The sequence below is a fragment of the Amphibalanus amphitrite genome, unplaced genomic scaffold (genome assembly GCF_019059575.1).
Source record: "Amphibalanus amphitrite isolate SeventyFive unplaced genomic scaffold, NRLGWU_Aamphi_draft 000728F_arrow, whole genome shotgun sequence".
NCBI lineage: Eukaryota > Metazoa > Arthropoda > Thecostraca > Balanomorpha > Balanidae > Amphibalanus > Amphibalanus amphitrite.
Window position 1 is genome coordinate 1 of NW_024882222.1, and position 57,568 is coordinate 57,568.

The 57,568-nt window shown below is 56.0% G+C and overlaps 1 protein-coding gene across 1 annotated transcript; it reads right to left on the reverse strand.

Annotated features, from left to right (window-relative positions):
* Window positions 1-1,019: 1,019 nt before the first annotated feature.
* Window positions 1,020-55,379, reverse strand: LOC122365281 (syntaxin-binding protein 5-like). The gene is made up of 12 exons (XM_043336376.1): window positions 55,178-55,379; window positions 40,711-40,808; window positions 34,137-34,197; window positions 26,947-27,068; window positions 25,779-25,913; window positions 18,521-18,584; window positions 15,977-16,184; window positions 12,752-12,827; window positions 9,999-10,049; window positions 5,297-5,451; window positions 2,114-2,726; window positions 1,020-1,125 (listed from the first exon to the last, which is right to left on the reverse strand). The coding sequence occupies exons 1-12, from the start codon at window positions 55,352-55,354 to the stop codon at window positions 1,020-1,022; spliced, it is 1,866 nt and encodes a 621-aa protein (XP_043192311.1). The 5' UTR covers window positions 55,355-55,379.
* Between the last annotated feature and the right edge of the window lie 2,189 nt (window positions 55,380-57,568).

Sequence of the window (57,568 nt, forward strand, 5' to 3'; positions counted from 1 at the left end):
TGGAACAGAGATATAGCAATATGAAGTCTCCAGATGTTGGCTCTTATTGCAGAGTTAGAGCAGAAAAGCGCAAAGTCTTTCTTCTCGGCTTTTCAAGCAAATGAAATGACTGAGCGAAATAAAGAGCGCAAACAAACGCTAACGCTGGAAGCTTACTGAAGCTCTGGCTCGAGAACAAAACGATGCTAATTCTATTCTGAACAACAAATAAGGGAACGAGTTTTGTTTCGCTCGGTCCAAACAACGCCATAGAATACTGATGCAGTGCAGTTGAATCCCGGAGCCGGACGAAAAACCCAGCCAGAGCTCATATAAAAGCATCGAGCGTACGATCAGCTGTGATTATCCAAATCACCGCGCCATAGAAAGTGATCATCAATGTGCAAAGAGCGAACATTACCAGGCCATGTGTTTCTTACCTGCGAAACAGCTTCTACCAGGCGTTGAACAAACCATCTACAAACGTTGCACTGAAAACTCCGCCCATACAGCTAGGCATATCAAGGCGGAACGGGATAAAGAACTGGTAGGCTAATTGAAGACAACGTCTCGCCTAACAGCTCAACGCTCGGAACGTTCCACCTATACCTACCAGCAATTATTTATCATAATATTACCGCCAGAACTGGCGGCCGGGCGGCAGTCCATGGCAGGCTTCATACGGCAGTGTCCGGTCCAATAAGCCAGCAGCTGTCGCCTCCCGCCTATCCCCAGAGGTGGCATTGTCAGGTCAGCCACCTCAATACGGCAGAACAGCCTCATTATCCATCAATGACTCCTCACAAGCGGACAATTACAGACGCTGCTCAGAGCCGGCTGACTGTAGCCCAGCAACCAATCAGCGATCGGCCGTCACTTCAGCAGCCAATCACACGAGCCGCTGTCACCACGGCAGCCAATCATACGCCCGGCTGCCACCCCAGGAGCCAATCGGCGGCCCCGACACAGTCAGTCGGCCAATCAGCGGCTCGGACAGGGCCGAGTCAGCCGGGCGGAGTCGCTGACTCGGCCGGCCGGCCCTAATTGAGGTGCGCCGAGTACAGCGACCCCGAGACGCGGGCATTGATCACAGCGGAGAGCGACGGACCAGAGTTGACGGCGTCAAATGTCACCTTATCCATTCGTCTAGAAACAAAACAACAACATACTACGTAGAATGCAGTGGAGTGATGCAAAAGGTGATGGGTGAGGTGCAAAAGAAGAAGAAGAAGTGATGCATCCGCTACAATCACCCAACAACTAGCCAATTAGATTCACAGAAACTGTTGGCGACTTTCCACCTAGAGATTGCAGGAGGCTAAAGAACAATTAATAGAAGCTAGTTAATCTACAGAGGTACGCACAGCTCAGGACTGCGACTCACGCGAGGAAAAACTTGGCTCTGATACAAAGTTTGGGCAGAGTCTATTTCTCAAGCTGCAACACCGTATTGTGAATAATCTTAACAGGTTTTCTTCGCAAAGTGAGCTCTTGTGTTTGAGACTCTATAGAGTTAAAAATGGTAAAACCTTATACATAATAAACGCATCGTGAAACAGGCTGAAAGCGAAATCCCATAGACCTGCAGCGGAGTTGTTTTTCTTGGCAGCCGTTCCCTAATCCCCTCCTCGGCGGCTCGCAGTCCGATGGCGGGCGGCGGCCGCGGAGTCGGCTTAGCCTGAATACGCGGACCGGCTGGCAGCTGCTGGCACAAAGGCGCCACAATTAACTATGTATCGTCCTACCCGGCAGGGCGCCAGCTAGGAGCGCCGGTGGATGGGAGCCGGCCCCGCCCTCTGAGGGGCTCTGGGCCCCCACCTGCACCTCACGCAGGCGGGGCACACGGGTGGCCCTGCACCCCGCGCCGCCGCGTCTGCACTTAAAGGTTATAACGTCACGTCCAAAGCGTCCTACATTCCATCCGGCTCCATAAGGCCTCAGTGCTTCATAAAGCCTCCGAATATGGTGATGACTGGAGGCTATGGTTTGCCCACTCTACCCCAGACCCTCCTCGCCCCCTCCCATGTCTAGTAGTACGGACAGTCCCAGTCCTCGTCCGTCCGTGCCAACAGGGAGCAGTGTCCGTACATGCGGACAGCCCTAGCGCCCATCTGTCACCCCGTTCGCGTCGCACCTGTTTTGTTTGGCGGTGCCCAGGTCGTACCTGTTTTGTTTGGCGGTGCACAGGTCGTACCTGTTTTGTTTGGCGGTGCCCAGGTCGTACCTGTTTTGTTTGGCGGTGCCCAGGTCGTACCTGTTGCCCAGGTCATACCTGTTTTGTTTGGCGGTGCCCAGGTCGTACCTGTTTTGTTTGGCGGTGCCCATGTCGTACCTGTTTTGTTTGGCGGTGCCCAGGTCGCACCTGTTTTGTTTGGCGGTGCCCAGGTCGTACCTGCTTTGTTTGGCGGTGCCCAGGTCGTACCTGTTTTGTTTGGCGGTGCCCAGGTCGTACCTGTTTTGTTTGGCGGTGCCCAGGTCGTACCTGTTTTGTTTGACGGTGCCCAGGTCGTACCTGTTTTGTTTGGCGGTGCCCAGGTCGTACCTGTTTTGTTTGGCGGTGCCGACGCTGTAGAGGGCCGGCACCAGGTCGCCCGGACAGTCGGCCAGATAGGTGCAGCTGGTGACCGTCGAGCCGTGCAGATCCATCGGGTAGGGGTTCTCGAAGCACGGGTAGCCCGGCGACGTCAGGTCCACCACCACCAGGTCGTTCTGCAGCAGCACCACGATGCCGTACGGGTCCTGGAACTCTGCGGACCGACGGCGGCGGGATCGGTCAGTGACAGTGGTGGTAACGCCCGGAGGGCGCAGCAGTGGCCACAGCCAGCCCTGCCCGACATGGCCAGCGCAGGCACGGTCAGTGGGAGCGGTGGTGACGCCCTCCCGGAGCGCAGGAGACACAACGGACACAGCTCACAGCAGTGGTACCAGTCGGCGGCGCGGGACCGGTCAGAGACAGCAGTGGTCACAGCCGGACAGCGGTGCGGGCCCGGAGAGTATCGGCAGAGGTAGCAGCCGGCCAGGCACGACATAAGGACAGAGCGGACACAGCTCAGCAGGGTAACAGCCGGCGGCGGACCAGCTCACAGCAGGGGTAACATTCGACCGAAATGAGGACAAAACGGACACAGCTTCGAGGCGGCTAAGGTCACACGTCAGCATCAATGACAATGAGTCAGAAAAAAACGTCCAGATACGGATGGTCAAAGTGACAGCCCGGGGAAAGCACCCAAAGATGTTTTTGGACGGACATGGTAGGACGACAGACTCTAGAGACGCCGAGGGCGTGGATGCCATATCGCTCCGCGATAGAGGAGGGGGGACCAGCCGCCCGACCGCAGACAGAGGGACGGACGGACGGACGGGCGGACGGTCAGACGGACGGACGGACGGACGGACGGGAAAGGGCATGTAAACAGCGCTGACGGCGCCCACACGCCGGTGGTCGTCAATATGTCAACAGACACGAGGGCTGGGGCCGTGTATTGACGGCAGTAACAGGCGGACGGAGGACCGCCCACAGCTGGGTAGGTGTGGGAACTGGGGCAGGTCACAGTATAGACGGACGGGACTCTGGCCGCCCACAGCCCGGCAGGTGTGGGGACTGAGGCAGGTTACGGGGCAGACTGGGACGGGACACTGACCAATAAATATGTATGAGTTCGGCGAGTTACACCGCAGACCCAATCGTTGATTCCAATATAATCCTAGGAAAAAAAAAACGAGTTACAACACTAACTGGGACAAACACTGGCCGCCAACAGCCCTCCTGGTCAGGAGGCTTGGGCGAGTTAAACTATAAACTGGGACGGGACACAGACTGAAAGGTGATGCTGGTGGGTGGGGGCTAAGGCGAGTCAGAGCAGTCTGGTTAGGAACACAAGAACGACACGTGAACCCCACCCCCTAACTCAAACGCAGGCGCGCTGTTGAGGAAACACAAACAGAGAACTAGCAAATCCAACTTCGGCTCCCTAGAGAACTAATTTGAAACCGTGTATCAAACTACAATGTTTGTCGAGTCGGACCCGTACTTCAAAAGCTACAGCAGTCAGCAAACACGCTTCCAAATCTCGAAATAGACTTTAGTCGCCTACGCTTACTAAAAAGCAAGGCAATAATCGTTGCAGCGATGTGAAGTCATTTCAATTGTAGCTGAACCGTCCACTAGGCACGTCAAGAGTGCACGGACACATTTCATCATCTGCCGCGACGTCCACACACTAAACCGACGCTCTTCATTTCATGTAATGATGATTATTTCTGCGGCTACTACTCTAATTTGAAAGTTCTTTACAAGCTTAATTTGGTCAGGTGCGAACGACGTGATTCACTCGGTTTTGCTTTAGAACATCGACTGCCCATGCAGTTTAATTTAGATACAAACCCACGCATTTTAACACGCCATCATCAAATCCTTTCAACATTTTGATGAACGGTTTCGACCTAAAGGTCGTCCTCGCTGAAAGCAGTTCGTGATTGAGTTGATACCATTAAAAGGTGGCTTGTGATCGAATTACGTTGTTATCTGAAGCCAGACACTAACTCTAGTATAACCATACTGCTTCCCCCGACTCGCCCCGCTGGGTAGGGGTGTCAGTGTCTCCCTCACTCACCGCTGGGGTAGGGGGTGTCCTCACTCACCGCTGGGGTAGGGGGTGTCTCCTCACTCACCGCTGGGGTAGGGGGTGTCTCCTCACTCACCACTGGGGTGTCAGTGTCTCCCTCACTCACCGCTGGGGTAGGGGGTCTACTCTCACTCACCGCTGGGGTAGGGGGTGTCTCCTCACTCACCGCTGGGGTAGGGGGTCTCCTCACTCGCCGCTGGGGTAGGGGGTCTACTCTCACTCACCGCTGGGGTAGGGGGTCTCCTCACTCACCGCTGGGGTAGGGGGTGTCTCCTCACTCACCGCTGGGGTAGGGGTGTCTCCTCACTCACCGCTGGGGTAGGGGGTCTCCTCACTCATCGCTGGGGTAGGGGTGTCTCCTCACTCACCGCTGGGGTAGGGGGTGTCTCCTCACTCATCGCTGGGGTAGGGGGTGTCTCCTCACTAATCGCTGGGGTAGGGGGTGTCTCATTCATCGCTGGGGTAGGGGGTGTCTCCTCATTCATCGCTGGGGTAGGGGGTGTCTCCTCATTCATCGCTGGGGTAGGGGTGTCTCCTCACTCACCGCTGGGGTAGGGGTATCAGTGTCTTCCCCCCCCCCCCGACTCACCGCTGGGGAAGGAGTGTCTACTCTCACTCACTGCTGGGGTAGGTGCGTCAGTGTCTCCCTCACTCACCGCTGGGGTAGGGGTGTCAGTGTCTCCCTCACTCACCGCTGGGGTAGGGGGTGTCGACGAGCGCGATGAAGTCGACCACGTTGTGCTCCATCTCCAGCACTGTGGTGGTGCGTCCGTGCATCACGGTGACGCTCGGGGTCCGGCCGGCAGTGTCGTGGCCCAGGCCGCCCGTGAAGATCACGTACGGCTCACTGGCGGCGCACCGGGGAGCACCAGGTCAGACGGCGCACACAGAGGTCACGAGGTCAGATAGGTCACACAGGTCAGCAGCAGGTCACAGAGGTCACCAGCGAGCCACGGGTATAGACGGGTCGCCAGCTTTAAAATGTCTTCAGCAGTTCTTCAAAGAATACGACTGACTGTTCATCTCACAGGGCAATTCTGGACAAATATATAACATAAGTGACATGTGCCCCGCATCGCCTCAACGCCGAATGTATCAGACGACAAAGCTGGGATGTAACATTGGATAAATATTACATTGCTTTGTAACGGTAAGACCAGTCAGACAAACTTAAACAAAAGCACTAACGAACCAAAGTCACAGTATAATAACATAAGCTTTTCGTAAGCACCATAATCATATGAGTAATAGGATACTTTATATCAGAGACCACTGCGACAGGCGTAAGTATCGTACATGGGACTGAACTGAGGTGCATCTGCTAATAAAGCTGTGAGTTCGGCGGACTGCCACCGCAGAAATGGCGGAGCCGTGCCTACGTCTAGTGACTGCGGCCGAATGGATGCACGGCATGTCGACAGGTGAGGTAACTACTCTAGGTCAGACATTCCGCGCTAGTGGCAGGCTTGTGGGATGCAGAAGACACTACCGCATTTCACTATAACCACGTCCACAGCCGTCACTGTCAAACGGCATACAGCACGACACTAGAGACTCAGACTCGCACCACTCGCACGCAAACTCGAACTGAGGCACGCAGACGCGCAGGTAGGCCTAACGTATACACTAAGCAATGTGCGGGGGAGGTGTTCCGAATTCTGCATCGCATTTCGGGTTCAGCCGGCGACTGTAAGCCAGTGTTTGTCGTGTTTGTCAAATACGGTCATTGTGATTTAAAGCTACAAACGGTTTTAATTATAGGTTACATATTCATTAATATCTAATATGCCCAGCATAGGCATAAGTGTTGTATGCTGCGGGGTGTAAATTGTAATCAGGCAGAAGTCATGCTATGTAAGAGGATATATCACAAGCGACCGATTGAATTTCGAACGGATACTCTATGGAAATCTTTGGAAACGACGCTGCACAAAGAGCCGCAACTGCGACTGGTCGCTGCGTCCACCCAGGGAGAGAGCAAGAGGATCGAAACAGTGCTATCCGCAGGGACGGAGGGGAGAGAGAGAGCAGAGACAGAGACAGAGACAGAGACAGAGACAGAGAGAGAGAAAGAGAGAGAGAGAAAGAGAGAGAGAAGAGAGAGAGAGAGAGAGAAGAGAGAGAGAGAGAGAGAGAGAGAGAGAGAGAGAGAGAGAGAGAGAGAGAGAGAGAGAGAGAGAGAGAGAGAGAGAGAGAGAGGGACAGGCGGAAAGGCCGTCTGGTAGCTGCACAGTGCAAACAGCCTGTCCGCAGTGAGTGGGAAGTGGTGTTTGCCTTCCCGGACAGTGGGGGCCGACTGGCCACTGTCCGCAGAGAGGACTGTGTGTCGACAGGACGACTGACGGCTGGGAGTCAGGACCGACTGGCGTGTGTCCTCCGCTGTCCATGGAGAGGACAGTGCTGCTGTCGGGGCTGACTGACCACTATCCGGACTCCGGAGACGGGACAGTCTCGATGGGGACGGCCGACGGCCCGCTGACGGCTCCCAGAGGCACCCACCTCTGCTCTGCGTGTGCAGCTCGCCTATCCGTGTGTGCGCCCCCGCGTCTGTAGCTCGCCTATCCGTGTGTGCGCCCCCGCGTGTGCAGCTCGCCTATCCGCATGTGCAGCTGCGTGTCGCTCGCCTATCCGCGTGTGCTGCCGCGTGTGGTGTGGATGCCTCTACGTGTCTGTCAATGCATTTGCGTTGCCTGCCTGGATGACCCGCTCTCCGTTCTATTTGCATCCATTCCTCCGTGCGTGCTGTTCTGCAGTCTGCCTCTCCGTGCGCAATGCCCTGTCTGTATCCGTCCCTCTGTCGTGCTCCTCTGTGCGTGTGTGGGACTGGCTTGTTATGACCGCCACTGGGTCGCCAATAGAGCAGCAGTCAGCGAAACGTGACCTGTTCCGGCGCCGCGGTAAAACCGGCCGAGTCAGAGCTCCAGAGGCGGCCCCCACTCGAGCCTAACTGAGAGACCAACAGAGCTACGCAGTACGCAGACTCTCCGGGCGGTAAGTGTGTGTGTCCGGGTGTGTCAGTGGTGTGTGTCAGTATGTGTCAGTGTGTCAGTATGTGTGTCAGCTCTGTTACCTGTGCCGGCCGCGGCTGGCTGCCGGCGGCTATATACCTGGGGCGGGCAGGCCGTGTATCAGTGTGTGTCAGTGTGTCAGTGTGTCAGCTCTGTTACCTACGCCGGCCGCGGCTGGCTGCCGGCGGCTATATACCTGGGGCGGGCGGGCCGTGTGTCAATGTGTCAGTGTGTCGTGTGTGTCAGTGTCGGCGCTCTGTTACCTGTGCCGGCCGCGGCTGGCTGCCGGCGGCTATATACCTGGGGCGGGCAGTCAGTGTGTCAGTGTGTGTCAGTGTGTGTGTCAATGTGTGTCAGTATGCGTCAGTGTGTCAGCTCTGTTACCTGTGCCGGCCGCGGCTGGCTGCCGGCGTCTATATACCTGGGGCGGGCAGTCAGTGTGTCAGTGTGTGTGTGTCAGTGTGTCAGTGTGTGTGTCAGTGTGTGTCAGTGTGTCGTGTGTGTCGGTGTGTCAGCTCTGTTACCTGTGCCGGCCGCGGCTGTCTGCCGGCGGCTGTATACCTGGGGCGGGCGGGCCGTGTGTCAGTGTGCGTGTGTCAGTGTCCGTGTGTCAGTGTATGTGTCAGTGTCCGTGTGTCAGCTCTGTTACCTGTGCCGGCCGCGGCTGTCTGCCGGCGGCTATATACCTGGGGCGGGCGGGCCGTGTATCAGTGTGTGTGTCAGTGTGTCAGTGTGTCAGTTCTGTTACCTGTGCCGGCCGCGGCTGTCTGCCGGCGGCTATATACCTGGGGCGGGCGGGTCGTGTGTCAGTGTCGTGTGTGTCAGTGTGTCAGTGTGTCAGCTCTGTTACCTGCGCCGGCCGCGGCTGTCTGCCGGCGGCTATATACCTGGGGCGGGCGGGCCGTGTATCAGTGTGTGTCAGTGTGTCAGTGTGTCAGTGTGTCAGTGTGTCAGTTCTGTTACCTGCGCCGGCCGCGGCTGGCTGCCGGCGGCTATATACCTGGGGCGGGCGGGCCGTGTATCAGTGTGTGTCAGTGTGTCAGTTCTGTTACCTGTGCCGGCCGCGGCTGGCTGCCGGCGGCTATATACCTGGGGCGGGCGGGCCGTAAGTCAGTGTGTCAGTGTGTCATTGTGTCATTGTGTCAGTGTGTGTCAGTAGGTATGTGTCAGTGTGTCAGTGTGTGTCAGTGTGTCGGCGCTCTGTTACCTGTGCCGGCCGCGGCTGGCTCCCGACGGCTATATACCTGGGGCGGGCGGGCCGTGTATCAGTGTGTGTCAGTGTGTCAGTGTGTCAGTGTGTCAGTTCTGTTACCTGTGCCGGCCGCGGCTGTCTGCCGGCGGCTATATACCTGGGGCGGGCGGGTCGTGTGTCAGTGTGTCGTGTGTGTCAGTGTGTCAGTGTGTCAGCTCTGTTACCTGCGCCGGCCGCGGCTGGCTGCCGGCGGCTATATACCTGGGGCGGGCGGGTCGTGTGTCTGTGTGTCGTGTGTGTCAGTGTGTCAGCTCTGTTACCTGTGCCGGCCGCGGCTGTCTGCCGGCGGCTATATACCTGGGGCGGGCGGGCCGTGTATCAGTGTGTGTCAGTGTGTCAGTGTGTCAGTTCTGTTACCTGTGCCGGCCGCGGCTGGCTGCCGGCGGCTATATACCTGGGGCGGGCGGGCCATATGTCAGTGTGTCAGTATGTCAGTATGTGTCAGTGTCGGCGCTCTGTTACCTGTGCCGGCCGCGGCTGGCTGCCGGCGGCTATATACCTGGGGCGGGCAGTCAGTGTGTCAGTGTGTGTGTCAGTGTGTGTGTCAGTGTGTGTCAGTATGCGTCAGTGTGTCAGCTCTGTTACCTGTGCCGGCCGCGGCTGGCTGCCGGCGGCTATATACCTGGCGGGCGGGCCGAGGAGCCACGCAGAGCAGCAGCGAGCCGGGCCGCGGGAGGCTGCGGGATAGACGGAGGTCAGGAGGTCAGGATAGGATGGACGGGCCGTGGGAGGCTGCGGGATAGACGGAGGTCAGGACGTCAGGATAGGACCGGACGGGGCAGGAGGGTGGCGGATCGTGGGAGGCTGCGGGATAGACGGAGGTCAGGACGTCAGGATAGGATGGACGGGACCGCGGGAGGCTGTGGATAGACGGAGGTCAGGAGGTCAGGATAGGATGATAGGAAGTGGAGAGGCCGCAGAGACAGGTCACAGGTCAGAGATCAGATCAGGCGCGCACTGCTGAGACTCCTCCCACTGTCTGGTAGCTCTAATCGGTGCATGACTACCCTACAGCTACAGGACTATCCGCTCGCGGTTACTGTGTCATCATACAGGCACTACGGCAAGCGGGTGCGGTCGCCTAGGGCTCGTCTGGCTAGCGGTGGGGTGCGGGGTAAGGGGAGCTGGCAGCACCTTTCTTCCTCCTCGCGCCAGCCGGCGAGCGGGCTCAGAGACGCCAGCAGCCTGTGAACACGGAGTGGGTCACGGCGCCGGCCAGGTCCCACCGGCACTCCGGAACACACGGTCCGACCGGCACTCCGGCCACACAGTCCGACCGGCACTCCGGCCACACGGACGGGCCGGGCTGGTCGGCCGTCCACGACCGGGGCTACAGCAGAGCGGGTCTACCGACAGTATAGACCGGGACCACAGCCGGCGGACTGCAGCCGTATGCACAAGATAATATTAATGAAAAAAAACGTTTAAGAACGGCTCAAAATGGTCTGCGCTTGATGTGTTCTTTCCTGAATTTAGCTTCGAAATAAGCTGATCTGGTGAAACTTTTAAGTTCCCGTACATCGAAACAGCATTTCCAATGGCGACAGAAAAATAAATAAGGATATTAGATATTGTATAAATGCTACAAAATCCAATGGAAGCACTCATCGCCCGAGCAGGATTACCAGGTTTAAAAGCAACAGCTTCTTAAAACGGCAAGCCTTTGATGACTAGGGACATCGCTCCACTTCAATGAAACTTTTAACGGATAAGACATTGCGACATGACGAAAGTAAAATAAATTACATTAACTTAATTGAAAAAGGAAAAAATACAAAGTTCTGTACAGAGCAAAGACTTTATCCTTCCAAAGTCAACATGAGACAAATGCAAGCAAGCAAGCAAGGGAAAGGTAGCTCATTCTATGGTAGCTCATTCTAATATTTTTGCAAAAGGACTGGGACAAAACTTCATCTAAGTAGTTAGCATGATGAATTGGTTTCAGAATGATGAATCTTTCCCGGGTGATGGATTACATTCGTGAGTCCATTATAAGATTACTAACACACTCGGCCGCGGCTCACTCGGCCGGTAACACTGAAATGAGGTGCGCACAGAGACTGGCATTGGCCGCCTGCATAGCAGCTTGGACCAACAGCAGGCCCCATTGTACTGGTGAAATGGAAAACAGCTTCATCAACAATCCAAAACTCGAGCAGAACAAATGACAAATACTTCATGTCTCGCCCTAAAAGCTAATTTTAACTTTTCCCCTGCTGAGATTAGCCTGTCAGCAACCACTCAGCTCCCGCTGGACGAGTGATTGGGAGTGAGAACAGCACCAAACTACAGCCCCTTCCCCATAGCATGCCCGCTCCCTTGCCATGACCGTCCGTCCGCCGGTCCATTTGGTCACCACTGGCGGTAACGGGTCGCCGCCCAAACCTGCGGCGTCCGCCGAACGACGCGCGTTACCGGTTTGGCAGTGTCGTTACACCCACGGTGTTAACCCCGCCGACTGACCGGACAAAGACAGACAGACAGACGATTGAGGCTGGACGGGACGGTCCAGACTGGAGCTCCAGACTGTCGACTGGTGAGCGAGAGACAGCTGGACGGGACGGGACACGGGACACGGGACACGGGACACGGGACGGGACGGGACGGGGACGGGACGGGACGGGGACGGGACGGGACGGGACGGGACGGGACGGGACGGGACGGGACGGGGCGGGACGGGACGGGACGGGACGGGACGGGACGGGACGGGACACGGAACGGGACGGGACGGTCTGCAGTCTCAGACTGAAGCATGGTGACGGGAAGACGACTGACCCACGAGTAGACGACTTTTAAATCACTGGATACCTGGATAGCAGCCAGCGGCGCCACTGCATAATTGGTAGCAAAGTGGCGGCACGAACAAAGAAAATATATCACCGGAGCAGTGATGACATCCTGGTCCCTCCCTTCATCCCTGTTGGCAGCGATTTCCTCCTCCACTCTCCCCGCTGTGACTATCCTTTATCCGCAGTGACTCCTCCCTCTCTCCGCGGCGACTCCCATCCTCTCCCCGCGGTGGCCCGCTGCTCTCCCCGCGGTGGCCCCCCGCTGCTCTCCCCCGGTGACCCGCTCCCTGCTCTGTGCCAGCGCTGACCGCTCCCTGCTCTCCCTGCGGTGGCCCGCTCGCTGCTCTCCCACGGTGACCACTCCCCGCTAGCTGTGCCGGCGCCGGCCGCTCATAACCCCGTGCCGATGAGCCTCAACACCATGAGCGGCACGGCCCAAATGAGAAAAGTTGCCCGCCGCCGGCCAAAGTCGGCCCCCAGTGGGCGTCGCGAGCACCTGCGAGTTTCCAGCGCGCCCGGCCCTGCCGCCCGACCCTCATTAGAGCGTCGGAAGCGCCGTTCTCGACGGGCATCAGCTGTGCTTTCAGCGGGCGGCGCCGAACGGCCGAGCGGGCGCCTCGATTATGGTCCTGGCGTCTCGATGGGCCGGACGGCCGGCCAACTTTGAGAGCGGGCCGAACGGATGTGCTGAGTTCACGGGGCGGCTCGGAGCTGCTCCTAGCGGCTCGGCCGTGGGAAGGGGACATTAGCCGGGCCGGTACAAAGTGCGCCGCGGGGTCGGCCGGACCGGGACGGTCGGCCGGCCGGGTCACGGGCGCTGAGCCGGCGCTAACGCCCGGCAGAGCCGCCATCATCGGGCCCAATCACGGCTCGGTCGGCGGGTATACGGCGCCAGTGGCGGCCCGGACCGGCCGGGATCAGGGCTGCCTCAGCACCAGACGCCGGCAGAAAGCCGACAGGCCACAGTCACCGTCATACACCACGGGGCGCCGGAGATTGAAACACTGGGCCGGGTTCGCTCTGTACAAGGACACAAAACAGAGTAAAACTACATGAGCCCATGAGGAGCGGTCAAAAAGGCCGGATCGGCGCACTCACCCCGCCCTGGTGGAGAGCCAGGAGACCTTCTGGATGGCCTTGCAGGGCTCCTGCTGGCCGTTTTCCCGTGTCTTGGCTGCAACAAAAACATATGGACACGGTCATGGAACTATCCACAACCGAAGGCTGCAGACTGGGGATCAATCGAGCCCGTAAATTGTCCAAGAACTATGAGACTTAAAGAAAGCACCTGGCATCTCAGCCCTAGTAAGGACAATGAACGCGAAACTCGAATGACCTTAAACTCCATCGCCGCTCAAATCCCGTGACAAAGGTAAATATTTGTCAGCATTCCACTATCCATTTCAACCTAATCTATAATTCACCATCCACAGTTCACGTCGAGGAGCCTGGTACTAAACGTTGCAGGCAATGACATGCTGAAAATAATGCTGCGGATTGTTTATTATTTATTTATTTACATGTGTGATGAAATATGCTGGCAAACTGAGAAATAAGTGACACGTCCCGCAGTTCAAGCGATATCCGTGAAGAGGGGGAGGGGTGAATCTGGCTTTTGGGAGTCCCAGTTTGCCCAACGCTTCGAGAAAGACAAACATTTGTGGTCTTGGAAACGAATAAAATAAACGTCAAAATGGTCTAAAATGCGCCTTTTGCGCATCGCAAGCGCAATATATGGCAGATTCATTAATGTCAGGACGATTTCTCAGTTTCGGGAAGTGAAAGACGACGGAGTAATTACCAGATCGTGCCTAGCGACCCGTGGTCGTTCGAGCACATGTCTGTCGAATATGAGACAGCTTCAGCGGCGAGCAAAACTTGGCACACAATGGGCAGCCGCTTATTGAAACGCCAGCGCTGGGCGCGGCACGCTTTCATTCCGCGAGCGACTGGGTTGGCTGTTGTTATTCTCCGAATCGGCGCCCAATTTGTTTGTATTCGAGCGGGGTAGCTGGGCACGAAGTACTATTTAGATGGCCTGTCGCCGCCCTGTCGACTGCGTTCAGTCAGGCGGCCTCAGTGCTGCTCGAATGGGTGGTGCTCTGGGACGGAGAAAGGGGGAGAGAAACGCGAGAGAGAGAGCGAGCGAGAGAGAGAGAGAGAGAGAGAGAGAGAGGAGGAGAGAGAGAGGAGAGAGAGAGAGAGAGAGAGAGAGGAGAGGAGAGAGCGAGCGAGCGAGCGAGAGAGAGAGAGAGGAGAGAGAGAGAGAGAGAGGATGGAGAGAGAGAGAGAGAGGAGGGGAGCGAGAGGAGCTGGAGGAGGGAGGGGAGGGGGAGAGGGGAGGAGAGGGAGGGAGAGAGAGAGAGAGAGAGAGAGAGAGAGAGAGAGAGAGGAGAGAGAGAGAGAGGAAGGAGAGCGAGAGATGAGGGGGAGGGAGGGAGAGGGAGAGGAAGAGAGAGAGCGAGCGAGAGAGAGATAGAAAGAGAGAGAAAAAATGCGCATATTATGTCCAAACTGATCCGCACAGCACGTTGCGTCGCGGGGTGGGCGGCGCCGCTGCGTTTCCTATCTGCCCGGCACTCTGGGGCGTTTGCAATCTACGGGGCGTTTGCAATATGCCCAGCACTCCGTGGCGTTTGCAATCTACGGGACGTTTGCTATCTGCTGGCTCGCTACGGCGTTTGCTATCTGCCGGCCCGCCGCGACGTTTGCTATCTGCCGGCTCGCCGCGGCGTTTGCTATCTGCGGCCGGCCGGCGCCGGAGACAGCGGCCGGCCGCGGAGGTGATAACCTGCCGCAGCCGTTCCAGGAGGCCGCTAACACCCCTTTCCGACGGTTTGGCCGCCGGTGCCGGCTAAGCCTCCGTTATCCAGCGTTGATGAGGCCGGCGCGGCGGCGGCCACCGACGCCGGAATGGCCGCTGTCGGCGGCGCGGCGCCCACAGACACCGCTGTCCCCGCGGCTCGGCTCGGGCCGCCGCCCGCCGCTGCAGCTGCGAGAAAACCCTACCGGCGAGGGCGGTACACCACCAGCGGGGAACATCACTATCGCTCTGGGTCGGAGCAGTCTCCCAGAGAGGCATAGTGCAGGACGGTCCACAATGACCGGGAGCCAGAAAGGCTTCTGGCGGCACTGGCTGATGTTCAGCCATGAAAAGTCGTTAAATCCAGAATGGTTTTGACGCATCTCAGTCCACCGTAAATTGACCTTCCTGGGAGTAAGTTGGTTAACTCAGACACACAGTTGCCAATAGGAGACTGTCATTTGTTACCAGATGTAGGAAGTACGGCAGTTTATAAGATTGGCCCCCGGACGGCGGCGGACGAACGACGGCGGTCCATCAGGGCAGCGCGGCGCCGGCGGCCATTCCGGCCGGGGGACCGGCGCCCGCGGCGTTTAGTGGTCGTTGTTAACGCGCCATCGGTTTGACGGCCTCCCTAACCGTAGCTCTCTGCTGACGTTTACGTGCCGTGTGGCTGCGTTATATCGTCCCAACAGACGACACGGGGAGCCAGCTCCCATGGGAGGGGCCGGGGCAGGCTGGACCGACCGGAACCGTGTGCCTGATGGAACCCACGTGGGCCTAAGGCAGACTGAACCGGCCAGGCCCTGCGGGGGCTACACACTGCACAGCCTTCTGTGGAGTCATGGCTCCAGACGAGCGACACAGTCCCCAATCTAGACTTATTAGTCTGATGATATATACCTAGCCACGCATGGAGATACATCCCCCCCCCCTGATTCAGAAGGCTCGCAACCAGCACGTCAGGCTTGAACCGCCAATGCCATTGTTCGTAAGTCATTTTATCTCAAACGTGTCATAACACACGCTGTTCGTTTAATGGTCCAAGTTATGACATGTGTCATATACCCGAAATGGCCCTGTCACTCAGAATTCTAAATCGAACCAACACTGTTAGTAGGTGCCTCAAACTTTCGAAGCCATCAACCTGGCACATTTCACATCCAAGGAAGAATAAAACAGCCTACAGCCATTTTAGGTCGGAACAATCACAGTGTCCTGACACACCATTTCAGGCGGCCTTTCGTTTAATCACCTATCTTCAGCTACAAATGGCAATGAACTGATACAACAACAGAACAAAGCGCTGCAAGAAGCATTGAAATAAAGGTCGAATGCCGTTTGTTACGAACAATAGACAGACTAGAAGTAAAGCAATGGCTGGCGCCCGAGAACGTCAAATTACAGCATTCTACTCTCAGAGACCCTAACTATCCATTCGATGCTTCTTGCAGAAAGCAGGCTACCTCGGCGGGTTTTGAACCCCGGGCCCCGGCCCGCTGTAGCCAGCGCGCTCTCACCGTGCGGGAACTGGGTGGCCACCGGCCGCTGCGGCGTCTTAACGCTCCACGTACAGAGCGAGCCGTCGGCGTGGGAGGACATGAACTGCTTGCCGTCGGAGAGCCAGCAGACGGAGCGGAGCGGCTCGGCCGACTGCCACCGCACGTCGGCGGCCTTGGTGCGCAGGTCCCAGAGCACCAGCAGGCCCGTCTCGAACCCAATCAGCAGCTGCCGGCCGCATCACAGCGTCACACAGACACATCACACAGACACATCACACAGACACATCACACAGGTCCCAGAGCACCAGCAGGCCCGTCTCGAACCCGATCAGCAGCTGCCAGAGGCAGTACAGCGTCACACAGACACATCACACAGACACATCACACAGACACATCACACAGGTCCCAGAGCACCAGCAGGCCCGTCTCGAACCCAATCAGCAGCTGCTGGCCGCATCACAGCGTCACACAGCGTCACACAAGCGCACCACAGCGTCACAGAGCGTTCTACAGCATCAAAGAGATGACACAGCGACATCAGGGAGTCACGAAACGTCACAAACACGTCCAGCGTCACAAAAATGCGTCAAAGCGTCACATAGCGCTGCAGCGTCACACGGGCGCGTCACGCAGGGGCCGGCAGACGGGCGCGCCGGCCGGCACGCGCTGTGCCGACTGGATAATCAGGGTGAGTGCAGTACAGTGTGCAGCCGCGTGACCTGGAGACACGGCGACACGGCCCGGGTAGGCGACAGCGAGAGAAGGGCAGACACTCAGACAGCGTATAAATGCGCCGGGGGACTGAAAGCTGTTTTATGACAAAACGAGGAGGGATTTTTAATGGTACTGCCTTCATGGTAAGAGCGACTAATTCAAGTCGGACGGAATAGGGTTACCAATAAGCATTATTCCATCACATCGTATACAGTATTGTTCAAACATGTTGTAAAGCATTGTTGTAAAGCATTGTTCAAACACAGACGGCTCACAATGGGAAATATCCGTTTAGGACGTCAGGCCTAAACGGATTTTTTGCGCATCTAGCAGAAAATGACATGAATATGCATGTTTGATGTTTTATAGATGGAATTTTTTAGTTTACACATCAAAATACATATTTATCTTGAATGGTAGGTCTAATGACAATGAAAAATCCACTTTTTGTCCATGATTTCGCGCCATTGTGGCAGATTCATAAAGTACCTACATAAGTGTTGAGAGGAACGTCCTATGCTTCAAAAGGGAAGCATTCTAGTTGAGGGCTAATTTCCTTATTTCTTAGATTCAACAATCAGGGTTCAATTCCAGGGCAACCAACATAGCCTTCCCAGCCAGTCGCTCCCTAATCCCTATAGCCACTTGGAACAGCATGCTAGTGCCATTTAGTGCTTGGTACACTGGATATGGTGCTTGATTTATTTTGCTTTAGTACCTACATGCTCCCAAACAATTTTCTCTACCTTGGTACTTCAAACTTCCTAGCAGTGATCAGGGGTGGAGATCTGTCAAGGGGGGGGGGGGGTCCAGGCCGGGCAGATGGAGGCGGGCTGAATGCAGTACCATTACTGCATTCAGCCCGCAGAATCACGTCCCAGCCCGACGTCGCGGCGGGCGGTGTGGGACAGAGTGCGGCGCCGTCCGAGTCCGCCACAGGTGACGGCCGGCCCGTCCCCGTTGCAGGCGCGCCAAGTGTGCCGCGGCTGACGGACACAGGTGGCCCAGCGGACGGGACAGGACGGGTCGGGCTGGGTCCGAGAGGAGCGGGACAGGGGGCAGAGGCGCACACAGGTGGCCGAGCGGGGAGGACGGGACGGGACGGGTCGGCCTGGGTCCGAGAGGAGCGGGACAGGGGCGCACACAGGTGGCCGAGCGGGCAGGACAGGAGGGGGCGGGACGGGTCGGGCTGGGTCCGAGAGGAGCGGCGGGGGGAGGGGGGCGGCTCCGGTGCAGCCCCGGGCCCGGCACCCAGCCTCTGATCCGAGCCCGGCCGGCCGGGTCGGCGCAGCTGCCGGTGATTGGTGACCTGTCCCAGGGCCGGACAGGGTGGGGCGGGGAGGAATGACGCACACACGCAGCAGGCACACGGCAAGGTGCACTGGTCGGACACGGCCTCGCCACCGATAGACGGCACACAGCGAGTTATCACAAAACACAAAGGCTCACGGAATGAGTTCGTGATTGACATCGACACGTAACAGGTGGTCAAACAAGATATACTCCGTTATACGACCTTGTCAGACACACGTCAAAACCAGCATACGCTTAGCACCAGTCGATGAACAAATTGAGCTATCTTAACCAGGTCAGACCAGACCATAAAGCACGAGCTCAGCCGGGGGTAGGAAAGACGCCCAACCAGATCAGATCATAACACATGGCATCAGACCGGATAACATCACAATTCACAACGCAGCCCACCAGACCGGCTCGGACCGGACGGCGCCGTCTCGGTCCGTCCCGTCCTCCGGACCCTATAGCCACCCCTGGTCGGCGCGTTACCGTCTCGTCATGTCACGTCACGTCACGTCACGTTACCGGTCACGTCACGTCTCACGTCCTCACCTTGTTGCTGTCCACGGGGTTGTCGACCAGACAGGTGACCGGGCCCGGGTGGTTTTTCCTCGACCTACGGCACAGAAAGGGAGCAGGGAGTGTGTCAGTGTTAGGTACTACCATCACGGTACATACGGAGCATGGTGCTTCAAAGAACGCCAGCCGCATGGGCGAGCGCCGGCAGCGGGTACCGGTACCGGGTACCGGTCCCCGGTACCGGTACTTGCACAGGGCCACATACACCAACAACGGGACACATTCTACCAAACATCAGGAGCAGCTCAGCTAGACCGACTGTGGTTGGGTCTGGTCTCTAAACTAGTGTTCTGTTAACCCATAATGACCAGTAGCACGAAACTGGTGAGAATTAGGCAGCGCGGAGGAGCCGCGTGGGAGACTAATGAGCCTATTTTCTGACCCATGACCGATGCGGAGCTGAGATAAAGCTGAGTCGGCGCTACGAGCGACAGTCGATTTACGACCCTGATGGAATTGAGAGAGCTAAGGTCAGAGCAGAGACAGAACCGACACAAATTCAGTCAGAGATGGGGATGAATTTAGCCAAAGTACAGACGGCGCTTGGACGAAGCTGAGCCAGGTTAGAGTCAGGGCTGAGTCAGGGCTGAGACAGAGCTGAGACAAGTCGCAGCTGGTGATGAATTTAGACAATGTACAGAAAACGCTCTGACGGAGCTCAGCGGGTCAGATTCAGGACTGAGTCAGCACTGTCGGAATAGTCAGGCTGGGTCAACTGAGTCAGACAATGCGAGTCTAAGCTGAGCCATGTTATGGTCAGGACTGGGTCAGCTGGGCCGGGCAGGTGTCCGCCGGGCGCGGCTCGCCGGCCGGCCAACCGCTCCATCACCCCTGCAGCCGGCCGCCCGGGACACAGCTCAGTTAATTAACGTGCCACGGCCGCTACCATCTGACGCAAGAGGCTGCTCGGCGCGGCGGCCTGAGGTCAGAACAGGTCGCGTGAGAAAGGTCAGCCAGAGGCCAGAACAGACCGCGAGGCACAGCAGAGGGGATCACCGCCCGACACTGCGGCCCGAAGTCAGGCACGATTTTGGGTTAGACCAGGGGTTGTAGGGATTGGACATAGACATAGATAGCCGTCAAGTCTTCGTCCACAATGGAAAAAAAACATTATGAGCAACGAGAAGAAGCTGAATGATTTGAATGGCAGCGAGTCAACATGTACCGGGGCATTCACATAAAAAAGATGGCTTATGATCGCCTATATTCAGTCCCCCGTAAAACAGTGCAACTTTGCTTCAATTTGTTTTTATAAGGTACTGGTGCTTGTGTTCATACGTTGTTTGTTACATCCCACATCCTGCACACGTTCAATGTCACCATGACGTGGAGCAGAACGGCAGCCCTGGCTCCGAGTTAGCGGCACAGAATGGATGTGCGCCGCCACCAACCAGGCGCCGCATAAGTCACAATGCCCGAGCTGGCCGCTGCGTTGTGATTACCCGTGTCGGGCCGGCGGAGCTCCATTACGGGCAAATGGTGGCGATTTTCCGCCGGCCGAGGGCCACTCGGTCAGCGGGCGGAGGTCAGAGGTCAGCGCGCTCGCCCAGATTACACCGATCCACCATGCGCCGCGGTCACCGCGCCCGCCAAAGGTCAGCGTGCGTCAGCCGCAGACCCGAAACGGACCCGTTTGTCAGCGACACCGGCCCAGCGGCGCACCCGGCCGAGAGGCAGAGCTGCCGCCGTCATACCCCGCCTCACCCACACCAGGCAGCACCCCTCCCCTCAAAATGTCCCTGCGGAGCGGCACCGGCTCAGTGCAGCGGCGCACCGGGCAGAGCTGCCACCTTCTTCACCCAGCCCAACCAGCACCCCTCCCCCCCACGGGTGTCCCCGCGGAGCCGGCCGGAACGGCGGCAGCACGCACAAAAAACGTCCGAATTATTATAGGGGATTTGCGGCGGCGGGCGGTCAGGTCGTTAGAGGTGCCATTATCGCCGCAGCGCCGCCGGCCGGGGCACAGACCGGCGCGGAGCGGCGCCGACGGACTAAGACGGATGGAGGACGCGTGTCAGCGTCAGCAACAACCGCTGCGGCGGCCGGGGCATACAGAACGGCGCGGGTGCCGGCCTCAGCATCTACCGCGACAGCAGCTACCTTGTCCTCGACAGCAGCTAGCGCCTCAGCAACTCCTGCGACCGCAGCTAGCGCGACAGCAGCTACCGCCTCAGCAGCTACCGCGACAGCAGCTACCGCGACAGCAGCTACCGCGACAGCAGCTACCGCGACAGCAGCTACCGCGACAGCAGCTACCGCGACAGCAGCTACCGCCTCAGCAGCCGGGTGACACACAGAACGGCACGGGTGGCGGCCCCAGCGCCGGTAACGGCTGTGGATGGTGCGGTCTGATCTGCTAATACAGACCCCAGAGCCCAGGCCATGACATTTGTCTGATATATGAATGTGCGTGGACACTGTAATAAGTCTGCCATGTTTAGGTTTGTAATGTTGAAGAAGCATGCACTGGTTTGATTAATATCAAACGAATAAGCAAAAAACGTAACTGGCGAAAAAATAAATGTTATGGAAGGTGGTGGAAGGTTGTTAATATGTCTGATATTGGTCAGTGTTTCCCTATTAAAGAACATCCGAAAAGCTTAACTTACATCAAGGTGGGACCGGTAAGGTAACGCTTCAAGTTTTCAGAAGAAAAACACGGCCGAGTTTAATCAAACTAAGCCACGCGCGTTTAAACAAACACGCATACTAATCGCAGCATGGTAACGTATCTGCAAATAAAAACGGAAAGATTCGCGCAATACGATCACACCGCAAAACAGAATAGCGATGTTGTTTAGCCGTAAGCACCAGGCAACAAGTTCGGTTCGAAAACAATCCACGACCGATTCGTAAGCACGTACTTGTGGTCCTCGTTAACTGCATGGCGTGGCCACTTTCTAGACCTCTTTACGACAGCCATCCAATAGGACTTTACGACTGGAGCGTGCCGCAATGGACAGCGCCTGCTCCTAAACACAGGAAAATGCACCGACAACCTAATACCTCAGCACGTCCCAGTATAAGGATTGTCCCCATTTCCAAGTGCAGGATCCGAATGGTAAAGCGGTAAGAAGATAAACACTGTGAATTCCATATTATCAGCAGCCGCAACAGCACGAACATGCAGTGCTGCACACTTATTGCCAGCAAGAAGCACGCAAAGAGTACCTTGCAGTCAAACAGGTAATACCGTTGGACCCAAACAGGTGGACGTAAATATGACAAACGAGTCCGGCCTTCCTTTCCAAACAGACGACAGTGCAGTGGTCGGCCGGCGCGGTCGTTACAGACGCCGAGTCGAGCTGGCGGCTTTGTTACCGCCGCCGGCCGACCGGAGCCATGTTGTAGCGCAGCTCCAAGGAGTCGGTACCGATCGATGCTATAGAAATGACAGTGCGCTTACAATACGCGTCCTCTGCACACATCCCTAATCTAACGAGCAACATGGCTGCGAGTTGATTATGTGTGAATAGGTGAATGCCTTCTAAGCGATGGAAAATGATTCAACAAAAGTCTGCGTGTTTTGGAAGCATGACAAGGAAATCGTGGGAAAATTCTGAACACACAGTCTTTCAGTATTCATGTTGTAAACGACTTCGTTTAATCATCATCAACACTCAAATTAATTGCAATTTGCTTACCTAGCTACAGCACAGCCCGCTCCACAAAAAGCAAGCAGCTGTAGAGGCATCGTAATATTCGCGTATTTTCCACCATTCTCACCACGAGACCCGCGCGGTATTGGAGCAAAGAGATTCGCAAAATGAGTGCAGAGTTCGAGCCACTCCCAAGCCCCAAACTGAGTGAGTGCGGAGGGTGCCGCAGTCCGATCTAGCTGGGCGGCTCTCCAGTGTAGATAGAGGGTGCCGCAGTCCATGTCATGTCGGCCGACCGCCATCGATTGCGGCGGCCCATTGGCGGCCGTCTCGGAGATAAGGCCCGTTCACTGTGTGACGCCCATTGTGGGCCGTGGGATAAGGGCCGCCGCTGTCAGCCGGCCGCCGCCGCCGCTGACGACACCGCATTGTTTCTGCAGCGGCGACACTAACCAGGGACTCGCGGGGACCGACACAGCGCGGTGGGCGGAAAACCCATCGCACCGGCCGGCCAACCTGCTACACGGACCGGCCGACCCATGCACGGACCGGCCGGCCCACTCACTGCACGGACCGGCCGAAACACACACAGGCGCGGCGGCGCCGACTGGCCGCCTGAAACGTAGGCTGTCCCGCAGCGCTCTGCCGCCTGGCCGCATACTGTGCCGCAGCGCTCCGCTCGGACCCGCAGCCGCCCGTGGAGAGACGGCTGTGCCGCCACTCCCCTGGAGCCTGCGCGGTCCACAACGGCCCCACTAGATAATTCCAACACACCGGCGTAAAACCGTTCCGGTGCTCTGGCCCCTTCAATTCCAGCCGCAGACCAGCGTAACCCTGCGCCGGTGCAGCGTGCGGGTTTGTAAACAGGACTTTACTGCCTCCGCTATCGGCGGCCAAACCGAGACGCCGGCCGGCGCGCTAGTATGCAATACGATCGTGTTTGGATGGCGGTCAGCAGTCGGAAACGCCCGTCCTCGATACACAGCCGACGCCTTTCCACGACACAACGGCGCAGAAGGAGGACGCCGATAGTCGAATCGAACCCCACAGTCACACTGCACTGAATGACCACCAAACGAAAACAGACCGACCAGCGGAGGAGTGGATCTGCCGCATGATGACCCAGCACCAGGGCGGACGGGGTGCCGTTTGGCACAGCCCTCCCCGCCCCGTCCCCGCCCGGCCACGCTGCCGGCTCGGCGGCGGCAGGCGGATTTGGGCCGGCCGCCGCACGGAGACGGATGGCCCGGCCCTGATCCCTTTCAGCCGGCCCTCTGCCAGCGCAGGCATCCAGAGCCGCGCTTTGGCAGCTGCGGCCCGCACGGCCCGAATATAATGAGACGCACAGCCAGTCTGACGAGCGCGAAAAAGACCGCCAGCCCTACGAATTTATTGGTGGGAGCTAGCGCTAGCTTTGCAAAAAAAAAAACATATGCAATCTTTCTTGCAGCGCTGAATGAGTAGCACTTGGTTAATAAATACAAACTGAACCATTCACGCAAAATAATGTTGCGAGTAGCCTTATCAAAGCAGCATATATTTAAAAGTAAATATTTTTGAAACAGTAGGGGCGATACCTATATCCTACGCTATCACTTTTTGAAAAGCGAAGGGAGCTCTGCGAACAAATGTCCCATAAAATAAACGCGTCGAAAAACGAAAAAGCAAATGCGACCAATTGGCGGCAGTTTTTGCAGTAGCTAAGAACGGATGTCAACTATTTAGCTGCAATTTAGCACCTCACCCTGATCAGCCAGAGACGCTGACTCTGGAGAAGCTCCGTCAGCAGATATTAGAGCAGAGCGCAGCGAGCAGCGAATTAGGGCCCGCCGGTCGGTAACCAATAAACCCCACCCCCAGGATCCATTTGGAGGGCTATGTTTTCCAAACCATTGGCTGGGCTGTTCAGGGCCATCTCGAGTGAATTCATGAAGCCGGCACCGGTGGGTTTCCGGACTGAATGGGGCGTGGCGTCGGATTTATACATGTGCCTTTGGCGCCACCACGGTTCGAACGCGCTCATTTCGTTCATTCCGTTTCCACAGTAGCGCAATAGTCGGTGATAGGAGCACCAAAGACAAAGTCCCGATGGGTGCTTACCCAAAAGCCTGTTGTGGGGCGTGGTAATTGTGCACCGGCGAGGAACTGCCAAGCTCATGTTACAGAGAGTCTGCGGGTCTTTGTTACTATTATGCCATCATCTTAAAATTCGAACTCCTTTCCGTTTGATTTTCATTTCATACGCAAAAACGCCAACATATCAGATAGGCGCGGGACAAGAAAATGAGAGAATCCAATCTCCAATAGTGAACCAGCGAGCACACACGCAGCGGGCCCCGTTAAAGTCACCGGATAGAATTCCGAGTATCGGTGCTGCCCAGTTATCGGCTGAAAGGCTGGCCCTTGAACCATTCCGAGCACGGGAAATGACCAATATCAGGTGAAGTAGTGAAAATCCGCCCGCACACGAGCCCTCCAATCCCCTCGGCGCCGGCTCGTAAACGGATGATGGATGGCCGGTTCGCGGTTCAGTTGATTTGGAGGATTGCGTTTATGAAGAACGAGTGGCCATTTCCATCAGTCGGCAGATACCCTGGCCGAGAGAGTGGCCGTTATTTGCAGCCGCTCCGCCGCGCCGGTCCCTCCCCCACCGCGCGCTACCGCTGCCGCCACCCCATCGCCCGTTCCCAGTATCGCCCTCTCCAAAAGTTATCTACTCTTCATCGCGAGATCACCGATGGCATCACCGATAAGAACAGGGTGATTTGAGCACCAGTTCAGGACACTGAAGGAGCACTCCACCTGCTCTGTGACTGCGTTTGTAGGATGGCAATATCAGACAGCGGTGATGACCGTCTGTGTGGAGTCCTGTGCTCCATTCTGCCCCAGACTTCCCCCGCTCAGACAGTTTATTACAGCCGCGTAACGTGCTGAGACTTGGGCCCGTCTGAATGGAGCCCTGATTACATATTCACGGCGGCTTTTCCACATCGTCAGGGGCCGCGGCCGTTCCCAGCACCGGATACAGCTGCGCCCCAGCGAGGCTCGGCTGAAAATAAAGTCCGACCACTGCAGCAATTACTGCTGGCCCAACTCAATCAATTGGTAGGCGGCAGCAGCTGGCCACCAAAATATCTCGGTATTTTTGTGCTGAAATTTCGTTCACCCACGAGCAGGTGCGATACGCTCATTGAATAAGAGCAGCATAACCTCATTACGTCCGTCCATGGCGGTGGTCAGAGCAAAACACCTGTACCAGTAGCGCGTGGAGGCGTTTTTGCGTATCCTCCCTTCATAGCAAAAATGGACAAGTGGCTTTCGATGGCTCGCGTAAAACAGATCACTAAGGTGATTTATTGGCGAGGTCAGGCCAACAAAAGATCATATCAAGTCACAATGCCCCATTTGGACGTTTCGATGAATGGCCTTGCATCGTAAAAACGTCAGCTTTGATAAAGGTAAATAAGATTCAAAGAGGTTATACAGTTCGAGCCTTTAGAGGACATCACTCTTACCAATCGCTTTAAGTTCAATGTATCATTTTGAAAATGTAGCTAAGGTAAACCTGTAGGTTAAACCTCTGTTCCCGATACTGCGAGTAGCGACTAGTGGTGGATGACGTCTCTACTCACAGTTCGATGGCCTTGTTCCAGTTGATAATGTAGCCGGAGACGACGAACGACTCGATGTTGACGATGTGCACGTTTCCCTTCTCGGTGCCCACGTACAGCCACTTGCTCTGCAGCGGCAGACTGATGCACGTCGTCCTGCGCACAGGGCGGGCAGACGTCACTACAGATCCAGCGGCACCGCGCCGAGCTCGTCAGGGCAACCCGAACGGCACCGCGCCGAACACAGCGGGCAGGTCGGACGGCAGCGTGCACTGTGTCAGCGCTCTCCGTCCCTCCCGACCTCAGTATTACCCTAACACCTGAATTGTATCCTCGTTCCTATACCCCTTATACATCCCACCTATTCCCTATATAACCTGCCTTCCCACGTTCGTTTTACTTCTAGCGCCGTCTTTTTGTGCCGTTTTCTCGCACGTTGTGTGTCCCAAACTGGCCCAATTTGTTGGCGGCGGCGCGGACCGGCTCTGGGCGGCCGTCGGGCTCCGATCGGCGCTCGGTGTGCCGCGAGTTACAGGGCGGGGCGGCGCTCGGAGTGCCGAGTTACAGGGCGGCGCAGCTGTTTGTTCCGCCGTCCGATACCGGCGCGGCTCCGGCCGGCCGCTCGGTGCCCCGTTTTTCACAGGCCGCCGGCGCCGATAAACAGCGGCGCAGAGCGGCGGCGACACGTCGGACCGGCGCGCCGTCCCAATGCAGATTGGGCCGCCGAGCTGCTCCCGAACGTCCCGGCACAGAGCTGGGCAGGCCCGCGGCAAAAGGGTGCAAACGAGTCGACCAGACCGGGGTTTGGGAAAATGGAGTTGACAGAGAGGGGAAGCGAAGAGAAACGCGGTGAGAAGAAGAGGAAGAAAATCCAAGGGAAGATAAAGAGCAAAAAAGGATATTAGAAGAGGAAGAGAGAAAACGAAAGAGAGGGAGAGGTAAATTAATCTTCATAGGCGATCTGAAGTTTCGGTCAGTCAGTGGGACTGGAAGCAGCACCAAGGGAAACATTTGAAAAAGAAGCAGTGAACGGTGAGCACGCAAGGATTATTACCAAAGCTTCCTTACCCTCCAAGACAAAAAAGTCACATTTTAATCATAGTCACTGCGCAATTACCCTAACAATCTGACGTTTGCACCAGCCCGCCCAAAACCATCAGTCCGTTCGTAACACATGTTGGCCACCTACCGCTCGCGCTGAAACTTGAGCGTGTGCACCACCTCGGGAATCTTCTGGCGGATGTTCCACATGTTGAGCGTGTCGTCGGTGCAGGCCGTCACCAGCGCGCCCTCGTTCACCAGGAACGCGATCTGCCCGAGAGGAGGAGCACCACCGGTCACCATTCACCGGTCACCAGTCACCAGTCCGGCCCGCGGTTGGTGCGGGCGGAGGGGTAAATCGATGGATGTTTAAATGAGCATACGTTGTTAAGGAATATGTGACAACACAACAACGGTTATATAATTCCGTGTATCAAATGAGCTAGCAAGGGAAATAATGCAAGCTAAAACTCATAATGCAATCAAATATAAAAATGCCCTGACACTATTGTCGGCGAGATTAGAACCGTAGAAAATGTTTCATAAGCAAAGACAATAAACAAATGCAATATGTACGAGTGGCCGACGGAAGCATTTACGTAACCAAATCGGATTGGATCCGGCGCAGAAAAGTGAGCCAATTAGCGAGCGTTATCGGATAAGTGGACGGAGGCGGCAGGCCGGCCGGCGCAGAGATCATAGAGAGCGTGTTTAGCTTATATAAGATTTCCATGGCAGTGATGTGAGCGCCGAACAGCCCTGAGGGCCCACCAGCGCCGCGGGAGGAAACAAAACGACACCGGGACCGTACATAAACCACAGCGGTGAACCGGCGTCTCCTACATGAGCAGACGGATAGGCATGAAAAGAGGCATTCAGCAATTGCATTAGTACAATGGCACGATATATGTGCAGCGCTTGAATGGCCTCCGGTTGACAAATGACAGGTTACGGTGCGCCCGCGCCTTCCCCGAACCATTCACCAAATCATGGCCGGCCTGAATGGCACAATATGCATTCAGTCGAGCGGCCGCGGTCGTGCCGCGCGGCAATCGTTCATAACAACGTCATCGCCTCATCGGCACACGCCGGGTGTCTTTGTGGCCCCGTCCGCGGCGCGGCGCCCCGTCCAGCGACCCGGCGGCACGCCGTATTGTGCGTCTGTACTGACCGAGCGGGTCGCGCGCGACGCCTATTTGTCACGGGTTGCGCACCGCCTCTCTGCGGCTGTGTGGGTACAGAGACGGACCGGCGCGGCGCGCTCCGCACGGCGCCGGTCCCGGCGGGCCCATACGGCCGTCCGGGCCCCCCTGGCCCATACGGCCGTCCGGGCCCGGCCGGTCCCCCGGGCCCATACGGCCGTCCGGGCCCAGCCATCCATCAGAGCAGCGCGGCGCCCACCAGCCAGCGGCCCTGACCGAGTGTCAATGGATGGGATACGCTCCGGTTGTCAGATTATATGCTGATGACAGCTGACTGAGCAGCGAGGTCACTATGACGGAGAAAGATCGCTGGGATTTGTTACGATAAATCTGACAGAATCCACAAGAGGATACGGTAGTGAAATACCGATGAAAAACAGCATCTCATTTCAAACCCGAGCACATAAGCATGAATTACCACTACAATGGCAATGACATTTTCTCCAATAGATGATGATTGAATTAATCTTCTTACAAAACATCTAGAGGCTCGGGATAACTCAGAAGCTCCCTGATTGATGCCCAATGACGCCCGCCTGCGCCAATCAGCTGCAGCCAGTGGGATCAGAGGGCTGCGCCACGGCGATGACATTTATCCCACGTCGTCCGAGCGTCAATTATTCACTCTACACACTACTCAACCAGAGAGCGTGGTCCTCGATCATTGCCCATGGGAGTTGCAGATAATCAAATCCAATTCATTGGTGCTGATGAGGAAATATACACGATAACTGTAACAATCTTCATAGTGGCAAGATTATAAATTTACTTTTCACTGGTACAATATCTAAATTCAGGAGTAAGAAAAAAGTTACGGTCGCCGGAACGGTAGCGTAGTTATAGAAATATGGGCCATTTCGGCGGCATAATATTCCGTTTCAAATTACTGCCACCGTCTGACCTATGGGCCATACAGAAACCCTATGAGCACTGGGCTCCACACGATGGGATGGTTAAATTTAGAGCATAATAAACCGACGGATCATCACACTTCTCAATCCATTCCGCGACCACTTGGCCGATCGTATATCGACGGGAATTAATGGCGATGTGAGCGGCTGAACTGCAGTTCTGGGCTCACCGGAAACGCATTAACACCTATCACTTCAGCGAACGACGAGAAATGCTGGAGCGTCCGGCGTCTCTGGACTCCGCCTGGACCTTCGGAGAGAGAAGAAACTGTGTGCATTGTCCACGTCCAACATGCCCGCGTCCCATTGTCTTGTGGGTGTGGCTCTGTGTTGTGTTTGAACTGCCTGTCGGCTTACCCTTCCCACGCAGCTTGGGCAGGGGTCTCTGTGCCGGCGGTGTTTTGGTTTGGGGGCCGCCCGGACGGCCGGGCGGCCGGGCCCTTGGTAGTCGGCGCCCATGGCACGTGTTAGGAGATGATATCTAACGTAGGTGTGACAGCCCCCGAGAAAAATGAGAACTAGAGTGCAAGCCTGGTCCACTAGCTAGTTATGTGGTCATCGTCATATGCGGTAAGCATGGTAGATGCAACAAAAGCTGATACGCTTTACAGCCCCCAGCACATTCCACAGTGTTAAGTTCAACTACAGGGTGATTTTTTTTACTTGTTAAAAAGTAACGAGGTTTAACGGCGCTAAAATGCAAATATATATTGTAAAATTATATACCAGCATGACGAGCATTCCGGGACATTTTGATTTCATGCAGACACGATGTGAAGGAACGTCCATCGTGTATTTTACTTGTGCTTGAAGTTACCCCCTCTCTCACCAATACGAATCAGTCCGCCTGAGCACGTGTTGAACAGCACCATGGACTCCCATGCTCATTAGGCGGACTGAAAAGGCTCCTATCACCCATTTTCAGCTATGCCAGATATTTCCAATGTTTTCTTGTTATATCTGCCATACATGGGTCCAAAAACTAGAAGTCTAGAAAGGGCAGGTCGAGGATTTTGCTACTGGCGGCCCTGGTGGTGTCTGATTCGCTGTTTTTGTTTCTCCCTGAAGACTGATTCTTCAGAGGCTGCAGATACGCCAGATGGACCGTTTGAAGGTTATCCATGACTACAAGCTTGTTCGTGCATTATTTAACGTCTTTCTGAGGCATCTCCTTGATGATCGTATGCTTCGAACTGCCTCAATGCTTCAGAATCATCGTTTTGTGTCGTTCCTTACTGAACGGCGGTGGACCATGCGTGCCCGATTGGTGGGACATTTTCAGGCTCCATTGGGGCCGAGGCCCTCGGTCAAAAGGGACAAATGATGAAACCATACAAAATGTCCCAGATTTATCTATCACGTGCATTGCTTTTTTGCACAAGATTTTTCGATTTAGGGACCACCATTGACGTTTACTTTTTAACAGTTAAAAAAAATCACCCTGTAAGTAGTCTGCCGTCTGTGGTCCACCGTCTTCCGTCCCTATCAGCCCCGTATTCCCAGAGACCCGTGTCCCGTGTCTCCCACGCTCCCCCTGTCCCCGGTGTCCCGTACCCCAGTGTCCGTAACCCGGTGCTACGTGCTCCCGGGTCCCCTGTGTCCGTGTCCCGTGTGCCGCGCTCCCGTGTCCCCAGTGACCTGTCCCGTCCACGGGCACGCACCGGGCGGCCGCCAGAGCCGACAGCGCAATGCTTTTAGGCCGGCCGGGCTGGCGACCCGGATCGACTGCGGCCTGTCTTGTGGCCAGAGACCACACGGGTCCGACGCGGGTCGTCTCTTGTGTCAGTGTTGGTGTGTCAGTGTTCGTGAGTCAGTGTCAGTGTCAATGTGTCAGTGTCGGTGAGTCTATGTCGGTGTGTCTATGTCGGTGTGTCAGTGTCGGTGTGACAGCAACTGTGTGTCATAACTGTATGTCTGTGTCGTTGTGTCAGTGTCCGTGTGTCAGTAGCTGTGTGTCTATGTCGGTGTGTCAGTGTCTGTGTGTCCATGTCGGTCTGTCATTGTCGGTGCGTCGTTGTAGGGTTGCGCTGAGTATGCACTTGCAGAATGAACACACCTGCTTTTAACTCGGACTGCTAGCCTTTGTAGATTATTGCGGATGGTGCAAGTTGGATGGATGGATTAAAATTGTGCGTTTAAACTGGACTCCGCGGCATACTGCTGGTCACCAGCCAGTCAGGTTTGATTGTCTGCTGCTCACTACACTCGGGGTGCACGACCCCGATCAGACCCCGCCCGGCGCCAGCCCAGTGTTTGCTCTGCAGATAGCCGGTGACATGGAAGGATGGAGGCCAGCGTGTGATACCCAAATCCAGGCTTTGAAACGGCCACCGAATCCAAAGTTTACCAATTACGCGCCTCTCAGTGGGTGTAAACGGCATTACCGGTTAAACACTTGCACAAAAATAGCGAGGGCAGCATCACTACAGAAGTCACATTTAGCCCACGTAAGCACAGACAGAACAGGCGTACCGAATGTCCTTACGGAATAAAACCTAAGGGCGTAGCGTCAAAGGAGGCCATAAGCCAGGGATACTACCGATTTTACTACGCCGTTTGATCAATGTGCTGTGCTTTATTTCAAAGTTATTTCATTGTCATGAAGTTTATCGGCTATAAAAGTGTAACGGCAAGATCCCTGGGGATGACAGAATTAGATAAGCACTCCCTATCCCCATTCAGTTTGATCTATTCCGGAATGTTCCGTAAAATATGCAAAGGTAGCAAGGAAAGCACTTCCGTACCTACACCTTGATAGCTACCACCCCTACTATTCTAGGGAGGTGTCAGATATTTGACCAGAATCATTGCCTAACTTTACAACATTAATGCAGCTCGCGAGCCGTGTGGAAACACGTATGTGCGCCGCATTTCGGTCCCATCAAAATCCTTTCTAACTACGGCATATCATCGTCGCAGGGAAACACCGGCTCGCCTTTCTCGAATTAAGGATTGCCCCCAGCATATCGTCTAACCAGCCAAAGCTCACATGGTGAGATTCGAGCCGCAGCCGCCGCCAAGACCGGCCATGTGACGACGTTTGTAGCGACAAGTGCAGCGGACGTGGGACCGAGTGAGACAACCACGTACGGACTATCCGCTACAGGTACGAGGTGCTTACGTGTAACGCATCAAAACGTCACTATCCTGCAGTCTCCCGACGTCACCATAATCCATGGTACAGCGCATTGCCTGAGTAGTAGGGGCGAAACAGAACTGGATCTTTTCGTAAGCGTCTTTATCCTACCTAGGATCTTACAAAAAAAAACTCAGCGCAATATGGAAGTCTGTATGCATGTGAAAGGTAAATTCTCCTCATACCGCCGCTGTACTTGGTCGCAGGCGTCACAATGCCGTGGGTAGGCTCGCAGGCAGGGTGTTAGCTAAATACGCCGGCCGATATTCCAGGAGCTGCTTACGTTCCAGCGGAGACGCGCCCGCAGAGGCTAACTACGAACTCTGTGATTGAGGACGCAATCTATTGAGTTAGCGGGATGCGCCGTCGATGGAAACGCAATTACCACGTCGGATAAACTCGGTAGCGTACGTGACATACTCTGAATAATACAGCGGTACTGCGAACAACACCGGGGAGGCAGTACACCACAGCTGACGGTGACTCTCCTGGCTGTGCAGGTCACAATCCGACGATGTGCTTGCTGTGACATTGTAGAGGCGAGAAAACAAGCACCTACAATTTCCATACCTCAAACGTAGGTAAAATTTTCAATAATTTCTGCATCTGTTTTCTCGCATGTGCTGATACCGTAAGCGGCGACTTCCCCGCATTCCCTCGTGGTGGCAGTTCTGAACGGCGCCTGCTCGGCAGCCGGGGCCCCGCGCCCCCCGCCGGCCCGCCCGGCAGCGCCCGTATGGCCGCGGCGGCCGGCCGTAAGTCGCCGGCAGCGCGCCCGGCCGGCCGCGGCGCTTTACGAGCTGTCGGCAGCCGGCGCCAGCGCGGACCGTCCTAAACAGCCGGCGCCGACAGCGCGGCCACCGCGCCGGATTTCTCCCGGAAGCCGCCGAGAGCAGGGCGGATAAAAAGCCGCGCCCAACGCCGGTTTACAGCGGCCCACCCGAGAATCTGCATTGCAAACAGCGTCCCAGAGGAAATGTGCGTGAGAGACTTCTTAATTTGCATTTCCAGACCTACATTATCTCAAATCTGTGGAAACGTCTCCTAAGAGCCCATTGGGAGTTGAGCTCCGCCCGTTCCTTGTCGCTCTGTGTTCCGTTGTACGCACCGGCCGCGCACATGACATGGGAGGTGCTGACACATGACCTCCCAAATGCCACCACTCGTCCCAGGTCACCACATATTCCCTGCCCACTCCAGAAACCGACAGCCCCGTAAATCTATTGAAGTCCTGCGGCAGCAGTCCATTTAGGTTACGTGAGGCTCTCGTACTCTAGGAGACTTCGGAGGGCGGCATTGGCATAATGTATCATCCATGTACCATTGTGCATTATATAACATGCCAACAGGCTCGCTCGGCGGCGACACGTCAGAGGTGGATATTTTCACCACTCCCTCACAAGACGCCATGTATCGGCGAGGGTCTGTAAATTGATCTCCCCGTCGCGGCGCGCCAGACTGATCAGGTATGCGGCACCGGTGCAGTGTCGATACGGCCGAATCGGCCGCATTCGGCATTCACAGCCGCGCCGGCCGAGCTCTGGCCAGAGTCCCCGGGGACTCTCCGCGCTGAACGAATCCCCGTGGACTCCCCAGAGTTATGGAGTCCGTCTGACGAAAAGACGGGTCTGTCGGCCGGTGGGCGGACGGACGGCCGGTAGACCGATATATCGTGGCAGTGAGGCCCTGCGCCGCCGCCGCCGGTCCGGCCGCGGAGGTTCGATCACGGGCCCCACACCGCCAGGGTCTCCCTCCGGAGGAAATCCACCCGGACCAAGGTCTCTGTGGCACTCCCCTGTAGGACAGTCCGGGTCCCGTGGCCCTCCCCTGTAGGACAGCCGGATCACGGTAAGGTCGGGCTGCGACATTCCCCGGTACCCCCTCACCTGAATGACGGCCGGGTCTCCGTGACACTCCCCTGTAGGACACAGGACAGCCGGGAACTGTGACACTCACCTGTAGGACACAGGACAGCCGGGAACTGTGACACTCCCCTGTAGGACACAGGACAGCCGGGAACTGTGACACTCCCCTGTAGGACAGCCGGGCCCCTGTAACGTCCCTGCGACATTCCCCGGTACCCCCTCACCTGAAGGACGGCCGGGTCTCCGTCGTGACGCACGTGGATGTCCACTCCGGGCCGGCCCAGACTGAGCACTGCGTCAAGGAAATCCACACGGCAGCAGACGTAGACAACACATTTAGCGCACACTTTACATGGCAGTATGCGGCAGTATGTGCACCAAATAAAGCATAAAACAACACAACACAAAAACACAAGACAGAAACAGTATGCAGATTCCACTGTTGCTGAATGCTGATTTCACAAAGTTGGCTTTTATAGTAGTGGTAGCCAGGTAGGAGCTAGTAATGTCACAAATCACAATATATGTACCAGCCAGTTCTTGGCACGCTCAACGGGAAGTCCAGAAAAAAACTGCCCAAATATGACTTCCTGTTTTACCACGCGTCATCAAAATCCCGGCATAACTGTCAAAATAAAATAACGTGTAAACCGTATCCAGGCCAAAAGAAAACACATATTTTCATTCTAACATTCATTCCCTACAGCTGTAAGGGCAGATATTGCAAGCCACATCGATTTGTCTACCATCTGTATGGGCCCAGCACCGAACTGCGACCCGCTGTCGCCCATGGCCTCCCGGTGAAGGGCTGGAGACGGGCTGGAAACTCGCGGTGAAGGGGTAGAGACTCGCGGCCCGCTCGGCACCGCGCAGAAGCCCCGACCACCGCCTCCGGGCAGGAAACGGATAGTTAAACAGCGGTAACGAATTGCCCTGAAATAAGGCCAGACAGCCCGGTCCAAAGAATGGACGGACGGAGCCAATCACCGGGCTCCGCGCACCATCAATCTCTCGGCTCATCTGGCAGGGGCCATTTGAGGGCCGGCGGATCATCATTCCATCGGACGGTTCCACCCTTCCACTCCGTCCCACACACCGAGAGACGGACCATCACGTCAGCGGAGCGGCACATCACCTCGGGACCACCGTCACAGCGCGTCAGCTCTGCACCGACACCTCACATCACACCGACACCTTCTCCACGCCACACCGCGCGTTCCCAGCCGCCTCTCCACATCACCTCGGGACCGCCGTCACAGCGCGGTATTTCTGCACCGACACTCCACCAGTGACACACCCCACATCACCCTGACAATACTGCACATCATCCTCGCACTAACCACTTCACATCACCGTGACGCCCTCTCCACATCACACCGAACCCTGTCCACATCATCCAAACAACCTCTCTACATCACTCTCACACCAATCCCTTCATAGCACCCAGTTCCCTCTCCACAACACCGTGACACCCTCTCCACACCACACCGTCCCTAACCGCCGCTCCCCACCACCACTCGTTGAGCCCCTCCCTCCCCTCCACCGCCCGGTCAGCACATGTCAGTCGTCTGACCGTTGACGGTCCGTATTCGGTCAGTTACGACCACCTGGTCACTCGGGGGCCCTCCGAGCGGCGCCGGCCTTTGGAGGTGCTGCCAGCGCCGCCCACAGCCACCCTGACCGACGCCGGCGGCGGTGTATTTATCGTCCAACTTCGGCCGTCTCTCTTGCCCGGCGGCCGGGACTGACGTGGTCGGCGCACGGTATCAGCCGGCGCCGGCTGCAGGCCGGAGCGGAGGTCAGGTCAGGGCGAGCGGAGGTCAGGGCGGAGAGGGGCGAGCGGAGGTCAGGCCGGAGAGGGGCGAGCGGAGGTCAGGGTGGGGCGGGGCGAGCGGAGGTCAGGGCGGGGCGGGGCGGGGCGAGCGGAGGTCAGAGCGGGGCGAGCGGAGGTCAGGCTGCTGAGTGTCGCCAACAGGCATGTGGTATCCACAGTCAGCGACTTGGAGCCTTCGTGAACAAAATTTCAGCACCACTTTCTCATTTTTCTTGCCATGTAACCATACAGAACACTCTCATACCATTCAGCAGCACCGACCCTGTTCGGCAGGCGGCAGCTCGAGATGACCCGTCGTCCCAGAGCGCCCGGCACCAGCCAAGCGTGCAGTCCTCACCGCTAAGCGTGCATTTCGCCATTACACACGCGTGGCCGCCGCTGCCATTTATCGGAAGCGCGCTCCGGCGGCGGATTCAATTTCCTAACGATCGGCGGCGGCGCTCGACTGTGTCATGGCTCGCGAGCCTCCTTCATCGAGCGGCCATCGGCGGAGGCTATCAAATCGCCGCCGGCAGAGTGGTCCAGCTCGAATGGCGACGGAACTGCCGACAACGTTTAATACTGACGGCACGAACGGCAAACATTCGACCACTTTACGACGGTGAACACGTCTGAGCCGTGAGAAAATTGGCCGAGCGCCGGCGACTGCGGCACGTTGTCCCGCCCAACGCCGTTTATTAGTCTCGCCGTGCTTTTGTGAATTTCCTCACAAGAAAACATCGCGGCACGCCTAGATAAACAAATAACACCCAAAAGCCTGGCAGACAGATATGCATTGGCTGGGGCTGAATTGGCGGGTTCGGGCCGGGCCGGCGCGGCGGCCAGTGCTGATAGCAGCACACGACCAGCCGCCGCGCCGGCCGGCCGGACAGTGCCGTCGACATATTACCCGAGTTGGGCCATCTCCGGCCGGACCGGCCGCAGCTGACGGCGCCGCCCGGCCCGCGACGGTGAAACTTCGACCATGTCCGCAGCCCGTTCAAACAGCGCGTGTCCTAAATACGCAACGAAGCCCGAAATTGGACTGATTCCGCCTACCAATCAGCAGTACCAATAGCACCGGCGTAGAAGAAAGCAAATCAGCCGAAATGCGCGGCCGCCCTGTGATCTGAATACATGTAGCGCAGCGTTCACCGGCAGTAGCATCGCTATCGCAGGGAGTTCCAAAACCCGACCGCAGTAGCTGCTCACAAGTAAGGAAAGGCTCTCTTTTCTGCAGCACTTTGCCGGTCATTTTTCACAGCAAAGACAGGGCCGTCAGCGTGACCGCGGGATTCTCCCGATGTTGAGGACAGGACGATCAGTCTGGTTTGGGCTGGCGAGTTGCCAGTTGGGACGGGTGTGTTGATAGCTGCCGCGCCAGTCTCGCAAGTCCAAGCGGCTCCTCACAAGGCCCAGCTGTCCAGTGGGCCCGGCGCCTACTGACAGTTGTCTTGCAGGCCCTCCGAGTCCTGACGCAGTCCTCTGAAGTTTCTGTCAGCTGTCACCCGGGCCCCAATGGTCCTGTGGCTGTCCAAAGGGTCCTAATTGGTTGTACTTGCTGTCTGAAGGACCACAGTGGATTCTGCTATCTTTCAATGGGTGCCAGTGGGTGCTGCCAGCTGTATCCTGGGACCTTGAAGCCCTGACAGATGTCTCCTGCAATCTCATCTCGTGTCAGTCATCATCTAACTAGGGAAGATTCGGTCCTAGGATTATCATAGCTGCTAGACCCTCTCATCTACCCGTTGGACCCCATGGAACCCTCTCAGCGGCCTGGTGGACCCCCTGGTCTGCCCGTTAGACCCAGTGGGACCTAAGGGGCCCACTGAGCCCTCTCACCTACCCGTTGGGCCCCGATCGGCCCTCTCACCTACCCGTTGGCCCTCTCACCTACCCGTTGGGCCCCGGTGGACCCCCTCTGCGGCCCGGTGGGCCCCGGTGGGCCCTCTCACCTACCCGTTGGGCCCCGATCGGCCCTCTTAGCGGTCTGGTTGGCCCTCTCATCTACCGAGTGGGCCCTCTCACCTACCCGTTGGGCCCCGGTGGGCCCTCTCAGGCGGCCCGGTGGGCGAGGTAATGACGCGCGGCACCCTGGCGCGCTGGCCATCGACCGCGCGAGCGCCCCGCCTCCGGCCGCCGCGCCGGCCCGAGACCGATGTAGCCGTCTGACCGGCCCCGGTCACTGGTCACTCAGCACACAGGCTACATTGCCCATCGTCCCACAGCCCTACCCAGCCACCCTGAGCCGTCACCTCCGGAGCGCCGAGTGATGGCCCACCTCAATCTTCTCCCGAATTCCATTTCCCTGTATATTACATCCAATTATATCGCGGCATATTACCATACAAAATTGTTCGCCGGCCAAAATCTAGATGAATGACCGCATGTATCGGTTATATAACCGGAAATCTTGGCCCTGAAATGCATTACCTTCTCCATCAGCTGCCAGTGCCACATCTCGGGCAGCGTCATATAGATCAGTGAGGACCACAGATGAGTATCAGGGTGAATACCACAAAGACTACTATCCGGACTCCTCCGACTGACTGAACGACAGTCAAGTCACCTGGAGGGCTTCAGTTGTGACACATTCGAGCTTGATGCGCAACTCGGCCAGCGCCGCTAAAACCCTTCCAACACATTCAAACAGCGTGCATACAGCACAAGTGTCCGACCATAAATCTAAAGACGGCAATAACAGCTGGCAGTCGGACCGTTCCACCCGCAGCCATAAATACCGGTACGGAAATGTCATTTACCGGCCGACATATTTATGCGCGGGGTATTTTATACCGGTCCGGCTGGCGACTGCACAAAGACGGCGACTGGCCGCGTCGATACGGCGCCGGGCCGCGCTGTAAACCTGCCAGCTCGGCGGCGGCGCGACCGAGTCGATAGCGTCCGCCGGACCGCCGTGCCCTTCAGCTGTGTGTGTGCTACACGGCTGCGCAGTTACACGTGGTCGGTACTCGGTCTCACCCTTCAGAGAAGATCCACGGAGCGCCGCCGGCCGCCGCGAGCCGGCGCAAAACGAGCGAAAACCGGAGAACAGGGGAACGGGCGAGCGACGAGGGAACACCGGCGAGAGATGAAGCATGCGACTCGGAGATGAGCGATAACAGATGTAGGAAGGGGTGCATGTTAGAGGGGGTGTGGAGGATACGAGGAGGGATAGCGGATGAAGGAAGGGGTGGATATTTGAGGTGGGGTGTGGAGGGACAAGGAATGGAAACAGGACGACAGGAAAATAAAAGGAAATGAAGATATATACATAAACAAGAAAAAGGGTTGGGTGTTACAAAGACGAGAAACGGGAGACGCAGGACGCAACGTGAGGACTGAGGACAGATCGGGGGATGAGGACAGAGGACCGGAGAGACTGATAAAAAGGTGAGATGATTTCAGTACCCGACTGCGGACGCCAGTGGTCGAAGTGCCCGGTGAGCCCTAACCGGCCTCCCTGACCGCCGCCCCGGGGTCCAGTCGCGTGCCCGGGTGGCCCCACACCAGGCTGCCCGGTCCCTCCCTGGCCGTTCCACCGGACTGACCGGTCCCTCCCTGACTGCTACACCGGGCTGACAAGTCCCTCCCTGACTGATACACCGGGTTGCCACTGGTCCCTCCCTGACGGCCGCCGCGCGGGGCCCCGGCCGCGTGCCCGGGTGGCGTGCCGGCCCGATGGCGTGTCCCACGGTGACGGAGAGGCGGGCGGCAGCACAGCACCGGCGGGCCGGACCGACGAGCGCCGCCCACCGCGGCCGAGGGGACCCGGTCAGGGCACAAGCAAACACAATACACAGAGGGGAGGGGACAGAGACCGGTCAGGGCGCAGACAAACACAATACACAGAGAGAGGGGGACAGGGACCCGGTCAGGGCGCATACAAACAATACACAGAGAGAGGGGGACAGGGACCCAGTCAGGGCACAAACACAATGCACAGAGGGGATGGCGACCGGGACCCAGTCAGGGTGCAGACAAACACAGTAAACACAGGGAACAGACCAACACAAAACACACAGAGGAGATGGGACCGGGACCCGGCCAGGGCACATACAAAACACGGTACAAATACACTGGGTACTGACAAACGTAGTACAGACAAAAGACACAGACAAACACAATACTGTGGGACACAATGGAACTATGACACAGTCAAGGTAAAAACAAACTGACAAACATCGGGTGCCGCCAAACAACAGAGAGACCAAGGACACAGACAAACAATACAAATACGCTCAGTACTGATAAACTGGCATTGGTGAACTATCAAACAGGCTAATATGTGTATTATTGTGTATAAGTGCACAAAAAGCGCTGATATTTCCACATGGGTAGATATGGTTTCATGGGTAAAGCCGTACCATGTTCGTCCAGGAATAAACTATGGAGTTCATGTTACGAGCAATATTCCCAATCAAATAAAATGTAATTGTTGACAACTGAGATTGTGTTCTCGTGAATCTTATAATGTAAGTCAATCATCAGCTATGAATAAATGCCATCGTTCTGATGAAGGCTCGGAATTTCCGCCGCGTGGCATCCCACACGAGGTCAATTTCCAAATATTCCGCCGGGGGCCGATGCATTATTTATTTGTGCTGTCATCGCTCGCGGCGGCCATGTACGCTGCATAATACTGCCGTCACGGGTTTCACGACGCTTCTGAGAAGGAGCGACGGCCGGCCAGATTGCCCACAAAGCCCGGACATCCACACCGCCGCCAGTCCGTCAGAGGGGCGGCAGAGTGGTCTGTGGAGCGGCAAGGGCCGCCAGTAAACCCCAGCCCGGTCCAGGGGGAACCCTCCGCAGGGACCACCAGTGCAGCGGGACCGGCCCACAGCCCTCCCACCGCCCCGCCCTAATGTGCCACCTGATCCCCATTGTAAAATGAGCCAGCACCAGTCCCACAGTGTGCCGTACCGTCCCATTCCCTACCGTACCCCGTCCCGTCTCCCTCCGTTCGGGCCGAGAAAGGATACAGTCGCAGCGATCCGGTCTTGGTACCGATGGCCAGCAGCTTTTGTACCGGGTCGAACGCCAGTGCTGTCGGCTGGTGCGGGAAGCCATGGCGCACGATCTGAAACACAGACACAGACGCAGCGGTCAGAACACTATGTGGCACACGAAACATTTGGGGATGTATTCCATGCCGCCCACATGAACGCCGGGGAAGGAGTTAGACAAGGTGACACACCAGCTGACCGTTTACAGCAAGCCTGGACGTTCACACTCGGACGTTCATATGCGAGAATCACAGACACCTGCTACAGGCGACATCAGTCTGACGCCTTGAACAGATCGTCGCTGTGTCCGTAGGATCATGCCCACCGAAGCCCTACGGGACAGCACAGTCAGCCGCTGTCAGGTCAGCTACATCGATACCTGTGACGGTACCTATGCGCGTTTTTATGTGTCTCCAGCGCCGCCGGGCGATAAGTCGGACGGTTCGGCCCGCCGCTGCGGGTACGGTTTATCACCCCGGTCCGCGCCGGGGCGGCGCACAGCGCGCGTGGGGCCGACAGGCGAATGGGCAGCTCGTTGGCATAATGGGCCGCCAGTTGAGGGCCGCTCTAATTGGCCATATGTCAGCGCGCGATGGAGGCGGGGCACGGGACTCTCGAGAAGCGGCGTTCCCGCTCTCCAGAGTCCGACACCGAACTGAGGGGCGGGTGGAGAATCGGGAGACGGAGTCGCAGCTCGACAGACGAGCTACGGTCCTGCAGCAGAATGATTAGGTGATTCGGGAGAGTACACGAGGGTTGACACAGCTGGAGTGGGTGAACCGGTGGACAGTGGACGCCCGTCAGTGGGTGGACAGTGGACACCCGCCGTCCGTCGTCGGTAGGTGGACTGGTGGACACTCGCCGGCCTCAGTGGGTGGACAGCGGACAGCCGCCGTCCAATCTCCCGGCGCTGCTGGCCGGCTCGCCGCGCCGCCCGTCTCCGTACGGCCCATCTGACGTTCCGTTCAATTTGCCGCTGGACGTGGTCAGCCCGCACGCCTCAGCGCACATCCGTCCGTCTGCAGTTCCATCATCTCGCTTATCGAAATGGAATGGACTCGCCCAGACAACCAGAAAAAAATGGGCAGTGCAGGCAAAGAAAAGGCACAACAGCAAAACAAAACAAAAAAGCTTTACGAAAATTTAGCATATATGCAGGCAAGGACCGAAGAAGATATTGTAGCTTTGTAACCAAAAGTCAGCGCCAACGAGCACGGCAGCAGATATCGTGGCGCTTTGATGCAGATCGAGTGTAGCCGCTGAAATTCAGCGAGTTTCAGACAGAACTCGAGGGAGCTCATATCTCCGAGTCGCGGCCGAGTGCGCCGACCATTGCTCACCGCGCTACCGTCTGCCTGTCGCCCGGTGTTACGTAACCGCCGCGCAGCGCTGCCCCCTCTCCCGGCGTGACCTACGACCGGCACACAGGCCTCTGACATTTCCAACGAGCTCAACACCACCGCAGCATGACTTCAACGACCTTTTCAGCGCAACTTTGGCACGGCGTCGAGGTAGTTAGGCACAACTTCTGCCTAACGAATACGTGACTTGGTGTTATCTTCGCCTAGTCGCACCCCTTGTGATTTACAAGTTGTTTCACGAGGGACCGCTTGGCTCTACAGCTATTGTCATCTAATGACCCCTGTGGGACGGTTGCGCACACCGTGTCGTCTATCCGTTATCCAATTCTTTGTGAGCTGAGTCCGTTTTTCCGTGACCTCCCTTCTGAAACGTGACTCGTTGAGCCATGCATTGTTTGCCTCTCCGTGATTTCTATGACATGCGTCAGCCGCCCCGCAGGCTCCTTACCGTGCGTGTGTGCCTCGTTGACCTCTGCAGTTACCGTTTGTCCTCCCGTGACCTCCGTGGTTACCGTTTGTCTTTGTCCTTCGCGAGTGCCTCGTTGACCTCTGCAGCCACTGTTTGTCCTCCCGTGACCTCTGCAGGACGCCCGCCGGGGTCTGTTGCCAGCGCTCCAAGACGGATGGGCGCCGAGGCATCAGCCGATTCCATTCCAGCACAGAGTCTGGGCGCAGCGCCAACCGCGGCACGCCTTTGAAAACGCCCTCGCCAGAAAAAGGCGGCCACTGGAGCGCTGAAGAGCGGCGGCCGAGAATTCGATACCACCTCCGCGGGCGCGTCCCCGCCCGGAGACGCTATCTGAGCCGAGTGGCGAGGGTCCCACGGCGGCCCGACTCGGTCACAGATGGGCTGCCGCCGCCCACCATGAGAAGTAGAGTTGCAAAATTTCCCCCAAAGGCTGCTACCGGCACCGCCCCGCCCCACAAAAATTTTCTGGGATACCGGCATGCTACCACGACCCAAGCAAAAACACCACCAAATTACCGGCATACTAAAAAACCTGCAATGTTGATTCTAGCTTACCCCTACAAGAGATGCCACACTTTGGCAATTTCAGTACCCATCCCAGTTCCCACTCAGCAGCCACCCAATGTCCAACCTAACTACGAACAGGATGATTTTGGCTCAGTTGGCCCCACAAACACCCACAATTTTGAAACTCAGTTCCAGTCTATAACTATTAAAATATCACCTGTAATCAAAGAGGTATTGCCTACAAAAAAGCAGTAAGAAAAAAACATCAAAAAAGCAATGACAAAAATAACTTAAATTACTGAATTGTTTCTGAAGACTGCACAGTTCAAGTAAGCAGTAATCACATTAACATTTCAGAGGTGTTCTACTATTCCACATTCTCCTAAAATGTTGCAGGAACCTACCAACCAAAATCAAATTTTGAAATCTAGATGGCCACAACATAAAAAGTATCTAGAGATTCGGCCATGTGCCTGAGGAAGCGAGATCAACACATTTTTTCCTTTTCGCCATGGCTTGCTGGCTCATGAATAAGATACGAATCATTTGAAAAATGTGAAAAACACTTGTCCTGAGAACAGTCACCAAATAATATGCATAAAAAACGATATAATACCCGCTTTCTCGAAGAATCTTCCTCTCCAAACACAAGGTTATCAACTATCAAAGATTTCGAAACAGATGCGCCATAATAACAGAGACTTTTAACCAGCTGATTAAATTGCTGCAAAAAGGGTTTCTGAACTGTAGCAAACTGCCTCATAAATGATTTCATAGGCGGCGGAACGGGGGGGGGGGGGCACCGGGGCACCGTGCCCCCCCCCCTTGAATTCTGCAAGGGGGCACCAATAGCAAGGTGCCCCCCTTAAATTTGATGTATTAGTACCAGGGGCGGATTCGGGAAAACTCTAAGGGGAGGTTCATGAATCGAAGTGGTGCCCCTACCTATGCCCAAAATTAAAACCTCAACGGATTTCGGCCACTTAATTTTGGTGGTGCCCTATTTTCAGTTTTTTTCTTTATTTTTGGTTAGTCATGTGATGACTGGTGCCCCTGCTAAGCCGCTGGTGCCCCTGGAAAGACTGTGGTACCTACCTACCCTGCCCCCTGACAAGCCTACGGTGGGCCCTGACATGACTTAGGTGCCCATGGGCCCTGACAAGCCCGTGGTGCCCCTGACAGGCCTGTGGTGTCCTTGCTAGGCTTGTGGTGTCCCTGGGCCTTGGCAGGTTTGTGGTGCCCCTGTTAGAACGTAGGTGCCCTTGACAGGTTTGTGGTGCCTCTGACAATCCTAAATTGCCAACGACAGGCTTGTGGTGCCCTTGACAGGCCCATGGTGCCCTTGCGAAGCCGGTGGTTCCCCTGCGAAGCCGATAGTGTCCCTGACAGGCCTCTGGTGCCCCTGGCAGGTCTGTGGTGCCCCTGGAAGACCTGTAGTGCTTTTGCTAGGCCGATGGTGCTCCTGACAGGCCTGTGGTGCCACTGACAGGCCCGTGGTGCCCCTGCTAGGCCTTTGGCACCCCTGGCGGGCCTGTGGTGTCCCTGTCGGCTGTCAGGCCTGTGGTGCTCCTGGCAGGCATGTGGTGACCCCAGGCCCTAAGTCATGACACATGTGACCTCCACCCTGGGATTCGCCACTGATTAGTACTGCGATGGCTTCTTGGGAATTATACATGTAGGATAAATGGAATTTATCAAACGACAATAAGGAAGAGACAAACACATAGGTACTTGAGGATCAGCTTAAAGTTAACCACACATACGGGCAGGGGTGTAATTTTCCTAAAATGATTGTGGGTGCCCAGCTGTAGGGGCGCCCGGCGCCAGGCCGTTTTGGGGCGCGATAGATATTCTTTATGTGGGAGCCTAAATTAACACCGAATTTCATAACATTGCTAGCCGAATGGCGCTTCAAGTGGCGTGTCTGACTAAGCAAATACACGCTTAAAAGTGGAAACTGACCGGAAGGACGTAAAAAATATGTAGAGAGGCGCCATCCAGTAGGAGGGGCACCAAATGTGGAGGCGCGAGACGGTTACGACTTACGAGGGCGCCGTGAGACGATGAAAAGGGCGCCATTCTCTTAGGAGGGCGCCGAGTGATTGAAAACGCTATGTGGTCCAGGGGCGCTAAGAGGCCAGAAGGGCGCCGCACAGTCAGTAGTGCTACGTTGGTGGGGACGAGGGGGCGCCAGATGGTTACGAGGGCGCCTTCAGATCATGAAAAGGGCGCCATTCTCGTAAAAGGGTGCCGAGTGATTGAAAACGCTATATGTGGTTCAGGGGCGCTGAGAGGCCAGAAGGGCGCCGAATAGTCGAGGGATGCACGGTGAACAGAGACCTAAGGACGCGAGACGGTCAGGAGGGCGCCGTTAGACCATGAGAATGGCGCGGTGCTGTCAAAAGTGCGCCATTCTCCCAGAAGGGCGCCGAGTGATTAAAAACGCTATCCATGAACGCGAGACGGTCAGGAGGACGCCGTTAGAGCATGCGAAGGGCACCGTGCTCTCGAAAGGACGCTTGCAGCCTTGTAAAAGACTTTTGGGTGCTTTTCATCATTGTGGGGGCATAATTCAGGATTGTGGGTGCATATGCCCCCACAAAGAGATATAAAATTAGGTACACCCCTGCATACGGGGGTGAACTGCCATTTTCGTTTAGCAAAAAAAAAAAATAAAAAAAATCATCGTGTCAGGGCTGTGACGAAAAATAAGTGGCCTAAATCCGATGAGAAAACAGGAATTGGGGGTATCCTAGGTTTGGCTCCTTGAGCCATGGTGCCCCCCCCCCCCCTTGTCTCAAATCGTTCCGCCGCCTATGAATGATTTGTTGATGTAAATGATCCAAAAGGATATTGAATTCTGATGTAATCAACATTGTGAGTTTAGTTCACTACAAGAAAATGCATTCCCTTTCAGGAATTGAACCAAAAAGGCATACGAAAAAATATTACGTCATCATCTTACATCCTTCCATCAGGGGAGAGAAGATCTAAAAAGTCAATCCTTGGTTCCCCTGTTATTCTGCGCCACTTTGTTTATTTTGTATGCATATTGTGTTTTCTTGTAAAGATGAGACAAAATGCCAGTTTATTTGATTTTCATTTCATTTTTGGGACCAAAGTCAGGCTCAGTGCTACCTAATATCTGCCTTTTCAGCTGAATTTTCAGTGTCAAATACTTTGTAGAGTATCTCAGACCACATCTCAGGACTCAATGCCAGTTTCCAAACAATGTGTTTTGTGGTGTTTTGATTCTGCCTTTTCCTCTAGGGAACGTTGTCATCAACATTTCTTTATTTTGTTGTATTTTACCTATTACATACCATTAGACTTACTGATTGATCGAGCTTTTGCAGCATGAATAAGTATCAGTATTCTTCCATTTATTGACCACAGTAGATTCTTGACAATCCTAATTATAACGAAACCTGTGATTGTGAATCGCCGAGGTCCATGTGTTATCCCTACCCTTAGCAATGTAACTTCTTCCACAAAATGTATTTTGCAGTGGCTAATATTGCTGTTATTATAATTTGATAGCCTCTTAGTGACCAAAGTTTAAACCATATGCTGATATTTTCTATTTTTGTGCAAAATCAAAAATACCGGCATGCTACCGGCAAGACATGCCAGATACCACGAAAAAACCTGCGGTAGTGAAAATTTACCGGCATGCCGGTAGTGCGGTAGGGAAACTTTGCAACTCTAATGAGAAGTCATTTCAGTCTAGCGTGAGCCGCTGACGGAGAAAGAATGAGAGTCGAAACGTCTCCCGAATTTCACAAGTATGATAAACAAAACAGAAGAATAGAAATATTCATAACTTGTAGAAGACCTGAGCTTCCGACATAACATTGAGACATTTTCCGTCGGCGGTTAATTGACACATTTCCCGTCAAATGAGCTAGCGTGCCCGAAAAACGTGCCACGGTCAAGAGGGCGCGATGGCACACACCTCTCGGGACGGTGGAGCTCGGCGCGGCGCGGCGCGGCGGGCGCGGCCGTGACCGTGGCCGTGAGCGGTGCGGGCCGGCCGGTGTGGACCGCCCCCGCGGCGGGACCCGGCGGACCGCCCCGGGCGCGGGACCCGGCGGACCGCCCCGGGACCCGGCGGACCGCCCCGGGACCCGGCGGACCACCCCCGCCGCGGGACCCGGCGGACCACCCCCGCCGCGGGACCCGGCGGACCACCCCGGGACCCGGCGGACCGCCCCGGGAGCGCCCATCAGCCGTGTGTGGACAGGACGTGAGTCGAATGTGGACGGCCGCCGGCCGCCGACTCTCTCAGCCCGTACAACAGACGGTTTCCGCTGTCAGAGAGCGGCGCTCGTTTCCCGGAGACGGACAATCGGCGGGCCGCGGACCGACACAGGTCGGTTCAGATATCAGGCGGAGAGTGAGGGTGAACCTGTGTCATCGACCTGAGATTGCGAGACGCTAGTAGCGTCTGATCTAGGAATAGGAGATGGTCTCGTATGGCACATTGAAAACAGGCCGCATTAACCCTCGCCCGTATTGGTGTTTTTCCAGCCGCGAACGTATAGGGGGGGTCCGTTGGACCCCCCTTGCCGTTTCGCCCCTGATCGAGCTAGAGCTTCGCGGAAAAACGAGCATGTTGCCCGTGACGAGAGGAAGCCGATGCTACCCAATTTTAAGGTCCTAGGTCATTGGTTGACCTTGCAGGTCAGGTCAATGACCCCAAAGGCGGGAAAATCGGGACCTGTTAGAACGTCGTAAAGTGTGGCTGCTATGGGGTTTTTCGGGGTGCTGATCACGAATATCATGTTAGTTTTAATCACAGATGATGTCTTCATGTATTTAGGCCAGGTCAGGTCAGGTCAGGTCAGGCCAACCAGTAAGGGTATTCGTAGTAGGTGGCAACCGCCTCTGACAGCTTCGTAACATGTTACGAAGGCACCAAAACTACTTCGTAAATGTTCATATGGTTGCTAAATTCGAATTCAGCTCCAAAAACTGGCCTAGAAACATGTAAAACTCGAAAAAGTGAACCGAGGTCATCAAAGGTCAATGACCTGACCTGACCTTCAGGTGACCTTGACACCCACCCTAATGCATTGGGGCAACATCATATCACATGTTTGAACGCTTGAAACCACGAAAAGACTGCAAACGCGCGGCTAATGCGAGCCGACATACGCCGAATTGCAATTCCAGCCAAACATGGTCTCGAAAAGTAGGTCACAGGTCAAAGGTCACTTGGGTCAGGGTCATGAAACTTTCAGGGTAGGTGTGAAATTGATGAACGCGAGGGTACTGAAAGTTTCGTCGCGATCGGCCGCTTTTTACGCGAATTATTCACGAAAAACCATGGGGGGGTCCGTTCGACCCCCCCTATACGGGCGAGGGTTAACATAGCGGTTCGGTTCACTGGCATCTTCACAAACATAAGGTCACGCTTGTCACTGAATATTTGACCCCGATAAATAAAAGTGATGATAACGATTGGAATTTGGAGACGTCTATCATGTGAGCACCTGAACGCCAATGCCTTGACGATAGCGAAACTGAGCGCAAGGGACAGTAGACGGTAAAGGGGGGCAAGGGACAAGGAATTTTTCAGCTCAGAGTACACGTTCCGTGAGCGTGCTCTAATTTCCAGAAGGCAAATAAGAAGGACTGGATCCAGCGCACGGTCCCGAGGTCCGCAGCAGTCCGGACGTAGTATCGTGCCGGCCGTTTATGAGAGGGGCCCGTCGGCTGTACGGGCGCGTGTGGCCGTGTATGAGCCGGGCCCGGCACGGTGGCCACAGCTGGGGCGCGGCGGCAGCCCGGCCGGCCGGTCTGCTGGCAGTGACGGCGCCCACCAATCCATCGATCGGCCGATACCGGCTGCTATTGTGCTACGGCGCCGGCCGCCGAGCGGCGGCCGCCGTACCGCACGGTACGGTACAACACAGTACAGTACAGCGAGCTGCGGCCACCGTACCGCACGGTACGGTACAACACAGTCCGGTACAGCGAGCTGCGGCCGCCGTACCGCACGGCACGGTACAGCGAGCTGCGGCCGCCGTACCGCACGGCACGGTACAGCGAGCTGCGGCCGCCGTACCGCACGGCACGGTACAGCGAGCTGCGGCCGCCGTACCGCACGGCACGGTACAGCGAGCTGCACTACAGACACATGGGCAGTGAGCTGCAGCCGACGTACCACACAGCACGGTACAGCACCACAACACAGTACAGTACAGTACAGCTGCCGCCGTACCACACAGTTCGGTACATCACAACGGCATAAAAACGGCCACTGCAAGTACACAGTACGGTACAGCGGCCGCCTTACCACACAGTACTGTACAGCGACTAGCGAGCTGTGGCCACCGGACCACACAGTGTGCACGGTACAGCACACGGGAACGGTCACCGTACGACACTACAACACGGGAACGACCACAGCGACACATAGACAGGCTCTGCGCGGACGGCGCCCTGTAGGGCCGGCTCTGCGCGGACGGCGCCCTGTAGGGCCGGCTCAGCGCGGACGGCGCCCTGCAGGGGAGAGTGGGGCACATTCGTGCAAAAAATGGATAAACCCATATATCTGTTCTTTGGTTAGTGCAATGGCAAAATTGTTGATTGTAGTATGGAAAGGAACTATTGCAGATAGTTTTCCTCTTTAAAAGTTATCCTCTAAAATTATTGCTTCCATTAGAAAAAATGACTTTTAATAACTCTGAACATTTGCACGAAACTGCCCCACCTATGGGGCACATTCGTTCAAGAGGTGGGGCACTTCCGTTCAACCTGCAAAGTTCGAGAAATTACGGGCATTAACAGAAATTTACCAAAGGAAATTGGCAGGGGGTCATTTCACTTGATTCCTTTCGACAAGAATGCATTGCACAACATATGTAGAAAGAATGGGCTGGCCAACAAGAATGTGCCAACTGCCGGCCTCCGTGACCTCGCCAAGTTCGCGTGAATTGCTCGTCACGACGTCGCAAGCAGTCGAGACTGAGTCAGGCGAACGTCATTAGAGAAACCTACTACAGATAAAGTCATAAATCGCAAAAACTAAAAAAAAATATGCACGAATGTGCCCCCAGGCAGTGCGTACACGAACCTGCCCCACAACGTTATTAGTAATATACCTATTTCAAAATTTCTTTTTGAAAAAATGACACTTTTTCAACAAACGAGTTTGCAGCAGTTCCGTGAATAGAGTGAGCTTCTTCACCCCCAATTTTGAAAAGCTGAACCACATTTCCGAGTCAGGATCACGAAAATGGATGATATGAGAAAAGTTTGGAAAACTCACGAATGTTACAAATTTGCGTTTTTATCAAGCATGACAGCAGGTACAGTGTTGTCTTCTACGGTGAACGAAGGGCGGCAATGATAGACATATTTCCATAATTTACCTTGAGCTCGTGCAGTCACTCGTGTTCCCATAAACTGCTGAAAACGAATGTGCCCCATGCACGAATGTGCCCCACTCTCCCCTATGGCCGGCTCTCCGCGGACGGCGCCCTGTAGGGCCGGCTCTCCGCGGACGGCGCCCTGTAGGGCCGGCTCTCCGCGGACGGCGCCCTGTATGGCCGGCTCTCCGCGGACGGCGCCCTGTAGGGCCGGCTCTCCGCGGACGGCACCCTGTAGGGCCGGCTCAGCGCGGCCGCTGAGCTGTAGGGCCGGCTCTGCGCGGACGGCGCCCTGTACGGCCGGCTCAGCGCGGACGGCGCCGGTCGCCACAGTTCGATCGGCCACATACAAGATGGCCTAAATTTCCCGGGGGATGCGTCCATTCTCCCGGTGAAACAGCGCCAGGCTGGGCGTCCACCGGAGGGCCGGCGCAGCGGACATTCCGACAATTCAGAACAAACTAACTCCCGCAGGGTAAACTGCAGCACAGCGCGCCCTCAACGCGTGCAGAGACTAAAAAGGCCCCATTCATGGTAGATGCTGAATACAACCCCCGATCCTGAAGCCTCTTTGATGATGAACAGGGAACGGAAGACTTGAATTTAAATAGCATTAGAAAGAGGTAAAAAAGCTCGGAAACATTTCATCGATAGGTTCTATGGCTTTGATGGTAACTGCTACGTTCTATGGCTTTGATGGTAACTGCTCGGACAAAGAGGTTTGGATACAAGGAAAAAATATTGGTAACACCAGGCGCCGTAAAAATGAAAAAACAGCGGCATATAAACAATATTGCCCAGTGGAACAACAGACCATGTACCCCAACCACCGTGCATTGTTCCCCCGTTGGAACTAAAATAAACGATAAAATGACAGTGATCTTCGTCCACCCCTCTCTTTGGTCCTTCTTCACAAACCAGACTCAGGTCATCATACCATTGCAAGTGAGATAAGGCCCTGTTAAGCATTATTCTAGTTTGAATAGTTTCCTACATTCTTGGTGCATTTATCAATTCGGTGCTACAATGCACCGGAATATACAATTATACACGCATGTTGCGGAATGGGAAGCGCTGTCCGGCCCCACTACACATTGCACAGCCCGCCAATCAATGAGCTGACGTGCACGGCCGAGACTTAGTCAACGTTGCATGAGCCGCCCACAAAAGCCGGCGTGCTGACGGACGCATTAGGTTATTAATGTCCTCATTCAGCGGCACCTAGTTAGCGGGCGCCCCGTCCCCGAGGATCGCCAGCCCAGACGATAGGGACTAATCGCAACAAGAACATCAGAACATCAGAACATCAGCGTGCAGCAGACAGCCGTTCGTCGACAGTCGGCGCAATATCCTCATTGGTCAGACGGCGGCTGCCGATGATAGGGTCACGGAAAAACTCCAACTGAAGACAGTGCAGTGTCTGAGCCGGCGATGACCTCTATGTCGTCTCAGCAAATACCTGCCACCGCCCCGAACGGCTCACACGAATCAACGGCCGCCTTAGCAGCTCCATTTGAAAGCCGACAATCTCCGCCGCACCCCGTAACGCCAGAACACAATCTCGTCCACCGCTGACATTAGGTATTCAATGCGCCCTGAGCCCATCCCATTGGCAAAGGTCAATGACCACGCTCATTGGCGTTATCGACACTGGAGACGCGGCGTACCGAGAACCGCCGGCCCCCTCGATTAGGAGCCCATCATTCGCTACTGTTTTTATACGTCAGGGGGTGTCACAATAGATAAAGCGGACAGTTGCCGCACACCGTGCCAAACGGGATGGCGGAGGCTGGGCGGTAAGGCTGCGGGACACCACTTCCAGAGTACCAGGGATATCGTCCTTCAAATGGCTTTAGCCAATGGTCTTGTCTGTCCGTTCAAGACACATGAAGGCGTGGCAAATGCGTCACGTAATTATAACACATTTTAAAACGGAGCATATGCACGAAATCGAAGAAGTCGACCCGTTTCCGGCGCCGGGTGCTGTAGGCGCCCATCGGCCTCACAATGTCCAATTCAACTGTGAGCCTCGCCCCAGCGCAGTTTAGCCGTGTTGGTCGGCCGCTGGCCATTTCAAATGTATGATTCCGTTACCAATGCATAAGCCGGCGGCTGGACAGTGTCCATGGTTTATAGCTGAGCAGCCATAGTGCCGCTATTTCAGGCACAGGCGTCCAACACTGTAACAGTGCTGTGGTCCTTCCGTTTCCATTGAGGAATGTTTGTTTTCTAAGACAAACATACCTTGACCTACATATCGCATCCTTAGCAACGCAAATGTATTGCCATTGCCATCGTTTCGCAGCACATGTCGCAGAATGGATTGCATTTTAATATAAATAGAGCCGAACAATTCTAACAGCGCACGGAAAAAAAAACATAAAACAGCTCGGGACTTAGAGTGGACAGAGTGAATACCCGCATGTGACAGCAATAAACGTACTGGCCGACGCTCACATGTCTGAAGGTCCGGTCCGGAGACCGTACAATATCATCCAATTCGTCAGCGGCTGCGACAGGCCGTGATGCGTATTTGGGTTTCTAGTTGGGCCCGAGCTGGCCCGCTATCCGGACCGGAGCAGCTGTCGCAGCTTCTGACGCAACCTCCCCGCGGGGCTGTTCGATTAGCAGCCGGCGGTAGCTGCCACAGCCCTCCCCCGTAGCTGTCATAGCTGACACAGCCCTGGCCCACAACCGCAGCTCACACAGCCCTCCCCCGCAGCAGCTGTCACAGCCCTCCGCCACAGCAGCCGGAGCTGCCACAGCCCTCCCCCGCAGCCGGCGGCAGCTGCCACAGCCCTCCCCCGTAGCCGGCGGCATAGCTGACACAGCCCTACCCCACAACCGCAGCTCACACAGCCCTCCCCCGCAGCCGGCGGCAGCTGTCACAGCCCTCCCCCGCAGCCGGCGGCAGCTGATACAGCCCTCCCCAGCAGCTGCCGTGCCTGACACAGTGACACAATTCTCCCCGCAGCTGCAGCTGGCACAGCCCTCTCTACAGCTGTGGTAGCTGTCACAGCCCTCTCTACAGCTGCCGGAAATGCCACAGTTCTCCCTCCCCTAAAACTGCCGCAGCTGCCGCCAGGGACACTAACCTGCTCATGTCATTTCCTCGTGTCATCACCTACAGCGCAAACAAATAGTTTATGGAATATAAAGCAGCCATGAACACGAGGCGGCCATCAGGCCCTAAATGTGCTACGATAATCGGTCGCTCCTGCATAAATAAAATCAACAGACCCTTCTTGGCTTGTAAGGCAGCGTCGCCATCAGCCATCAACGCGACGTAAAATGAACTGAAACCGGGGAAACTCGAACTACCTTCCAATAAAAACCATATTAGAAACTGATGAGTACATAAAAGCTTGAGGAAGCAGTATTCTGTTGGTTTTAAGGCCCGTTTCTAGCATATTAGGCCGAGTTATTAGTAGAAGTGGGCTCGGCTATCATCCTGGCATCCTCAGTCCGGGTCGTAGATGAACACTGAACGGCACCCAACCACGTGAGTACAGACTCCTTAGCCAGAGACACGGACCTCTCCAGCAGCGAGCGCGTTACTAAACAGCGCTATCTCACTGTTTTTGTAAGAACATAGGCCCTAGTTAGGTAGGTAGATTCGGGGTAGATCGGTGGAGTCCGAGCTCAGCCTGCACCTGGCCAGTTCCCGATCAGGCGGCGGAGGCCAAGTCCCGCGCAACAGCCTCTGCCTAGCGTGGGCTCCGGCGCCGTATATTCGCCCATTCAACACATTTCGCCGAAATCATGAAAAGAAAAAGGAATGAGCACGCCACGGGCCTCCAGCGGACACGGCGGAAGAGCATGTTAACGCAACTTCACCGACGGCAGAGGCCTGCAACCAGTCTCCCTCCAGTCATTCATCGCTGGTCTGGAGAATGGAGAGACTTTTTCAGCATTATACAATAATGGCGACCACATTAATGTTCCAACAGACCTCCCAAAACAGGAAAGAACGGAAACTAGGGAACAGAACGCATCACGAACGGAACAGTCCCCCGAGGTAGGTGTCAGCGGCGCGGAGGTGGGCCGGCCGGTCGCCGTCTCGGCAGCGCGCCACCCCGGGCCGGTATTGCCACGGAGGCGGGTCAATGTCAGTGCTGGCCCAGCGGCGACGACGGCCGGTGTCGACAGATCGATGGCACGGTCCACTCGGCCGCACCTCGGCGCCGGCACAGACCACGAGTGCGCCCACTGCCGGCCAACTTGGAGCGCTCCGTTGGGCGGCAAAGAAAGAGCAAGGTCGCGCCGAGTATTGAACGGTGCCCGGCGCGTGGAACAGCCGAACAGCGCGTAAGACAACGGAACAGAGGCATACCTGTCTGTGTGACAGCTCACCGCGAAAATAATGAAAGGGTACGGAAGCACCCTGAATTTTATATTCAAAGAAATTAAATTCATACATTCGATGTCGAAAAACAATCATTGGAAACCCAGCTAAAATTTCCAATGAGCCTGTTTGACCAAAAGTCGCCAATGTCCGGGATTTGACAATCTGCAGTTTTGTAACTATAACTATTCCCAACATAGGTGCAGGCCAGGGATAACAATGACACAGTCGAACAGTTGTATGACTACCACGGTTAGTCGGGCAGTGTGCACAACAGCCAGCGGTCACGGATGCCAGAAGGGGCTGGGGGCCGGCCATGTTGCCAGCGGCCACGGGCGCCGGAAGGGGGCTGGGGCCGGCCCTGCGGCGGCGGGGGCGGCGTTACCTGGTTGTCCTGGCGGCGCGCGGCCGGCGGCGGGCGCGCTGACGCCGGGCTGGGCGCGCTCGGCGGCGAGCCAGAGCTGAACGAGTCGCCCGGCACGTACTTGCGCCGGATCTTCTCGAGCTCGGTCTGGCGGCGCGCGGCGCGGTCGCGGCGCGCCCGCTCGTTCCGAGAGGCCATGGCGGCTCGGCGGAGCGGCGGCGGCTCGGCGGAGCGGCGGGCGACACGCCTCGACCGGCGGCCCGAGCCGGCTCACTGGCCGCCGGGCAGCCGGCGCGGCCGCACCGCCGAGCCGACCCGCTCCCCAATCAATAGCGGCGTGCGCCGGCGCGCCGGCCGCACACGTCTCACGGAGACGGCGCCTGGTCACAGCCGGCCGACCGGACCGGGTCACGGCAGGTCACGGCGGGATAACCAGGCGGCGGGATAACTCGGCGAGTTGACCGGACCCGATGACGACAAGCTGACAGGCCGGTCACGGTAAGTTAAAAGCACCAGATCACGGCAAGCTGATCGATCCAGGTCATTCCAGATCACAGCGGTATGCCTGAACTAATCTAGGGCGAGTACCAGTGAGAATCTAACTCAAGATTCCAAAGTTGATGCGATGGCGAATCCTTGAATGATTTGAAGTTTTGTAGTTCCGAATCCTTAGTGAGGTGCTCAAATTGTTCCCGCTACACCCGGTATGCAAGCATAACCAATTAATACCAGCATTGGTTTGGGATTATGGGGTCTTACTGGTTCATCCATATTGGACCAGTTGCAGAAGTTTCCGAACCAGACCTTTCGAGTCTGATTTAAAATGGCTTTTCAGCAACCAACTAAGGAGCCAGCACCAAATAAGAGTTGGTTTAAGAAATACGGATGGTTGTAACCATCGGAAAATGGATTTTACAGGTTAGAGCTTAGTGGTCAGCAGTTTCCGAGGCACCGGAGTGAGAGTCATAGCTGCAATATTGCCAGACGAATAAACGAAGCGGATTTATGAAAGGTGCTGACAGCGGCATCAGAATGATTACATTGGTCATATCGAACAGAACGTGAGCTTATCGCAGCGTGAAAAGAATCGGTTCGGTCACCTCGCAGTGACAGACACCCTACATTACGTGGAACGAAGTGGTCGCCCCCCGGCCCGCGGTGACAGATACCCCGTGGCACGTGGAACGGTTCGGTCACCCCACAGTGGCAGACACCCTGTGGTACGTAGAACGAAGTGGTCGCCCCTACAATGACAGACACCCTGTGGTACGTGGAACGAAGTGGTCGCCCCTACAGTGACAGACACCCTGTGGTACGTGGAACGAAGTGGTCGCCCCTACAGTGACAGACACCCTGTGGTACGTGGAACGAAGTGGTCGCCCCTACAGTGACAGACACCCTGTGGTACGTGGAACGAAGTGGTCGCCCCTACAGTGACAGACACCCTGTGGTACGTGGAACGAAGTGGTCGCCCCTACAGTGACAGACACCCTGTGGTACGTGGAACGAAGTGGTCGCCCCTACAGTGACAGACACCCTGTGGTACGTGGAACGAAGTGGTCGCCCCTACAGTGACAGACACCCTGTGGTACGTGGAACGAAGTGGTCGCCTCGCAGTGACAGACACCCTACATTACGTGGAACGAATCGGTCACCTCGCAGTGACAGACACCCTACATTACGTGGAACGAATCGGTCACCTCGCAGTGACAGACACCCTGTGGTACGTGGAACGAAGTGGTCGCCCCGCGGCCCGCGGTGACAGATATCCTGCGGCACGTGGAAGAAATTAGCCACCCCAGCGCGGGCAGACATCAAGCAGAACCTCAGAACACGGTGTGCCTTGATAAGTCAATTCTATGATACCATATCAGATTCGACCACAGCCATGCGTCCAAAACGCTTCGGCGTACAAAACCGAAAACCGGCAGCACATGCATAAGTGTGAGTCGCTAATTCGGTCTATAAGGTAACTCAGTCTGAATGGCGGAGTGGGTGTCTGTGAGTCCAGGTGTCGCGTTAGGGCAGGACTTGCTGCGGATGACACATCGCCAAGTAACCCTCTACCGGACCTTGCATGTGCCAAACCGAAAGCTGAGCACACCGCAAGTAGATGGGGTCATAATCCTCCTAAATCTGAAGAGAAGCTCTCTGTCAACTTGCCAGCTTACTTCCAAAGTTGGTACCATATGTGACATGTCGCACATAATGATGACGCGTGACAAATAATGACGCGGGCCTAGCGATATGCTGCTCTCTAGCGTTCCATACCGCGGCACCGAATTTGGCGACAGGCGCCCAATTCGATGTGTCAAATGGAGGACAGACGAAACCATGCCATCCACCCCCCCCCCCCTGCAGCAATTCGCGAGTTAACCGCAGAGAACAAAATGTGATTTATTCAGAAGCATC

What these genes read in the sequence shown, in the direction of transcription:
- LOC122365281 (XM_043336376.1), bottom strand. Translation starts at nt 55,354, where the DNA reads ATGGCCTCTCGGAACGAGCGGGCGCGCCGCGACCGCGCCGCGCGCCGC. An exon ending in GAGACCCGGCCGTCCTTCAG is followed by an intron (nt 27,069 to 34,136) that starts GTGAGGGGGTAC and finishes CCTCTCGGGCAG; the next exon opens with ATCGCGTTCCTGGTGAACGA. An exon ending in GGCCACCCAGTTCCCGCACG is followed by an intron (nt 12,828 to 15,976) that starts GTGAGAGCGCGC and finishes TTTTTGTTGCAG; the next exon opens with CCAAGACACGGGAAAACGGC.